Source organism: Xenopus laevis, chromosome 2S (genome assembly GCF_017654675.1).
Source record: "Xenopus laevis strain J_2021 chromosome 2S, Xenopus_laevis_v10.1, whole genome shotgun sequence".
Classification (NCBI taxonomy): Eukaryota; Metazoa; Chordata; class Amphibia; order Anura; family Pipidae; genus Xenopus; species Xenopus laevis.
Window position 1 is genome coordinate 130,451,483 of NC_054374.1, and position 72,089 is coordinate 130,523,571.

Here is a 72,089-nt window from a genome sequence, read left to right on the forward strand (position 1 = left end):
AATACAATATGTAATCTGTTTGGCTTTCACTCTTCCCATACCTCTACTAAATATAATTAGTAACTAAAGCCTAAGGAATTGCAGAAATATTTTTATAGTCCAGTCTGAGAAGACAACTAAGAAAAAGCACTGACTACAGCAAAGCTTGTAATTGTAGTGACCCAGGAAAAAGGTTGTACCTAAGCATCACATTGTCCTCACAAGGAACCTCCCACTTAGATTGTAAGCTCTATGGGACAGGGATCTCCTTCCTACTGTGTATCTTACTACATGGCAATTAATGTGAAAGCAAAGCACCAACAACTGAGTGATTGATGTCTTGTTACTTTTCAAAGACATAGGTGTTGTACAGAGCTTTTGCTTTCATGGATTATTAATTAAAGGAGACATATATCTACTAAAAATCCCCAATATTGTAGACAATAATGAATAATATAGGGTGCTGGTTTCACCCTTTCAGGTAAAGCTTTTTTACTTGATACATGATTATTTTGCAGAAAATATCTTGATCAGATCATAAACTGCAAGCAGGCAAAATGAATTTCAAAATGTGCAAACAGGTTATGTGAACAGGTCTTCTCATTTGTGATCACGTGAGTGTTTCTGTAGAAACCTGTAAATATCAAATTTTAACTACTTTTGGGAACTCACTACGAGTAAACATGGCAGCTGTCCTGGTTAAATTAAATACCTTAAGCATCATGATTTATAAAGTTCATTATGTTATTTGTCAATAAGAAGTTGGCTGTGGACACAATAAACTACTTTTTCGCTTTGAAAACTATGCCTGGTGGAAGTTTGCCTTTTTGGAGTGCCTGCTTCAAAGAATTTCAATTTCTGTCAGGTGATCCCTGTGGTGTCCAATAACAGAGCGACCATTTGGGAGTTTTAACCTTGGGAAGCAAGTTGCATAAAATGTTCTCCTTGTGAAAAATGTATGACTCTTAATGAATCTGATGAATGTAGGACAGGCTAGATCAGGGATGACCTTGTTGTCCAGCCTGAATATATTGTAATACTGTATATGGACAAACATGCAGAAAATATCCTTAATATATTGATATGGGTGTGGGATGGGAGTGCATAGAGTCATGATAGCACCTGTGTTCCATCTTTTCCCCTGCTTTGTGCACTTTATATCTGAGCTAGAGTGAGAACAAACATTGATGGTATCCTGTATCCTTTAGTCTCTACTGAGACTTATGGTAAAAGCAGCACATTATAGCTCAACAAGTGAAGTTGTTTGTGTCCTTCTTCCCATTACAAGTCTATGTATTTCTGTCAGGGCCCGCTGGGTAAGCAATCTGGAATTATTCCTCTGTTTGGCTTCATGATGATTCTGCCCCTGGTTTTGAGTTGTATACACTCACTTTTTGAGACTTTTATAGGTTAGTGATCTTCATATATTTAAAACATAGCATATGTTTGGTATGCCTTTGAAACATACGGTATATACAAGTCATAGAAAGGAATTGCTTGGAATTGCTTTAACAGAGACATGCTATTCCACATGGGAACAAATGGGGTCAGTACTGCCTGCCTTTTATTCGGCTGCAACTCCGTTTATAGACAGGGATTAGGTTTGTAGCTTGTTACCTTGTGTATCTCAATTCATTGCATCAGTTTATTGCACCTATTACACCAGGTTACCTCAGATCAAATCTAATATCTGATTAATTTGGGCTGAAAAAGTCCATGAAGTTTAACCACTCCAAACAAACTCCAGTACACATAGTTACATAGTTAATTTAGGCTGAAAAAGACCCAAGTCAGTAAAGAACCAAAATGTGTTTTGCATTAGCTTTGTCAAGTTGGGTGATCGTAGCTGCTGCGATGGTGCAGTTTAACATCTATCTTTTAAAATCTGTCCCTTTGTGCCTCACTTACCTAAACTCTACTCTGCACTTGATCTCTCTTTAAATACCACCCCCTGCTTTAAGTTTTCCTGTACCTGGGGCAATGGTACATGATATATAGATATTACAGTAGAAATATTACATGATAGAAGTATTTCATGATAGAAATTACAGTAAGAATAGGAACTATGTTTGCTTTGGGTCAGAGGGTTTTATTTTAAACATTACTCTATATCAATGATACTCGTGTCATATTTTACACTGGGAAAGATGGTGCTTGAAGACTGAATATTATAATTTAGTGTCAATTTAATATTTCCATTTGCAGCTGGAAGTAAAAAGTTGATGGGTATGAACCCTCACTCTGCTTTAGATTTTGTACATTTCTAAATATATTAAGCTTGTATAGGTTTTGGTGGATTATAGTGACCTATGGTAAAATAATTAGGGTAACGACCCACAGGTTATGTACCCCTGTGTAACATAATATATTCCCTAGCTTACCATGTTGCTTTTTTAACCAGAATGATTGTTTTACTGCCTATAGACCCAGGGGCAGATTTAGTAAAGGGCGAATTGTTGCCAGTGACTGATTTGCATACTTCGCCAAGTGCAAATTCGTTACCACTATGCTAATTCACTAAAATGCGAAGTTGCGTCCCGGGCGCCGAACACTGGTGACTTTTCGCTATTGATACTTCATCAGTGCAAGCATTTCATAGTGAAGATTCACTAGCTTTCGTTTATGCCTAGCGAAAAGTCGCTAGTGATCTTGAGCTTTGGTCAATTTGAATAGGACGGAACCTTAATAAACACAAAATAGATCATATAATGACCTAGACATGAGCCCACTGTAAAATGAATGTTCTATGCCCCTCAAATGTCTGGGAAAAAATGTTAACCCCAAAAAGTTAGGATTTTGCAGGCAATCCCACTACCCACTAAAAAAAGGAAAAGTCTCCAGCGTTTTTTCCACTTTAATGTATTTTCGGCAGACAGGATATGATGTAACTGACATAAGATTGAGCAAGATGTAGCTTGATGTAGCTTCGCCTGGTCTGAGGTGGTGAAGTCAACTCTGGTGAAAGAGCTAACATTCAGTAAAATCCGTACTTTAGTGATTTTGCTGAGCAACTGCCTGAGTGAAAAGTCGCCTGGCGATAGAGTGCGAACGAACGCTATCAACGGTCTCTTTTACTAGCACATTGTTGTCTGCACCTGTTAGTGAATTGGCAATGTCCCTGCAGATTGGATTTCTGGAGAATTTTCACTAGCGTCGGTCACTTCACCCTTTGGTAAATCTGCCCCCTGCTTTCCAACACCTAGGGGTAGATTCACTAAAGGACGAAGTGGCTAATGCTAGCGACAATTCTTCAGCGTTGCCAATTCATTAACAGGCACAGATGACAATTCACTAGTGAAAGACACCATCGTTAGCTTTCGTTTACATTCTAACGCCAGGTGACTTTTTGCTCTGGCAAAAGGTTGTTACTCTGCAAATTCAGTAAAGTGCGGATTTTACAGAACGTTACCTCTTTTGCCAGGTTTGACTTTGCCACCTCAGACCAGACATAGTGCTAAAAAGAAGCTGGATCTTTCTCAATCTTCTGTCACTTACATCATATCCTGTGTGCCGAGAATGCATTAAGTTCAAAAAACGCTGGTGACCTTTCTTTTTTTTAAGCGGAATTGCCTGCAAAATTCCTAACTTAGACTTTTTTTGGGTAACCGGTATTCTCCATTTTATAACATTTTACAGTGGGCTCATGTGTAGGGCATTATATTAATTCACTCTTGTCTTTATTAAGGTACACTGGACATTTTTAATATAAAGTGGTAACCAAGCATTTGCACCAACATTTATAATAAGGACCTCCATACAACTTTAAAATTGATCTAAGCGCAAGATCACTAATGAATTTTTGCTAGGCACAAACAAATGCTAGCGCATCTTCACTATGAAATGCTGGCACTGCCAAAGTAATGATAGCGAAACGTTGCCAGTGTTCGGCGCCCAGGACGAAACTTTGCATATTTGTGAATTGGTGTAGTTGTAGCGTATTTGCGCCTGGCGAAGTGGTGCGAGGTGTGCGAAGCTGACGCTGGTGAAAATTCGCCCATAAGTGAATCCACCCCCTAATGTTAACAATGAAATACAGTTGCAGTCATACTCCTTGGGCTGGTTTAGGATTAGCAATACCTAACACAAAGTCTACTAGCGATGTAGGAAAATAGGAAAGAGGCAAGAAGAGCAGCTTTGCATCCCAGCCAGCAGAGTAACGTGTCCGCGGATATACTGCAGTGAGGGCATGCTCCAAGCAGTCGGTCACCAATGAAAGGTCTTCTTTGCACAATGGCACAATCGTCTGAGATGCCTCACACGCTACAGCAAGAACAAAATGAAATGTGTTAAGTAAGCTTTAGGTGGCATTAGAAGCCACTGTAAAAAGCACACACAAAATAAATACTGTTATATGTGATTGGCTTTGGCCTATGCATTAATGTATATCCTATTCAATTGTATGATATAATCCATATGCTGAAATCATATAATGGCAAATTTACATAAGGGTGATTAGTGTCATCACCATTGTCGGATTTCAGCGCCCGGCCACGCAGTCCTAGCACAGTCCGAGCTGCGCATCCCCAGTGCTCCCCATATAGCAGCAGGGCGCTGTATGTCGCCCCTAATACTGTAATTTGCTGCCCTAGACCCGCCCTTTGTGGCCTTGCCCCAAATCTGGGCCTGGTAATCACCAGGGGGCCTGGGAAAGAGGGCAGGGCTAATCAGGATGGGGCTGGGTTACAGCTAGGGTTGCCAGCTTTTTACCTGAATAAAACCAGCCTTGGGGTCTGAAAATGGAGCAGGGCAATAACATCACAGGCCAGGGAACAGGTTGGGTGGCTGGGGAAATTGGGTGGGGTAGGCAGAGAAATGGGCAGGGAATGGTCAGGTCTAACCATATAAGCGGTTATCTGTAAGGGGCCAATTTATCAAAAGTCGAGTTTTATTTTTTTTCACGATTCGAATATATACGAGAGAATATTCTTTGGAACCTCAAATAGTCACCATTTATTTAAGTGTAAAACCACAAAAAGTCACCAGATAAAACTTGGCAATAAAAGCTGGTGAGAAATTGTCGCTAACAGCTTTAATTATATATTTATTTTCCTGGTTCATTTAAACATTCAAGTTTTAACACCTCATTAAAAATGAATGGAACATGTTTCTCTTAAATAAGCTAACATTCGAGGAAAAAAGTCGCACGAGTTTTGTTGGATTTTTCAACTAAATCAGCATTTATGAAAAATGAAAAAAATTACATTTTTTAAAGTATTCCTGTCCGTAGCTTTGGCGGATTTCCTCTGTGGTGTTGTTCCAGGCCTTTTCTAAACTTTGCTTTATTAAGTCTGTGTTTGTTAACTGTGTTTTAAAAAAGCCTGGTTCCACTATAGACACCTTTACACCGAACGGCCTCATCTCACGCCTGGAGAGTAGAAAGTGGGATACAAAGGTGGAAAAGAGTGGAGGATTAATGTATTAAGCAAAACAATCACAAATCCAAGAAATATTTTTTCTGCCTTCTAATTAAATCTTCATTTATCAAAACTATAATCCATAAATTAATATTAGCTTTAGCTTGTCATTCAATACTAGCATGTGATTCCAGCATAGGTTGAGTTATTACTGTATTCATTTGTGTCCTTAAACATCTCAAGCTAAAGGAGAAAGGAATTAGGAAAATCATTTTTAGAATTTCTTCACATTCTTTCTGCAATAAAAATCAAGACATTTTACACATCTATGAGTGTTGTTTTTGAGTAAAGCTACTTGATTTGCAATGGTGAATATGGCTCAATCACACCCATGCACACAGTTTAACAAACAAATAAAACTTAAAGTGATGTTGACACTTAAAAACTACTTTTTAAAATATGAATGTACATTAAAAGTTACCTATAGTTCATGTTGATCGTTTTTTGCAGAGAGGTTTGTTTTTGTAAGTAATTGTTAGTTGAAGTTTCTAAACCTGACTGTTTTACCAAACCCGACTGTCCCATCTCAGCCTCGAACTTAACTGTGTGCAAATACTTTATGGCAAAGTTCTAAGTAGCTTTCAACTGCAATATTATGGTAGATGTAAAATAGAGCTTAATTTCTGGTGTCAGTATCTCTTTCAATCCCATTTAAAGTGGACCTGTCACCCAGACACAAAAATCTGTATAATAAAAGTCCTTTTCAAATTAAACATGAAATCCAAGTTCTATTTTTTATTAAAGCATTCATTGCTGTTGTAAGCTCATTTAAAAATCTCAGCTGTCAATCAAAAATTGTCTACACCTCCTCATGCCTTAGGCATAGAGGCGGGGCAAGCAATTACTTTCACTTTCCATTTAGCACTTCCTAGATGTCACTGCTCTCCACACAGTCCCCCATTCTCATCACCATGGCCGGAACTAGGGGTAGGCAGAGTAGGCACGTGCCTAGGGCGCAAAGCTGGGAGGGCGCCAGGCAGGTACCTTCTCTGTTGCCTACCCCAAGTCCAGTTCCCTTCTCTGCCCGACTCTGCATTTTTTCTCTCTTTTTGCGCTTCTGAGCATTCACGCACGCGAGCGCAAATTTGCACAGGCGCTGCGACTGCCGGGCCTGCATAGGGCGCGTGGCCCGGCACTGCTCATCACCATTTAATTGTGTGGATGGGATGGACATTGGGTCCCCCATTCTGGTGCACAAACAAGATTTTGAGATGATGCAAGGCTTGCCTTAATAACAGTGTCCACAAAATGGCTCCTGCCTGCTTGCTATAATTATGAATCCCCAGACTGAAGGAAACAAGATTCAAATACTTTATATAGTACAATTAAAGTTCATTTTGCTTGACTAATGTGATAACATAGGATTTTGAATAATATTTCTGGGTGACGGGTCCCCTTTAAAATCTGTGGTAAGGGGGCTCTGGGAAAAGAAGTTTGGTTTAGACAGGTATACTTCCACCTACTCACCTGAGGCTATCAGAGAAAGATTCCACTCCATATTTGGACATGCAATAACCCCCTCCAGAGATAGTTATTCTACCTGCCACGCTGGCTATATTTACCACACGCCCTCGGGCTTTCCTGATAAGGTGCAACATATTGATTGTCACATCAACTAGGCCTAGCAGGTTTACATTCACAATCTTTATAAAATCTTCTTTGGTTAACCATTCATTTGGAGCACAAGGAAAACTGATTCCTGCATTGTTCACTAAGCCCCAGAGCCCTGTAATAATGAAAATGGAATGTTATATAACAGATAGATACCAGAAGTGATATAGTTTAACAGAAGAACACATCATTAATGAATTCATTTCCACTGTTCTGTAATAATTTGGTACCATATAAAGGATAATTAGAATAAATCTCAAAAAGTCACATCTTTGTTGCATACAGATTTAAGTGATCAAACGATAAGTAGTCAGCACAACAGCACATAGTGCAGATTCCCCAATGGCCACTTTCCACTGATATATACACAGGATTAGAACATGGAGCAGCACCACTTGTCCTTTGAAATAGTAAAAAGCCTTTATTGGCCCTTTATCTTGATAAAGATCCGCTTGTTTAGTGACCACACCAGGCAAGCAGATCTTTTAAAGCATGGCCAGTCACAGTAGCTGTCAGATGATAATAAACATTGACCTCCTATGTAGACAGTGTTTGTAAAAGGAGAGCATGATATTACAGTAACACAAGTGAGTAACAACAGGTCAGGTAGGTATAGCCTGCTAATCTATCACTAAAATATCACTATTTCAGTTTTACCTTTATCTCCAACAGTCTGGCTGGCCCACTTTACTGCAGATTTCACACTGTTGCTGTCAGTTACATCCAGAAGAACTGTCTGCAGCCTGCTTGATGTCTGCTTTTTTAGTTCTTCAGCCCCTCTATCAGTCAGACAGGCTGCCAACACATGTAACCCACGTCTGTCCAGCTTTCTTGCTAACAGGTTCCCAAATCCAGAATCACAGCCCGTAATAAGCACATATTTATCAGTTAGATTTTCCAAAATATATCTGTCCTTGTACCACCTATACAGGAGGCTCAGAGGCACAAGTAACAGTAGAAGGACCCACATGGCAGCAGGTGTATTGGACCACTGTAAAATATATGGTTAAACAGAACATTTTATTATTACTATAAATCAGGCAAATTCTTCATGTAACAAATATAAAGAACATGAAAAAAATAAATTATTATAGTTTTAAGAAAATTTTGTAAATAATTGTGGCGTCACTATCTCTTTAATGATGGCCTACGTATGCTCTACTGTCAGTTGCACCATTCGTAACATGAATGGCAGGATGTTCGTGTTCTGGACAAAAGTACCAGGCAAATCTTAAAAAAATGGATTTCTTGGTAGACAAATAGTATGATTTAAAATATTTAGTTATGCTTTGTAAAGTTTTGTAAACATGCTCCCTGCTGATATACATCCTTAAGTGAATTATATGCCCAGTTCACATTAACTATGATTTTCTCTTGATTGAAATTGTTTCCATTCATCCAGTATGATAAACCCTGACTACCAAACATTCTTTTTTGTAACCTGGGATGACATACACTTCCATAGCAATGGCATCTATAAAGTAAGCCCAATGATTTAATCGTGAGCATCCTTCTCTATCCTAAATTAGGCTCTTGCTATTGACATGATTGGGGTGTAAAAACCCACCTCCCATACTGTATTCTGCTTTCTTCAAGGATTTATGTAGGGAGTTATCAAGTGGGATGTCACGCATTATGGGTCTCTGCTGTTTGATTTGATCAGGAAACATTCAAGATATACTAAGAACCTGTGCTTGTAATTATTCCAGCGTTGCTACTGGCAAGGCAAAGACTTTAATGGAAGTGTCTGGTGCAGTGAAGTCCAGTGTCTGCTAATAATGTGGATAAATATGGTATTAAACAGTTCCACAGTTCACAAGTCTACAAAAAATTTGACATAAATTATAATACTGCCTGGGAAAAGCCACACTTAGTAATTTCTTGCTATTAACAGACACACAAAAATGATTGATTAAGACAGAAACTTGTCATTGATTGCAAACTATTATAGCAACACTATCAAGGGCAAATAAGGCCTTGAGCTGTATTAAAAGGGGCATAGAGTCACGGGAGGAGGGGGTCATTCTTCCACTGTATAGAGCACTTGTAAGGCCCCATCTAGAATATGCCGTACAGTTTTGGTCTCCATCACTCAAACAGGACATCATTGAATTAGAGAGGGTACAGAGAAGGGCAACTAAGCTGGTAAAAGGTATTGAAAATCTTAGCTATGAGGAAAGACTGGCCAAATTGGGGATGTTCACGCTGGAGAAGAGGCGCTTAAGGGGTGATATGATGACTATGTATAAATATATAAGGGGATCATATAATAATCTCTCTAATTCTTTATTTACCAGTAGGTCTTTCCAGCTGACACAAGGTCACCCATTCTGATTAGAAGAAAAGAGGTTCCGCCTAAATATTCGGAAGGGGTTTTTTACAGTGAGAGCTGTGAAGATGTGGAATTGTCTCCCTGAATCAGTTGTACAGGCTGATACATTAGATAGCTTTAAGAAGGGGTTGGATGGCTTTTTAGCAAGTAAGGGAATACAGGGTTATGGGAAATAGCTCATAGTCCAAGTTGATCCAGGGACTAGTCCGATTGCCATTTTGGAGTCAGGAAGGAATTTTTCCCCCTCTAAGGCAAATTGGAGAGGCTTCAGATGGGTTTTTTTTGCCTTCCTCTGGATCAACTGGCAGATAGGTAGTTAATAAACAAAAAAAAAAAAGGGTTGAACTCGATGGACATGTGTCTTTTTTCAACCTTACTTACTATGTATGTTACTATGTTACTATAATAAAGAACCATCACATATAATTAGAATGCGGGAGCAGTGACTTACACTGTGAATGCTTTAGGAGCTTTGCCTTTAATCCGTTAGTTTGCTGATATCCAAGAACTGCTGCAGGAATTTTAACCCGAACAGATGTATAGTATGGCACTATGCTGAGAAACATCAGGGTCGAAGTGAATTTAAGAGAATTTTCGAAGTAAAAAAATTCGAAATTCAAAGTAATTTTTTGGATAATTCAACCATCGAATAGGATACTACGACTTCAAATTCATTTCGAAGTAAAATCGTCGAATATTGACCATTCGATAATCGAAGTGCTGTCTCTTTAAAAAAACTTCGACTTCAATACTTCGCCAAATTAAACCTGCCGAAGTGCTATGTTAGCCTATGGGGACCTTCTAGAGCATTTTTCTACATTTTTGGTAGTTCGATCGATCGATTTTACTTCGACCGCAGGTTAACCAAATTCAATGAAAAAAACTTCGACTTCGATATTCGAAGTATTTTTGACTTCGAAATTCGACCCTTGATAAATCTGCCCCTAACACTGTCAATCTTGGATAATATTTATGTATGGAAACAAAAGCCAAAAAAAAGCCCACAATAAATTATTGTAACACATGAAATGTACAAGTTCTTACCTGCTAGTAGGTAACTGCCAGATCACATAAATATGAGCTTATCAAGAAGTGCTTCCCGTACAGAATACAGCTTTGTGGTGCCTGAAGCTTCTGTTAGTGGAGATAGAAGAAACTGCACTGTGGGTGAGAGAACTGTGAGTAATATTGAGTAGAGAAATGGTGAGTTGAGGTGAGAGTGGAATGTGAGTTATGAGAATCTTCCTTAACCTTCTAAGGAGCTGGACATTTTTTGCATTTTTTAAAATCTGTAATCAGGTAATGCATTTAAAGGAAACATACTTGAAAATCACCCTAATCTTGTGGACAATAATGAATAATATACAATACTGTATATCAGGTCCGGACTGAGAATTAAAATAGGCCTTGCCAGAACCCACAGATTGCCAGTCCAGGCCTGCTGTATATGCAGGTAATTGACCTGCTATCCAGAATTCTCAGTTTTTCAAATATTGGATCTTTCCATAATTTGGATCTTCACACCTTAAGTCTAATAGGAAAGCATTTACGGTATACATTAAATAAATAGACAGGTTTGACTTCCTATAAGTATATCTTAGTTTGGATCAATTTTTCTGCTCATGTATAGAAACCAATCAGCAGGTAGCATTTCTTTGTCACCTGTAAACATCTTATTTGTTGCTATAGGTCAATGCACCTGGGCAAACATTGTGACTTTTATAACCTACTAGACATTAAGCCCGTTAAATTAACGGGCGCTAGAACATATGTAGTCAAACATTCGCCAGAGACGGTCCGTGGGGCACATGCGCAGTAGCGCAATCCCACAGACACAGGGACTGGACGCAGAGACACTTCAACTTTATTATATAGGATATAGGATGGGGTTAAGTCCACTGTGTTTGTAAGGTGGCACCCATCAGTTCAAAGCTAGTGCTTTACTGAGTAATACTCCTCCCATTGTACTAGAACATGGTTTATACTAGACGTCTTAGACCTATTTGGACCTTCAAAATGTAAAATGGGACGGATATAGTTAGGGGATCTAAATCTAAATCCTGTAAGCTTCATAGGTGTTTCTTTGAGCAATTGTACAATTTACGTTCAATAAATTGTGATATTAGCTAAAGTTTCCCACTCTGATTAAGTTCACATCAGTTCATAGTTTACGGTTTTAGATCACATGCACAGATAGTAGCACTGATATTCTATTAAGCATGCCAGTAATTCAGTATCTCAACAATATTCAGCTAGGATAAACAATGCAAATGATATTTAAAACTCTTGGGAGTGTCAAAGATTGCACTGTACATTGAACACATGGGCCACTAATGCTCATCAATGGAGCTAAGGTTGCTAACGGTCCTAAAGCACTTACTATTCTCTTATACTAAAAGTCCGCCTTTCCCTGATTTGAACTCTTTTTAAAGGTTTCGCTAACCCCTTAACTCTGGATACAACCGCCAATTGTACCAGCAAATATTTTAAAAAAAAAAAAACTACCTTGTATGTATTTAAATTTATATGCTTTGATCTTCTTGCTTTTGAAGGCATCCAAACTTAGACCTAATTTCACCAATTGGGCAAATGATAAATCCTTAGCTAAAAAGTGTTGTCATTTATACAGGTTCATATTTTAATTTCCACCAGTTTTTACACTGATTTTTGCACTCTGCTACATATTTGTTACACGGCATTATAAATACACAGGATTTTACATAGTGAAGCACAACGTTGTTAATGTGGTGATGTTGCTATATTTTAGCTCCCCTTTTAAGTATGGAACCTTTCATCCAGAATACTTGGGACCTGGGGTCTTCCAGATAAGGGAAGGATCTTTTTATAATTTCAATCCTCATACTATATGTCTACTAAAATAATTTAAACTTTAAATAAACCCAATAAGATTTAAGAATGATAACTAATTATATCTTAGTTAGGCTTGAGTACAAGGTAATGTTTTATTATCACAGAGAAAAAGGAAATCATTTCTAAAAATGAGAATTATTTAAAATACAGTCTATGGGAGATGGCGTTATCGTAATTCAAAGCTTTCTGGATAACAGGTTTCCGGATAATGGATCCTGTACCTGTTCACAGCTTTATACATACAGGTATAGGTATAGGGTGCAAAGCTGGGGGAGCGCCAGGCACGTACCTCTCTCTCTCTGTCACATACCCCATGTCCGGTCCCCTCTCTCCTCGACTCTGTTCTATCTGCCCGGTGTATTTGCGATGCTGCATGTGTTGATTCGCAAATGTGCGCATGCGCGCTGAGGAGCAATTTGCGCATGTGCGCCAAGCAGCAATTTACGCATGCGCATATCCAGCCGGCACCGGGACCGGACAGGTTGCCTAGGGCACCAGGCTGGCCTGGCTCAGCTCTGTATATTATATCCAAATATCACAGGTTTTAACCATTTAGTTTCTTACTTTTTAAGACTCAGGAAAGCCAATTTAGGAAGCACCATTTCACATTTTTGATGATAAACTTGAATCTGGCCCCTTTAGGATGCGGTGCCTCTCCGTCCATCCAGCTTCATGAATGTTTCATGTGAAGACAAGTCCGTCTATGGTTTTCTCTGTGGTTTCACATACTAACACACTGGGAAATATTGGTTGCTTTCTTTTGCTTCCCCCTGGCTCTGCAATCTAATTTATACTACATATGGTATGTATAGAATAATATCTGAATCAAACTACTTTATTATACACTTCTGAATTTGTTTGCTCTGTCAGATTCCTGAGTCACATGGAGAGTTTATTACTTTCACATGTCTGTGTAATAAATGGGACTGTACATTTATTTGGCTCCACAGACTTTTTAGGGCCCCTGTCATGATACAGTCCTGTAAGAGTTAATAAAACAGGCCAAGGTATCATGAAAAAAATTATTTTGCACCAAAATCAGATAAGTAACAGGCATCTCTTCACTAAGTTTACAAAAAGAGAAAAGTGAGAAGAGTTACAATGCGTCACACCTTCCATATACCATGATAATGATGTAATTAGAGAAAGTATATTAAGTATATTGTGCATGTACAAAATTGATTGGTGATTATCACACAGTTCATAATGTTTTAATTAAAATAAATTACTTGAATTTCATTGTGTGTGTGTCATAATTATCAAAGTAAATACCCACAAATTCGAGGTTACTTAAATATAAAGTGCTTAAGTGCTTAAGTGCATATAGTGCCTTATGTAATTAATCTCAGTAATTCCCTAGAAAATTCATATTCAGCAGCAGTCATGTTTTGTAGAGCAGTTAAAACATAACATTTAATTCATCGTTTTAAAAACAGAGAAAAAGAGCACCTAGTTCATGGGTTAAAAACAATTAAAAATAAGTAGTGCATTGATCTGTATTTAGTAGTGGGGGATCCTGTTTAGTGGTTGCAAAATTAATTATATCCCCTCAGATCCAAGCACCCGACCATCCAACAGAGTACAGAGGGGAAAATATCAAATTATTAAAGGCCTGGTGGAATAGATCAACTTACTCCAAATATCTGGAAGATAAGATCATTCCGAGAGGCCTAAGAACCAGATTGTTTCCCCGCATTTACTTCCAATGAATTAGGTTTCAAACAAAGGTGGGAGGAGGCATTAACTAGATGTTCCATGGAATTAATAAAGGTACTACATGACTATGAGGATATTATCAGCGAATTCACAGAGAAAGTTAAGATGAAAGAAACATAGTTACAAGAATACAAAGAACTACCATGGGGGCACCCTTTGCACCCACCCAGTGTCGGGCCAAGTCAGCTGGGCGCCCTAGGAAACCTGGCTGAGTACGTAGCCCCCTTCTCAAGCGTGCGCGCGAATGGCAAAGATTCCAGACTCAATCGTGTGTGTGCGCATGCACGCGCATGACATTGATACCAGAGCTGCTGCCGGCGGTGGGGGACACAAGTCAGAGCACAAGTGCATGTGTGCGTTTGCGCAGAAGAGCGCAGGCACACACTTAAAAGACAAGAGGAGCTGCCCGAGATGTGAGACACAAGGGTCTGAGCTAGGGGAAGGCGGCAGAAGAGGTACCTGCCTGGCGCCCCTCCACCTTTGTGCCCTAGGCACGTGCCTCTTCTGCCTACCCATAGTTTATTTTTGGGATTGTAGGAACAATTGTTTGTTTTCTCGGAAAACACAGATCAGTGGACATGCCATGTTGATCAATGGTTACACTATATAGATGACCTATTCATCATATGGGAGGGATCAATTGAATCCTTAAAAGAATTCTTTAGTTTTCTAAATGATAATAACTTTAATCTAAAATTGACTTTAGAAACAAAATCATTAAAAAACGTAGATCCAGAGCCTTAAGCATCCCGAGAGCTGACACTCTTAATACAAAGAAAAAATCAAGTCAGGAAACTGTGAGATTCATTACCACCTACTGTAATCAATGGGACAATATTAGAACCATGTCTGTGGCATATATTACAGACAGATGCTAAATTATGCAGAAATATAGGAACATATCCACAGATAACTTCTAGACGTGCTCCTAATCTTTCTGACAAGTTGGTTCAAAGTACCGGTAATTTTGGAAAACCAGTCTAATCACCTATTAGGTACTTTTCAGTGTGGATCATGTGACATATGTCCCTATATCAAAAACATTAGAGAGGCAAAAGATAGATTTGGTAAAATACACCATATTAGGCAATGGAATAACTGTAATACAATTGGGGTAATTTACATGATCACCTGGGAGGGATTAACAGTAACAGTATTAGAACACATTTCTGTTGGTATAAGAAGGGGCAACTTGGATCGAATGCTCCTGTCCAAGGAATGTCGCTGGAGCTACGAATTGAATACTCTCCTTCCTAGTGGATTAAATGAGATTTTATCCTTACATATGTATATTGGCAGCTAAAGAGATCAATTATCTGAAATACGATTGATGTGAACCTCATTATATAGTAATGTTGCTATACTTTGATGCCCTGCAATATGTATTTGAGGCACAACGTGTTAGTAATGAGATTGTCACAGTATTGTAAGTCTCCGCAATTGATTCTGTGACGTCAGCATAAAGAGCGGTCACATTACTTTGTCTAACCAATGGCTGTAATCGCGAACGTGTAAAGATCGCGAGGGTTGGATGGTCGGGTGCTTGGATCTAATTCATTTTGCTACCACTAAACAGGATCCCCCACTACTAAATACAGATCAATTCACTACTTATTTTTAATTGTTTTTAACCCATGAACTAGGTGCTCTTTTTCTCTGTTTTTAAAATGATGAATTAAATGTTATGTTTTAACTGCTCTACAAAACATGACTGCTGCTGAATATGAATTTTCTAGGGAATTACTGAGATTAATTACACAAGGCACTATATGCACTTAAGCACTTTATATTTAAGTAACCTCGAATTTGTGGGTATTTACTTTGATAATAATGAGGGTCGGGTCGCGTGCTGCGGGTTGCAGGTTTGGGTCGGGTCCGGGTTCTAGAAATTGGTTTTGCGCAGGACTCTACCCTGGTCGGCTACCCCCATCACCCCGTGGGTGTGCAAGCGAGTGCAAATGACCCAAAATAGAAGAGAAGGGAGGAAGGGTCAGCCTGGGGGGGGGTCAGACTGGGGGGGGGGTCAGGGCCCACCGGGGCTGCCACATCAGGTCCCCTGCTCCCCCCAAGGGCCCCCTCGTCAGTTGCAGGACCCCCCCCTCGCCAGCGCGTACCTACTTCAGGCATTTGGCAGAAATCAAGAGCAGAGGGGGAAGAGGTCAGACTCTGTGGAGTGGGTCCCATGAGGGCTGTGGTTCACTGGGTTTTTTCCCCGGCGTCCTGCCGGCCCAGTCCGACGCTGGAGGGAGGAGAAAGCAATAAGACGAAAAGAAGAGAAAGGGCAAGGGAGGGAGTGACAGAGGGAGGGAGGCAGGGGAGAGTGATAGAGGGGAGGTAGTCGAGAGCAGCAGGGGAGTGAATCCCACTACGTTGCACCCTAGGCAGTTGCCTCTTCTGCCTACCCCTAGTTCCGGCCCATCACTTAAACCTTGCAGAAGAAGATCATATGTTTTGCATACACATATTTACACACTTTAGCTGAGTCCTGCTATACTCTTGGGTCCCCCCAGCAGCTGAGTCTAAAACCCCCTGACTCAGTGCTAACATATACCATTTACTGTAATAACCTTATTTTTAAACATAACAAGTTTCAGGAAAACTCAAATGTACAAAGCACTTACCTCCTAAAAGTGGCCAAAGCTGAGGATATTTTAGCAGTGACAGACTGCTGCTCACAGGAAGTTTTGCTCTAAACAAAATGCTCAGAATATTTTTCAGTAAAGAGGGAGGGACAGAGCACAAGGCAGACGTCCAAAAGTTCTTGGCACTGCTGTTTCACTTTCAGCAATCCTCCATGAAGGAGTTATATGGGAAAGAGTTGGATATTTCTTTTTTTTTTTAACAAAAAAGCTTTATTGAAGTAGAGTACATTAACATGGTCATTAAGCAGGTTTATACAGCGTTCCTTAACTTACAGATATAACACACATATTACATTTTCCTGTTGCATGTACAGATATTCATATTATGTAATTGCTTTATTACCATTTTATTAAAGAACTTCTACAAACCTAACCTAACTTATGCATTACTTCTTTGCGCATGTACCAAGGTCAACTCATAATACTTAGGACAGTAAAGGAGGGAGGTTTCCTATCCTTCCACATTACTAGGAATTGTTAGGGTTGATGTCTTAGTGTTCAATTATGGTCGACATGAATGTCTAACCATGGGGACCATATTTTTTCAAATTTTGCCGGGCAAAATATATAGAGAAGTTTATACAGCGGTACTGCATGTATGATCTGGGATTCCCAAAATCCAATAGTTGGGGCTATTCGTGCCTTCCATTTCAGGGTTATGGATTTTCGGGCATAGGCAAACATTATGGATATTAATGCTTTCTCCACTATAGTTGGTGCTAAATCTGCTACCTGATTCAGTAACATTCCTAGGGGTTCTACCCGTTTTGGAATTTCCATCATATCAGAAATGTGTTGTGCTATAGCCCCCCAGAACCTTTGTATTCCGTTGCATGACCAAACCATGTGTATGGAATTCGCTGGAGAGTTATGACACCGTGGACATTCATCAACCTTGGTCGGGGACATTTTAGCCAATACACTTGGAGTGAGATATGCTCTGTGCAGAAATTTGAATTGTATCATTTTGTCTCTGGATGCCACCATATGGTCAAAGATTGAGTCAAGAGTTTCCTTCCATGCCTCAGTATCTAATTCAGGTATGTCATGTTGCCATTTCTCTAGTAATTTACCCAATTGTGAGGTCCCCGCAGTTATGAGAATGGCATAAAAACCTGATAGGTTTTTAGTATGTGTGTCAGCCAAAACCTTCACTTCTATTTGGGAGGGGGTAGTTATCACTGGCCCCTCATTAAATTGGGATTGCGTGGCATGTCGGAGTTGAATATATCTAAAGAACGTTTTGTTGGGCAAGTCGTATTTATTTTAAGGGTGGGGAAGTCCATTAGTTTACCATCAAACATAATGTCCTGAACATACTTAATACTGTGCATGGCCCAGGCTTGAGGATCTGGTATAGTTTGCATGTGTGGCAATTTGGGGCTACACCAGAGGGGGGTGAGTCCTGAGCAATGTGCTGCCATTTTAGGAAAGAGACCATTGGCCGTGTTCCATGCCCATACAATTTCTCTCATGGATGCTGTCGCCTTCGCCGTATGGTTACAACCTCTGTAAAGGAGGTTCTTAAGTTCCTCATATGACCCTATAGTTTGGGCCTCTAAGCGTATGGCAGGGTTGTCTACCGATGGGGTTATCCACCACTTTGCCACGGCCAGTTTCGCTGCCAGATAATACAGAAAGAGGTTCGGAGCGGCCAGTCCCCCAGCGTGGGTTGGGAGTTGGAGTTTGACTATGGCTATTTTTGGTGTAGATGGATGCCAATACAGTTGGATAAGGAGCTTCCTAACTTTCTGGAAGAAGCTATTCGGGATCCTTACAGGGGATTGCCAAAACATGTAAGTAAATTTGGGGAGCATGATCATTTTGAAGAGGTTTAAACGCCCAATCAGTGATAGTGGTAGGCGGGTCCATAGTTTGATTTTCTGCTCCAGTCCCTGAATTAAAGGCGTTAAATTATGTCTAGAAATTTACCTGGGTCCTTATGTATGACGATGCCCAAATATTTAAATTTGTCTGTCCAATTCAAGCCTTGAGGTAGTATTGGTAGAGGAATTGGTAGAGGGTCTATGGGGAAAAGTACGGATTTACTCCAGTTGACCTTTAGGCCAGAGTATGTGGTGTGTACATCAATAATATCCAGTGCTGTCCCCAGGTCCTGGTCAGTGTTAGCTAGATAAAGTAACGTATCATCCGCAAACATGGATATTTTTTCGGTTACCCCTCCTATTTTGAGCCCTTCTATCCTAGGGGATTGTCTAATCATGCAGGCTAGAGGTTCCATGGCTACAGCAAAAAGCAAAGGGGAGAGAGGGCAACCCTGGCTAGTCCCCCTGTGGAGCCTGAATGATTGGGAGGAATTATGGTTAGTGCGAATGGATGCTTCCGGAGCCCTATACAGCATTTGTACCCATTTCATGAAGTTATCAGGGAAGCCCATACACTTCATCACTGCCCACAAGTAGGGCCACTCCACGGAGTCAAACGCTTTTTCATTATCTAGGGCTGCAATAACTCTAGAGTTGGAGTTGTCATGGGTTACCATGAGGTTAGTATATAGCCTTCTTATATTTATGTCCGTAGTCCTCTGTGGAATAAACCCCGATTGGTCTATATCAATAATTTGTGTAATAACTGTGTTGAGGCGCCTGGCCAGAACCTTCGCCAGTATTTTGGCGTCAGAATTCATTAAAGATATCGGTCTATAGGAAGCACATTCCTTGGGGTCCTTATTTGGCTTTGGGAGAACTATAAACAGGGCCTTGTTCTGCACAGTGATGTGCCCTCTCTCACATTATTAAACAGCTTAACCAGACTGGGGGTCAACTCTTGTTTGTAAGACCGATACCATTCGATGGGGAACCCCTGGAGTTTTGCCCCTCGGAAATGATCCAATGGCTTCAATAATCTCTTGGGCTGTTATAGGAGTGTCTAACAGTAGCCTTCCTGGTATGTCCAGTGTGGACATGTCAACTTTCCCCATGTACCTTAATATATCCTCATAATTACAGACCAATTTAGAGTCATAGAGAGCTGAGTAATATTCCTTGAAAGTGTCATTAATTTCCCTGGGGTCCATGGTAGTGACCCCTGTCCTTTTTTTTACTGCAGGTATCGCTGTTTGCTGGGAGGGGTCCCTGCTAAGATAGGCCAGTAATTTACCACATTTATCACCTAGTTCTAGGACATTTGTTTTGTGATAGAGGATGTTTTTCTTAACCGCCTCTGTTTGGGCAAGAAGGAGTGCTGTCTGTGCATTTTGCCATAATGGCATGGTGTCTGCGTTGGGATTGGCTATATATTGGGCTTCTTTGGATTCTGTTTCCTCCTGTTTCTCTTCTATGTGAGACATGGCCTGTTTCTTAACCTGACTGATTAGTGTAGAGTATTCCCCCCTAACATATGCTTTAAGAGCATCCCAAACCATTGTATCGTCTGCCGTACCTTCATTTAGGGAAAGGAAGTCCATGATGGAGGAGGCTATAGGTGCTACCAGTTCTGGATGGTTTATCCAGTGTTGACTCAGTCGCCAGATATTGTCTTGGGGTTCGGGGCAAACCTGTATAGTTAGACTGATAGGAGAATGATCAGAGATTCCCCTAGTTAGTATTTGTATTCCCTTAGTAGCACGAGCGACCTCTGGTGAACCCAATGCCAGGTCAATGCGGGAAAGAGTGTTATGAGTAGCGGGCTCTCCACAGATCTGTAAAGTGGAACGTGTCTACCCATTTCAGTAGTGCCTGGTCAGACGTCGTGGGTATAGGTAACCTGTCTAGATCTCTATTAAGTACATTGTTAAAGTCTCCCATAATTATTATAGGAGCCATGGGGAGTGTAGATATTTTGCTCATGACGGTATACAGTATAGTATCAGCAAATGGGGGCGGGATATACAGATTGGCAGATAGTCAGTTGCCTACCCATAATAGAGAGATGTAGTATTAGAAATCGTCCCACAGGGTCAGATATTACATTGTGCAGGGTGTATGTACAGGTTTTTGCTATAAGGATGGATACCCCTCTGGAGTAACTGGAATATGGTGCATGATAAGCTGCCGCAACCCACGGTTTTTTAAGCTTTATTAGTTTACTCCCATCTAGATGCGTCTCTTGAAGTAATTTTATATGTGGGTTCTGTTTCTTCAGGAATTTGTTAGCCAGTCCCCTTTTGATTTGGTCACCCAGGCCCCTAACATGCCAAGAAATCAACTTAATGCTATACATTGAAAAACATACAAATAATGATGTGCAGTATAACTAGCCAGTTCCCTCCTGACCTTCTGCTTCTTGGTAGCTTCCTTGTTTAGTATCTGGCATGTTGATCCATGCTGTGTGTAAAGTCTTTCTTGATGCTTTATACATGAATCAATGAAGTAATGCTTAACTTTCCCTTCCCCCACCCTATCCACCATCAACCCCAACTTATAGTGGATCTGACTCCCAAAAATTGTTCGAATAAGCAAAAGTGACAAGACCAGAGTCTCAATAGGAAAAGACATGTTCTCCAATGTCGGTTTTGGGTTGTAGTCCCGCACCGGTCCCTTCTCAGGATATATGTATGTGCATCCTAAGGTAATCCTTTGTAAGTACATCAAAATGTAAAAATCAGCATCTGATGGAGCAGGTGGATGTGTACTGGCACCCTCACCCAGCTCCACTGGAATCTGGGGCTCCTGCATGTTGTCACTGGATATGTCTAAAGTGGGGGGAACAGAGCTGCCACTGCTGCCTCTATCCTTGGGCTCTCTGGCAAAACGCTCCAGTTTTTGCGCAGTATGTGTGCTTATATTATGTACACGCGGCTCACCTTGCTTTTAATGCGCCTTGGCTGTTACAGAGCTGCGGCCGCCATCTTGGATTTCCCCCTCTGCTTGTGCTCGTTTCTGTTTAGGCGTTCTTTCCCATTTCCTCCGCAGCAGGCACTGCTGGGGAGCCAGCGGAACACAGGGGTGGTGTGCTGGTTCGGTTTGGCCCTTAGGATGCACAGTATATGGGCTGTTTGGCGGGTTTCGGAACGGAGCACAGGTTAGTGCGTCTTTCCTCCTCTACATGCGGCCACGCCCCCGAGTTGGATATTTCTGTGTGCACGTCAGAAATACATTGGAATTACAGAATCCTCAGGGAAACTGATAGTGAAAGAGGATAGAGAATGGTTTATGGACAGTGAATACAGTTAGATCTGAATGCAGAACAGCAGTGCAGATAAGCAGTCACTTAACCCATTTACAGCTCCTCGCCTGTTAACTCAGTTAAGAGGCTACTGTGGTAACTGCTTCTTGTCCATGGAACACGTGAATTCTAGCCTAACCATTAACCTTTTCAACCAATGTAATACCTTAGCACAAGTAATCAGGGCCACCATCTGAAATCACAGGGCCCCTTACAACGCAATTTCCTGGGCCCCCTGGGTTGCGTCCACCGTCAGACCCACCCACAAGTCCGCCCTCCACACCCCACAGGTCCACCCCCTACCACACAGTAAAAAAAAAAAAAACATTGGTGGCTAGGGTCCCCACATGTTAATAAAAAATAAAAAAAATATAGGTGGTCAGGGCCCTCCATAAAAAAAAACATTTGTGGTGAGGGCCCCCCATTAAAAAATATTGGTGGCTAGGACCCCACATGGAAAAAAAAACTTGGTGTCCAGGGCCCCCCCACGTTATAAAAACATTGGTGGCCAGGCCCCCCCTTAAACGTCCATGTAAATAAAATTGCCCCCCCTTAAACGTTCATGTAAATAAAATTGCCCCCCCCCAGAAGTTTAAAAAAAAAAATTGGTGGCCATGCCATGTTATACTTACTTCATTAGTGTGGCCCACCTGCTGTAAGTGAGATGCCAACTTCAGAAGGGAGGGGGGAGCACAGGTAGCTGCATCTTCTTCCAGTGACAGCATTTTTTTCCCTCATTGGTCACAGAAATTCAAGTCCCAGTAAAGCTGCATGGTGATTGGATGAGCTGGAGGGGAAGTTCAAACACCAGCTATCCAATCCCTGAGTAGCTCAACCTGGACTTAAAGTCTGTGACCAATAAGGGAAAGGAATGGGCCCGGCTAATCAAGTAAGTGCGTCGAGGCCGGGCCCCCCTCAGCCTCCGGGCCCCCTACAACTCTCCCCCCTGTCCCCCCCTGATGGCGGCCCTGCAAGTAATGCAACTTTACACAAGCATACATGATGTATATTTCATAAGCCTCCCACCCTGTCTATTAGGTCAAGTATCATGTTCTGTTCTAATTACTAAATCAGTATTCTATTGTACAATGCTCCAGAATACAGGATATTAGTTCGTTGTAAATACTTAGGGGCAAATTCACTAACCTCCAGCGACGGCTTCACTCACAGCGCAACACTTCGCAGGCGTAGATTCCCCAGGACAACGCTAATTCACTAAAATCTGAAGTTGCGCCCAGGGCGCGGAACACTGACGAAGTTGCGCTAGCGTTACTGCACCAAGCGAAGAGAAGTTGCGCTAGCGTTGCCTAATTTGCATACGGCGGGAAGTTAAAGTTGAATGGACGTATATGTTGCAGCAAATAAATTACACTACACAAGTAAAATAAAGTTGTTATATTGCCCTACACATGAGCCCAGTGTATAGTTTATGTCCTATAGGTTAGGAAATGTAGGGGGGAAGCCGGTTCCCCCAAAAAACATTGACGCTATTTTTCAGCCTGTCACCCTGAAAAAGCTAGCGTTTTTTGGGACTATCTACTCTATTGCACTTCTCCTGGTCTGAGGTGGCGAAAGCAAGTCTGGCGCAAGAGGTAACGTTCAGTAAAATCTTCATCTTAGTGGATTTGTGTAGTTACGTCCATTCGCCAGAGCGCAAAATCACCAGGCGTTAGCGAGCCTAGTACTGCTAGAGTCTATCTCCTTCGCTAGTGAAGTTATGCCAGCTACTATTAGTAAATCGGCGAAGTACCAAAATGACGTCACGCTGGCGAATTTTTGCCCATGTTAGTCACTTTGCCCTTTAGTAAATTTGCCCCATAGTCTTTTTCCAGACAGCCTATAAGAATAGGCAAATCGAGTTGAGAGATTTCCCTAGGAGCAAGCTAATGTGCTCCCCTACTTTGTTCAGCCCAGCTGAAATGATGATACAAAGTTTTATACCTCAAGATAATGGGAGGAAATTACTTTCAGTGGGAAGTCTCAAGGGAATGGTGATGAAGTATCTGTTCACAGTAGAGGTGGTGAATTCACGGAATCTCAGCCCAACAGATCTGGTATAAGAGAAGGCTGACGGAAAGTGTATATTAGTGTATATATTGTATTACTGTAGATAGATAGATAGATAGATAGATAGATAGATAGAGCACTATATATATATATATATATATATATATATATATATATATATATATATATATATACACACACCAATGGAAAATATACATAGCTCTTTCTCTTTCTTTTTTTCTAAAGCCCTATACACCCAGCAGATCTGTAGAGAACACATATTCCCAGATGAGGCATAGTATGAAGAAGTCTCATATAAATGTTTACTAGGAAAGTGTTTATATTAACCATAGCTCGCCTTCCATCACAGTAATGAAGCTCTTAATGCTTACAAGAAATGAAACCAGATTCCTGGCAGAGATTAAGGATGTTTATAACAAGGGGTAATTCAAGTCTATGTTAAACAATGATTTAAAAATATGTTATTTTTATTAATGAGGCCAAAAAACGGTACAAGTGAAAACTGATACTGATAGGCATGAACTTATGCATTGACGGGATACAATCAGTTGAAACGTATTATATACTTCATTTGAATAAGATACCATTGCCTCTGCTTTATTAATTCTAGAAATTAAAGAAGCTTTCTAGCTACAAGGAGCAGTCATTAGGCTGGAGTTGTAAAGGGGTACATTATCTAATATACAGGCCTGCTATAGTGACAAATACATGGCAATACAGAGTAAGAATAAAATTAGCTTGTCCATGTTCTAGAGCCACAGCTTGTAAGAGCTATAGGAATTTCTTAGGTTTTGCACCATTGCTGACTGACACATAAAACCACCTCTTGCTTGTATGTTTGTACCTAACTTAGCCAGATCAGTTGTACTTACCCATGGTATGCTCCCCAAACCCCCCTCTTTGTATCTTTTTTTTCTTTTGCTCATACATATCCTCTGGAGAACAACAATCAAGAACAACATATTTGGTGTTTTTCTCTGCCCTGACTGTAACTTTTGCTTTTACAGTATTTAAGCCATTTGTCTGGCCTAATCTTTAGCTACGTTTAATTCACTTTTACCTCTTCCCTTCCCTTTTTCTACCATCCAGATCTTTTAGATCCCTGTCTAACTTAAAGTGCTTTTTAGATTCACAAATTGAGGTGCTAAACCCTTATAAGGCCCAAAACAGCAAGTGGGGTGCACCCAAAAGTATTTATGGTATTGTAGATTAGGGATGTCCCAAAGGAAACTTGTAGGCCAGATGTCTTCCAGGGGATTTTCTCCCTCCCCCCCCAGCCAGCTCAAGGGCTCTATAGACTTCTTAGTATGATGTCATTTATTGATATGAAATCTCAAATACATGGTTTGTCTACACTGTCAATTTTGCTAAATATTGGCTTTTATTAAAAAATAGAGAAAAATATTCATAGAAACAATTACGGCACATTATCTTAAAGTGGACCCGTCACCCAGACACAGAAAGCTGTATAATAAAAGTTCTTTTCAAATTAAACATGAAATCCAATTTCTATTTTATATTAAAGCATTCATAGCTGTTGTAAGCTCATTTAAAAATCTCACAATGTCACTGTTCTCCACACATTCCCCCCATTTTCTTCAACGTTTTATTGTGTAGCCAGGGCATGGGGATGGACATCAGGTCCCCCATTCTGGTGCACAAACAAGATTCTGAGATGATACAAGACTTGCCTTAAAAACAGTGTCCACAAAATGGTGCCTGCCTGCTTGCTATAATTATGAATTTCCAGACTGAAGGAAACAAGATTCAAATAATTTATATAGTGTAATTTAAGTTTATTTTGCTTGACTAATGTGATAAAATAGGATTTCAAATAATTGTTTTGGATGACGGGTCCCCTTTAAGATGCATTTCAAAGGAGAATTCAACCCCACACTGTGATAAGTCCCCACTTGCCCCCTTCCCTGCCTCCCCCCTGCTAAGTGTTATCCTAGAATTGTGTCCCCTGTAGTATTACTGACTGCAAATGCAGAGTGAGAGCAGCAGAGCTCACGCGCGCCATCTTCCTGGGCTTCAGTAAACTTTGGGTCTTCTTCTGGCGCTTTGGCAATTTCCGTCACTTCCGGCACATGCACAGTTGTAATGAACCAGAAAACTGCTCCAACTGTGCATGCGCCGATATGCTGCTCACTCTACGAAGATTACAGAAGCGTTGGAAGATGGCTCCCGTGATCTCCGCTGCGCTCACTCTTATACGGTCAGTAATACTACAGGGCACACAATTCTGGGGAAACACTTAGCAGGGGGAGGCAGAGAGGGGGGCAGTGGGGACTTATCACAGTGTGGGGTTTTGTTCTTCTTTAAGAATAAATAAAGTGGAGTAGTATTCTTTCTGGGAAGAGTTATTTTATTCATACTATTCAGAGTCCCTTCAAATCTTGCTGAGATGTGATTCTGAAATTTCAAAAAAAACATCAGTTCAAAAAGTCTGTCGCTTTAGTAAAGTTAAACTTATCATAGGATAAATACCTGATTCCAAATCAGTTCTAGAATAGAATACTGGTTCCGAGGGCAGTAAAGAATTTTTAAATCAGTTGAGAAAAAGACAGATGAGAAATTGTAGGGAATAACTAAATTCATCTCAATATGAAATCTATAAATGTAAATGGTAAATGGACAAATATTTTTTAAAACTGGGCATAGGCTAAGATTAGCAGCCTGTCACGTTCTGCACCCTATATCCAGAACCCAAGCTAAGCTCCCTGGTCTCGGCTCTCACTTCTGCCTTTAAACGCCGCCTTTCACCTCGGGAGGAGCCCTCGGCTAATCGGATGCCGCCAGGTCTTAACAGAGAGAGGAGCAAAGCTAATGGTTCTTGATGAGCAAAGGGGCACAATCGTCTCACCAGGATATTGGAAGGAAGAACACCACCAGAAACAGGCAGGCCAGGCCAGCACAAGCAGATAGAATGGTCAGACAGGCCGGAATCAGGATATAGAGTGTAGGATAGTCGAAGGACAGGCTAAGGTCGGATTGGAGAGGTCATAATAGTCACAGGCAGGATCAGGATTGGAGAGATCAGAGTAGTAATCAGGCAGGCAAGGGTCAAAAACACAATATATTAGTCAGAATACAAGTATGAAGCACCTAGGAACAAAGCAAATTGAACTTAACAACGGGCAAGGTCCTGTAAACTAAATGGGCTTTAAATACATTTGAATTTGCGCCTAATGCGCGCTGGCATCATCACACCAGCGCGACTGCGCCTTTAAATGAAGAACGTAGAGGAAGCCGGCACAGAAGCAGGAAGCAGCGCAGCGGGTGTCCACGCCGAGAACACGGCATTGGACCCCGCTGCCCACTAGGCCACCAGGGTAAGGCTTCCTTATACAGCCTCTTAAAAGAATGTATAAACTTGCAAGTGTCATCTGAGGCACTCATATGAGAATCTATAGTGGTAGTACATTTCCAACAATACTTACAAGTCCACAAGAGGAGTCAATTTCTATTGACCAAGGACGGTCTATTGTCAGAAAAGTGTTTGGTTGTAAGCTGTTCATTTAATTACACATCTATGTGCCTCTAGCAGAGGCTGAACTGTGATTTCATTCCTTTGTGTTCCTATGTCTTGACTTCCATATTTTAATTGCATGTCAATATGTATTGTGCTATAATTATACCCTACTTGACTGCACCATTATCCTTTGATGGACACATATCAGGTATGTAACCTTTTCTTCACAACCACCACCTTCATCAAAACAGCAACATCCTGGATACTGTCCTCCTGCTGAGTATACAGACACTCAATCTACCATATATAAGCATACATCACAGCACATTGGTGCCATACAGCCACCAATATCATCACGCAGACAGTTTCATGCATACAGTAATTCTATACCACCACCAAGACATATGCAGTAACTAATATATCCTGCACCAACTTATGACAGTCCTCCACCTGATCAGCAGGTCATTCACCATCCCTCTCGTGGCCCATCTCCTGTACTTACTGGCCACATAAGAAAATTTCTTGAAGATCTAAAAATTACAGATTCGCACAACAAAAAGCATAGATTTAGTGATTAGTAAACCGTTCCTTACTTATTTTTCTTTCTTTTATCCTTTGTTTTGTCCTCCTTTCTATTTAAACATCGCATGTCAATAATGTGGTATATTTTATTTGGTGACTCTACAGTTGGTTTATCATATAGTAACATGGATGACACACTAGCTCCTGCAGTACCCTGCTGTACTTTTGGACAAAATATAATTTAACATGTTCATTGCTGATGTAGTTCTCCCATTAGGATGTCTGCCTGAATGTGAAACATGTGAGGTCCTGTGAGACCTATGTCCTTCTGAGACTTTGGCCCCCACTTCTCCCTTGCTTCCCTTTCCATATGCCACTTGATCCTAGTTTAGAAACCACAGAAATGCAGTGCTCATTAATCAGGCAGTTTCCTTCTAGCTGAACACCTAAAGCTGGCCATAGACGCAAAGATCCGATCCGTACGATTTTTGGACCCTGTGTGGAGAGTCCCGACATTTTTCGTCCGGTGGAGATCGGTCGTTCAGTCGATCGGACAGGTTAGAAAATTTCTGTCAGCTGCCGATAATATCTCTGCGTGTATTGCCGATCGTACGATTTTCAGTGGGAGACTGTCACTAGCTTTGTCGGACATAACTATTGTACGATTGCTGTCAGGGGCAGAACATTGGCTGATCTGTTCTTAACTACTTTATTTGATCTGAATGGTAAGACTTTGATCTGAATGGTTAGTGGCAGGTCGGGAGATGGGGAAGTCCGATCGCTCTAAGATTCGAATGATCGGATCTTTGCATCTATGGCCAGTTTAAGAGTGGCCCTGAGATTTAGATGCAAATTGACCTGGAAAAGGAAATCGTTTCTGCAACTCACTGGGGAGGTGAATACAGGATTAGTGCCTGGGTAGGGAAATACAGGATGATGTGATGGCTGATTCAGTTAATGCCTTTAAGAGTGGCTTGGATGATTTCTTGGATAAGCATAATATCAAAGGCTATTGTCATACTAAACTAGTTAGTATAGGTATGGGTATATATAATTCATGTGAAAGTAGGGAGGGTGTGTGTATGGATGCTGGGTTTTCATTTGGAGGGGTTGAACTTGATGGACTTTTTTCAACCCGATTGAACTATGTAACTATAATGTAACTATGTAGAAGGAGAGAATGATTCATGTGCAAAATGAAGGTTAGATATGGGGGTGCACTTAGTAATTATAGAGTGACATATGGTATTGTGAAACTGGTGAGCAATGGCGAGTACAAGAATCTGTAATCTAAATTCTGTGTACCACTAGAAAGCCAGTGCAGGGACTGACAGAAAGGGGCAGCACTTGTGGAGTGGGTAGAGAGGTGCAGCAGTGTTCATGAAGGATTACACAATGATTGTGCCTGCTACATCTTTAGGAATTATAATAGTGATGTTCCACTGTCAACATGAAAGTATCATCCCCCACATATATCAACTCTCCCTGCAATAATGTGTGCATTGACAATATGGCCCTGGGATTTTCTTCTTATAGGCACTGAACCAGGCATAACATCAGTTAAATCAAGAAATTCAGAACAAGAGGTGGTGGTAACTGCAGTGCCTTCTGCACCAGTGTTGATGTCCCCACTGGTATAGTGGTGCTAAAGCCAATACACTAATGCCTGGATTTGTGGGCAAGCCACTAAGGCCCAGGCCTAGGGCAGCTTAAATTGGGGATCAGCATGGCACCTGTTGGTCGCATCACGGCTGGGGACTGAGAAAGGATATTTTGACAGTGGTTTTAACCTCCTGCCCATCCAGTCCTTAGTGGAAGAGATTGCAATGGTCCTGAAGTAGCAGAGTCAGTGGGGAAAGCAGGTTGGTGTTTAGTGTAAAGCAGTGGGCACTATTGTTAGACACTTCAAAACTGTATGAAAATTCTCTTTAGTGGTATGAAGACACTTATCTTAACCAATCTCAGACATGTTTATTTTACCATTTTGGCAATCTGTATAAGTGAAAAAGAAAGGAATTTTAATGTAGGCATGTATGAAAAACATTAAACACATCTAGCAGCGAAGCTAGACTAATCTCAATCGTAACTCTTTTCAGTCTGCTGAAAATGGTCTTTATTTTATCAGCCCTATTAGTCCACATTTCAGTACCCATAATAGCTCAATTTAGTTGCAGTTGCAGTCTGTCGTCTCAAAATCACCAGAAGAGGGAGCCACATTATAGCTGATGTCTTTACTATAGCCGTATAACAGTATGCCTTTAACATTACAGTGGAAAGGAGAAACATATAGAGCAAAAATTTGGAGTGCTGGATTTAAGCCATTATTCTCATTTGCAGTTGGAAAACACTAGGTTAACCTGAAATTTCTTAAGAAAAATAACAGTATCATGTGTCACCATTAAATTATAAGACAAAAAACATATGGAACTGTGTAAACAAGATTTTGGGTCAATTTAAACCTTTATTTAGCTAAAAGGGTTCAAGAAAAGCTGAAGGTGAGGTCACCAAATGAGCTTTCATCGACATTTACCGATATGCACTGATATAAGGTGGGCAATATAGGACTGATCCACTTGTTTGTCCCGTGGGCCAATGATCATAATTGGAGCCAGGCCCGGACTGGGAATTAAAATAGGCCCTGGCATTTCAGGTACACAGAGGCCTAATCAGCCCACACCGAGGCCCGAACAGCCCCTACCAGCCCACTAAATAATGACTTTCTATGGCACCTTATAGCAGCCCCTCTGGCATTTGCCAGGACACACAGATTGCCAGTACGGGCCTGATTGGAGCTATGTAGGTCATTGGGACACATTAATGCTCCAGATACTCGATCCAATATGACAATTATCCCTGTCCAATTGACCTCTGCCAGATTTTTGCCCACATACATGTTAGGAAGGCAGGCTGGGTCGCAACTAGCACAGGCCACTTGTCAGCCCGTGTATGGTCACATTTTGTCCACTGCAAAGACTTTCAGATTCAGAATAAAAAGTCACTTTTGGGATAATGCTTGTAACAAATGGATTAGATATGCTCAAACTCCTCGCCTTCTTTTTAAAAAAGTGGAGCAATTTAAATGAACTTGTTAATGTAACCACTCACCCTGTTATTGGGTGGGTCCAAGTGCAATTGCCCTGGACCTTTCTCTTAAATAATTACTATCACAGACATTCGTTTACAGGTTAATCACCGACCGAAGTCCCTGGCCCGGGTGCAACGCCCCGAACCTGCAGCTTAGGGAGACTTGACAGACAATATATTTCCAATGTTGCGTGCACTTCCACAGACCAGAAGACAACGGTGATTAAAAAGAAACTTTATTTCCCCAACACTCCTCCACATGTACTCATAGGTGACCATTTCCTTTTAGGAAATTCATAGGATGCTTGAACCCAACCTTATAGTAGTAGGACTTTGGGGGAGCGGGGTAATGTTCAAATAGGGTCACTAGTAGCAATTTTATAATAACAGTATATAATGATAATATACAGTACCAGAGCAAAATTAACAAAACCAAGAGAGAATATCTAGGAAAGCAAGAGTATATTCAACCCAAATTTCCCAGTGGCTTTCAGGCTGAGCTTCTAAGAATATTAAGAATAACACTCACATTTATTGCATGTCACAGTATTGGCTTTTAGGTTAGTCTCCCCAATCCACATTTTTGGGATCCCCTTGAGGGCAGACCCATATTTTGGGGACCTCACTTTTATACCAGTACTGTGCAAGCTTTGACCCTTTAGCTTCTGCTGAGTACTATACACGTCAGTGCCAGCACAGCCCTTAATTTCATAGACCCTGGTTTTTCAATTAAAAAGTAAGATTTTGTTTACTTATACTTTTTTTCTACACCTAGTGGTATCGTACCACCATTCCCAGGGTTGCTGGTTAACATAAGAAACAGTTGTTTTTTGTGGTTACAAACAATCCGTCTAAGCCCATTTAAGCTTTTCTGTATGATATTTGCCCTACTTCTGGTTAATTCGGAGAGCCGCTCTCATATAGCTCGTACATGTCTCAAGACCTGCCCAACGCTTCTCATCTGCTGAAGCTACTCTGAAGGTAAGCGATTTACATATTTAACCGGCCCCACTGGTTTCTGTTAAATTGTTGTGTCTTGTGTCATGTGCCCACAAAGGTAAAGGAACAGACATGATTTTCACTGCTAATCAGGATTCTGTCTTGAGCAGGACAGTTACTGTTTAATGGAGCAAATTCACCTGCACAAATCAATGAGCTCTATTAAAGGGCAGCCATGGGCCAGATTAGGCTAAAATAAACTTTAATATGGTGATATTGTTTTTCTTAAGGCATAAGCTTTTCCAAAATGCATTTCACCAGCTCAGCTGGAAGTGGATGCTGGGTATTGTAGTCCTGTAATTGCTAGAGTGACAGGTGCTGCATGTTGCAGAACTAAATGGCTCAGAGTACATGCAAAACACAAGCACACATAAGCACTCAATATGCCATATTTTTTTAATCACAATGGAACGTTATTTCTCAGAATACCAGTCATGTTGCTTCAACAAAATAAAAACCTTGTGTATGATATTCCGATGTGAATGCAAATTTGCAAACAGCATTAGAACACTACTGATTTAACCTTTTAGGTCAATTCATAGTGGCTGCTAGCAAAGAGTTAGAGTAGCAGTCTTGCAGATTTTTAGATCCCTTACAGATATCTTTAAATAGGAGACATACACTATAAAGGGATGGCCGATGTTTGCAACACATCCTTTAAATTTCTGAAGTGTGGTGTTTGCCACGTTGTGTTGTAGTTGCTCTACTTTGTCAGATTTAATAAACAGGCTCGGACTGGAAGTATGAGGATAATGTCAAATCCCAGAGGCATGGCTGGAACTAGGGGTAGGGAGAAGAGGCAGGTGCCTAGGGCTAAAAGATGGAAGAAGGCTGGGCACATACCTTATCTGCCTCCTTCCCCTAGTGTTCCCAACCTTGGCAGCCCTTCACAATCCATTGAAATAGTTGACACACACATGTGCTCTTCTCCCCACACTTGCTCACGCATGTGTGCGAGTAGGGAGGCAAGGTAGATCGGCAGGTTACCTAGGGAGCCTGGTTGGCTCGGCTGTACGATGCCACAGACAGTCACTATATAATGGACTGGTGTGTGCTGGGGAACTAGGCCTCCTGGGAGGAGCACAAAGCTGCTCTTACTAACAAGTAACACTTCTAGAGCAGGGGAGATCCTGGGGCCACCTGAGGCAACAGCGTCCCCTTCCGCTTAAAAATCAACATTGGAGTGGGTCCAAGAGGGGCAGCATCGCTAGTGCAATGAGTGCAGTAGCGCTCTCTGCACTAGTGGAGCCAAATTTCCGGGTTAAACCCCATGGCAGGAGCGGCCCTGTTCTGGAGTGTTCTATAACAGGAGCTAACTGCCACTATTCGTACCTTATTCATGGGATCCATCCCTTTCCTGGTGTGGGGTCCAAAGAGACAGTCACACAGAATAATGTTATCCCTCCCCTTTTATAAACTAGGGAACAGTAACTACAATCACTACCCCAGGTATGGAGGGTTCCCAAATTCACACACCCCTACAATATATGTCACAATAAAGTACCACACCAACCAGGAATACATGCAGCAGTTTTTTTAAACCAAAAAAATCAGCATTTGAATAACTTGTTCTGCTATTAATGTTTTCCCTGGTCCCCCTCAAGCTGATGTTTTGGTTATGTGAGTACTCCTCTTTGCTGGTATATAAATGTGATACCTTTAATAGCTAACTTTATAGGAATTTTATAAAGCTCACTTTCTGAGGTCCCTTTTTCAGGCTTGATTTTACAAAATGCACCAAAAATACTGATATAGTGATATACACAGTCATACAAGATGCCTCTCCCTTCCTAGAAACAGGGCAAACAAATAACAAAAAGGTGGTATAAAGGTGATACCTTTATTGGCTAACTAAGATAATCACAGCAAGCTTTCAGAACATGTAAAGGGCATGTAAAGTCTAAAATAGAATAAGGCTAGAAATGCTGTATTTTGGTGTCTTAATAAAAGGCCCAAAGTTGATGGAAGTCTAGTAAGTGGAAAGAAAATAGAAAGCAGACATCTGATTGGTTGCTATGGGTTACTAGACCTGGGAAAACGTTGTCATCATCATCATCATCATTTATTTATATAGCGCTGTCAAGATACGCAGTGCTTTATGTCCATTACATTAGCACATATACAGGGCTTAACAGTTATTGGAAACTAAAGGTTCTTTTAACTTAATGTGTAAATGTATGTGATAAATACTTACAGTATATTCAGCACTTTTTTCTTATTATTTATGAAGCTATAAAAGAAATAGTGAGCTGTGATAATGCCGTTTCTAGGCATATTTGTAGCTTCTTTATTGTCTGTTTTCAGTGTCCACAGTGTTGCCCCTGAGCAGGTCAGTGGAGTGTGATCACTTCTTGTCATGCAGAGGTTGCTGCTGTTAGTGTTTACCTAAGCCGTTGACCGTTGATGCACAGTATAAAAGCTGCCTCTGGAAGGGGCTACATTTGATGCATGGGGGTTTAAACAGTTTGGAAATCCCTAACTCTTCTGTCCTGCCAAGAGACACCACTGAGAAGAAAAGAGAGAGACAGAGCCACGAGAGGAGTTCAAACACAAGACAAAGCATTGCTTGTTTGTACAGAGGCAATATTGTCACGTTCTACTCTACAAAAGCACACACAAATCATTTTCCTCCAGTCTGGGGAATGGCAGGGAAGAAAAAATATTGTGCTTTCAGGGTAAATATTAGGAAAATTCCACTAATCAAAATATGCTCTTGGCTAAAGCTGTTAACACTTTCACTGGAAGATGATTTTCCCTAAACCTTTGCCCCAATTGTCAATCTATTTTAATCAACATATTCTGCTCTAACACTTTAGGGCATTTCCTGATTTTTCCTGAAATTTCACCCTAGAAAAATTAACTTAACTGACAAAATTCAGGGCAATGTGCAAAGTGCAAAAGACGTTCACAAACTGACATATTCTTTGTACACTTGCACCCCGTACTGAATTGACATAGGCCTCTACATTTAGTATAGAGCAAAGACCTGTATGTACCCCATAAATCAGGCATGTCCAAAGTCAGGCCGCAGGCCAATTGCGGCCCATCATGAAATTAATAATAATGTGGCCCCCCAGCACAGTGCAATCAGGAATCGCGTAGCCATAGCAGTAATATTTGGGCACATGATTAGTGAAATGATCGTCTATACTGCTGCGTTTATGCTGAAGGTGTTAGCAATAGACACATAATGGCACATAGTGACGCACCACTCTCGCATACTTCATTACTTTACTGTACTGGCACGTAGTGACACACCACTCTCGCATACGTCTTTAGGGCTGAAGGACAATAGATGTACTGACGTGCCAGTACAATAATCTAAAGAAGTATGTGAGAGCGGTGCATCACTACGTGCCATTACGTGTCTATTGCTAACACCTTCAGCATAAACGCAGCAGTATAGACGATCATTTCAATAATCATGTGCCCAAATATTACTGCTACGGCATACGTGATTCCTTGTCTAAATTAGGCACAGAGAAGAAGTCCAAACTGACTCCACTTCCTAAACGCTGTGTATGTGTACATCTCCAGGAGTGAATGATCCTGATCACAAGCTAGCTACCTCGGAATGGATGTCAGGCTGAATAGTCGGCCTTCACACATTTTCACCTTACTACATCTGGCCCTCGTTGCAAAAAGTTTGGACACTCCTGCCATAAATAATGTTCTACCTTTTTTTGGCAGGACAATATTCATGGGGGGGCAGAGGGGAAGCACGTAGGTGATCCCGCTCCTGCTCTCTAGCTTGTCTATCATTCAGGCGTGCAATTTAGGGAGGACAGGCAGGCAGCAGTGAGAGGTGCACTTCAGTTCAGCCATTGCACATTGCTGCATTTGTTTACATTAATGTTTAGGATAGTGATGTGAGGGTCAGAGTTTTCCTGACCCGCACCCGACCCTAACCAGCCCTGCTGCAGCCCGCGACCGCCCGGGGTCCTTTTATAGACCCGCCGCCCCACCGATGACGTCACAAAAGGGGCAGGGTGAGCAGACGGGAGACTATAAAACCGGACCCCGGTCGGAGTCGGATGCCGGGATTTGAAGGTGCTGGGCGGGGAGAGCAGGAGAAGAGCTCAACCCGCACCTGCGAGGAGCAGTGCGAGGTCGACCTGAAGCCGTCCGACCAGCAGGTAAACCTACGGGTCGGCCCGCACATAATTAGTTTAGGACTGTGTGCTAAAACACAATGCTAAAAATAAATGCAATGAATGAAAAAACATGTTTCACAACATGTTATTGATTCAGACATTTGATGTAATCTAAAGGCTAAATAAAAGGGGAACTAAAGCCCTGAATAGACTGTATGCAATATAATTATAGCATGTAGCTAATGAATGGTTCCCATACCCGGGGATCACTGTAAATCCCACACCTCTGACATGTGTGATGTCTCATATACATACAGGGTAGACTGAGCAATTGCTGTACCCAGTTGGAAACATTTTCTTACTTTCAAAGCTGGAAGTAGCCATGTACTGTAGTTCAGGGCCCCAAGGTAGCAATTTAAATATACAGTTTACTAAATGTATAAATCAACAAGTTAATTATACATTATGGGCCAGATTCAAATCAACGAGAAAAGGGACAAGATTCAATTTGAGGAGGAAAAACTTTTATCCTAATTCAGTTCAATTATTTTCCCATAGACTCCAATAGTTTCCATGTCATAAATAGTGAGATGAGTTTTTCTCACTGAATTGCATTTGGCTTTATGGGACAGGTCTCACCTGATCCATCTGGTCATATACATACAGTATTTATACATTTAGTTAGTTCACCTTTAAGTTAACTTTTAGTATGTTATAGAATTGCCACTTATAAGCAACTTTTCTATTGGTCTTCATAATTTACTTTTTATAGTTCTTTAATTATTTGCCTTCATCTTCTGACTCTTAACAGCTTTCAAAATAGGGGTCACTGACCCCATCTAAATACAAAAGCTCTGTAAGGCTCAACATATTGTTATTGCTTCTTTTTATTACTCATCTTTCTATTCAGGCCCTTTCATGTTAATATTCTAGTCTCTTATTGAAATCAATGCATGGTTGTTAGGGAAATTTGGAGCCTAGCAACCAGATTCCTGAAATTGCCTACAGTAGAGCTGCAGAATAAAAAGCTAAATAACTCAAAAACCATAAATAAAAAATGAAAACGAATTGCAAATTGTCTCAGAATATCACTCTCTACCTCATATTAAAAGCGAACAACTCCTTGATATTAAAATGGCAATATCAGCTGTATGCTAATGATTTATTATTATTATTATTAAACATGTAAATTCACATAAATTCATGAATCTGTGTTATTGTTTTATGCAAATCTGTATCCGAGTGTAAACACTAATATAAAAACAGTTGTTACACAAGAGCAGTGCAAATACCAGCATTTAATGTTTTTACACTGTAAACATTCTATGGTGCCTACATTTGTTCACTTGACTTTAGTGGTTATGCCAGGTTGAGAAAAAGAAATGCAGTTATTTCAAATGTTAGGTATTTTACAGGCCTCCTTAAAAATGCTCGATCGATCGAAGGAACGATTTTTCTTCGACTTCAAAAAACATAGAAAACTGCTGTAGAAGGTCCCCATAGGCTTACATAGCACTTCAGCAGGTTTAATTTGGCGAAGTATTGAAGTCGACGTTTTTTTAAAGAGATAATACTTAGATTAACTAATGGTCGAATATTCAAACTATTTTACTTCGAATCGAATTCGAAGTCAATGTCGTAGTATCCTATTCGATGGTCGAAGGATCCAAAAAATTACTTCGAATTTCGAATTTTTTTACTTCGTAAATTCCCTCAAATTCACTTCGACCCTTGATAAATCTGCACCGAAGTATTAGGTGGTTATTTATCAAAGTCTGAATTTATCTCAACATTTCCAGCTACAAACTCTGATCTAATCCATACTGTTTTTTTTCTGCGTATTAATTATTAAATTTTCCCAAATATTTGCTTTGCAGGAAAAAAACCTCAGATTTCTTATGCTTTTTGCCCAAAAACTCCCAAACTTTGGTGTACTGCACGAAACCCAGCGCACCTCAAAGAAACTTTGGCACTTCTCCCATTGACTGATGTGCAACCTCGACAGGTCTAAGATGCCGGATTTTCTAATTCAGATTTCCATCCTCGGGGTATAATCAATTCCGAAAAATTTGTGATTTATTTAAAAGTCAGATTTTATAGTAAAACATCACTAATTTTGCGCTAATATTTACTGAAATTACTGCCGTGGAGCAGCCAGTGCGTCATTTTGCCCTGTTATGTAGTTGTTATGTTAAGGTCTAAATTTATACAAGGCATTGTTCTCTATGTGGCTTTCTCACTATTGAAACCTAGTCATTCTTCTTTAAGATATCTGCAGTGTCCAGACACTAGTTGGATGTTGTCTAACGGGTTTTTATCACTACTCACAATCTATGAATGATGGGAGGACAAAGAGTTATCATGGGTTATTCTGAATATTAAGGTCACTTTATCGGCCCTGGTTGTGTAGCCATGTGTACTAAATCAATACTTCAACCCCCTTAGTCAGCAGGATTGTGTTATTCTTTAGGGGCACTGCTAAATTGTATCCTTTCAGGAAGTATTGTATCTTTGCTGGCGGCTTCCTTGTCTCATTGATTTTTTTTCTTCCTGTCTCTCTCCTTCCTTGCAGTGTCTTGAAAATGGATCTTCCAGGAATTGTTTTTCACTCTCTTAGTTTTACTTTTGCGCCTTGACCCCTCACAACTCTAATACTGCTAAAGAACATTTCATAATGACACCCAACAAACCCTGTATTTCAGTTTATATTTCCTTCAAATTAATTCAGCCCTTTTCCCTTACATTCTAGCTTCTAATCAGTCTGCTGTGGCCTTTAATGTACAGTTTTCCTTGTTCTATTGTCATGTGTTTATGTATTGTGTTGCCAGGTTATATCAGAGCATACTGCATGTAGGACTGCTAGTTGGTGCCACTTAGAAATCATTCTGGCCTTACAATAGCTAGCAGAGAAATATGCATAATATGGCTTAAGTTTTTCCAAAGCTAATGCATCATTTTCTGGTTTATGATCTGCACATAGAGTCTGCAATTTCGATTGAATGGCAGCTGCTCGTCCTTATAAGCAAGTTCTACATTACATGCCTAGAAATTAATGTTGGATTGAACAATAGACAGAGCCATTCAATCATGAAAAAGTTGAGAGGTGCTGATACAACGTGATCACCAAATTTCTGTAGCAATTCAATACGTGTGTCATTTTTGTAACCTTGCATAAACACTATATTAGGATACATTAATATATATGTCTATATTTTTAATCTTTACACCCACTATATAAGGAGACAGATTATTTAGTCTCACTCTCTCTTTTATTCCATTTTTGTCTGATTTAGGGACACAACAAATCTCTATATTTTTAAATTTTGGGCAATCCTGCACACTTTCCAGAGGGAGTCAGATAAATCTCAAACCAAATCCAAATTTGCATATGCAAATTAGGAAACAAAAGGGGGAAATGAAAAAAAGATCCCATTTAATCAGGTGATCTAAAGTCACATGATATTGAGGGTTCAGATCAGTTGGATTCAGCCGAATCCAAATCCTGCTAAAAAGATTTGGTGCATCCCTTGTCGGAATTCCAAATAAACTGAGTAGTGGGTTAGAATGATCATCCATCCTTTCATTACAGCCATCATACAGTATCCTACAGACGGGGAAAGATGGTGTAAAATGATTTTATTGTCCATATATAGATTGCACAATCATTACAAATAAAGATATAAAATTTGGCCTAAAATTTGGCCAACCATTGCGTATTAGGGTTGGATGTGGTCAGTAAACCAAATTATCACGAAAAGCATAAATCTATCGAATCATTAGTATAAGCTTACCGCTTTCCAAGTTGGGTCTGGGTGCTAATGCCCCAGACCTTCAGCATAGGGGAGTAATTCACGACAAAAACAGCAGTAGGCAGGCACCAATCCGGAACGTTCAACAAAAGTAGAATCCAAGAGCCAAAAATGGAATATAAAAATATAAGACTTTATTTTACACTACATCTAAAATGATAATGCCTGACGCGTTTCATGTCATGCAGGGACACTTAATCATAGGCTAATTTTCTTGAAATACACACAAAGTATTTAAAGGAAAGGGAGCCAATAAGACTGAAGAAGTGCACTCATCCACTGTTCCCAAATATTCCCTGTCTTGGAACAAAAGGTGTGCACAAAAGTAGTGTACAAAATGAGAAGACGGGAGTATGGCTTGGGAGTGGTCCTACAATGGCAACATTTTGTGGGTTAGGGTCTGGTGTGGGTTAGAGTCTGGAATTTTTCCTGACCTGCTCATCACTAGTACTGATGCTTGCAGACAGGACTCAGCTAAAAGTCACTGCTTAGTTCACTCTTCAAAAACATTGTAAACCAGCTTCAAGATGTTAGGCAGTTGCAAAAGGCAGTTACATGAAAATAGAGATAAAAAATGTCAGGCCATTGCCTATTTATATGAAGGTTGTATGAGTCTTAAATGCAGCCAGAAAGAATACGTTCAACATTCTGCTAGGTTGGGGAGATTGTACAGTATGCTAAAGGCATATTGAAAAGCTGGTTTTACGCTTTCCCTCATTTTAGACTATTTTAGGTCACGCCAATATATAATGCAAAATGCATTATCCAATTTTTTTTCTTATCCCATGAAAAATGTTAAATGTGGGTTTTACTCTATATTGCAAAGGAATAAAGTTCAAGTTTACTGCATGCATATTGAGTAGATGTGCTAATTATTGCAGAAATCCTATACTGCAAGGACAGCACTTATTGATGTGCATGAGACTGCCACTCCATAAGAGCTTCACGTATCAAGCACATGGTCATGACCAGGGCAAATGGGGAAAAACCTTTAATGGGGGTAGTTGCATAAATGGAAGCTGAAATTCTGTTCACATGGAGCTCTCTAATGGGTAGCTGTTATTGACAGGGCAAGAAGAACCAGAGCTTCATCTTCATATAATCATGATCAGATCTTCATATAATTATGTTCATGCTTTGTAAACCATGTTACAGGCAGCTGTCAGGGCTGCAAGTCTGTTAGGACCAGGAAGTAAGGAGTTAGGGCAGGCAGCAATTAGGAGATGTCACATGCAAAGAGTCAATAAACCAGAATATCAGATAACTTACACTCAATAGCACAGTGAAAACTACAGTTAGGCTATGTCTCAGGAACCAGGCAGGACTTTTAAATTTAATTTAGCACTAAAACATATCATGTTTACCATGTTGACATTAGTAAGGAGTGACATGATACTGAAGTTCCAGCATAGGAGCAATGTTAATGTACCCATGCTGAATGTGCCCAGGCCAAATCATCTTTACAACATTGATTGATGGAGACTCCTTCACTCAATGTACTATATTTAATATATAGTATAGATGGGGGAAGGAACAAAGGTGGTATATTCGGATAAAATGGATAACATCACAGGCAGCCAAATGTAGATTTTTTTTGCCAATGTCCCCCCTGAGCTCTACATGTTATCACGCTAGTGTTCCTAACAAATTGTGGAGTGCCAAGAAAATGTTGTATACACACACATAATTCACAAGTAATGGCTTTGGCCAAACCACCCTTTTCTGCACCCAGCTAATAAAAATAATAAAAGGGCTGTATTTTAAGCTCAAAGCCTAGAAGGAATTCAAAGAAACTTTGGACTTTGGGAATGATCATTCGTGTGAAATGAAACTTACATGGTTCTTTTAGGCAGTAGAACATGTAGGGGCCGATTCATGAAGCTCGAGTGAAGGATTCGAATAAAAAAAACTTCGAATTTCCAAGTGTTTTTTGGGCTACTTCGACCATCGAATGGGCTACTTCGACCTTCGACTACTACTTCGACTTCGAATCGAACGATTCGACTAGTCGAAGTACTGTCTCTTTAAGAAAAACTTCGACCCCCTAGTTCGGCAGCTAAAAGCTACAGAACTCAATGTTAGCCTATGGGGAAGGTCCCCATAGGCTTGCCTGAGTTTTTTTGATCGAAGGATATTCCTTCGATCGTTGGATTAAAATCCTTCGAATCGTTCGATTCGAAGGATTTAATCGTTCGATCGAACGAATAATCCTTTGATCGTTCGATCGTAGGATTTGCGCTAAATCGTTCGACTTCGATATTCGAAGTCGAACGATTTTAGTTCCTAGTCGAATATCGAGGGTTAATTAACCCTCGATATTCGACCCTTCATACATCTGCCCCGTAAAGTGTTTAAACAAACCCATCTGTAAACCTGACTTCATAACTGAAATTACACTTTCTCTGAAGCCCAAAAACTGCAGTGTAGATGAAGAATTAATACTAGGTAGTGTGTTTATGTGTTTATCACATAAATATATCTTTGAAAAAAACCCATCAAGCTCATTTACCCATTGCACTGATTATTTACACTTTGCTCCAGAATCTCGCTCAGGGTTCAGGACACAGTAGAAGCATGGGGTTCTATGAGCCACAAACTGTCTCTCCTCAGCACTCCTGTGATCACACCAAGCCTTTTGTAAATGTGCCCTTTATATGCCGTTGTGTCATGTATTTCTATTACAATGTACATTATACAGTAGGGGGCCCATTTACTTAGCTCGAGTGAAGGAAAGAATAAAAAATACTTTGAATTTCGAATGATTTTTTTGGATACTTCGACCATCGAATTGGCTACTTCGACCTTCGACTACGACTTCGATTCAAATGATTCGAACTAAAAATCGTTCGACTATTCGACCATTCGATAATCGAAAGTACTGTCTCTTTAAAAAAAACTTTGACCCCTTAGTTCGCCACCTAAAACCTACCGAAGTGCCATGTTAGCCTATGGGGAAGGTCCCCATAGGCTTTGTAACAATTTTTAGGTCTAAGAAAAATCGTTCGATCGATGGATTAAAATCCTTCAAATCGAACAATTCGAAGGATTTAATCGTTCGATCGTACTATTTGCAGTAAATCCTTCGACTTCAATATTCGAAGTCGAAGGATTTACATTCGGCAGTCGAATATCGAGGGTTAATTAACCCTCGATATTCGACCCTATTTAAATCTGCCCCTAAATGTTCTTATTTTACAGTGGTATTTTACTTTTTGCTATTTAGAGTTGCTTTAAAAGTTTTTTTTAGATTTATTCCAATCCATAACTCTAACTGCATGCTAAAATCCTTGGAAAATGCTCCAGATTTCATTGAATGTATTTCTGTCAGCATTCTTGTCACTGCCTTCTAGATGAATAACCTTGCAGCTTCCATAGACTAAAAATCTCAGTCTCACCTAAATGCATAGTAGAGAAGGTTCTGGCTAGGCACCCCACTACTTAAACATTTTAAAAAATTTGTTTTTTAATCAGCATAATGAGGATTTGATAAAGGATAAGATAAAAAGATAGGGGCAGATCTGTATATAATAGACCAGAACACATGGCAGTGTAAAAGTGGTACCAATTCAATAAAGAGATACTGTATGTGGGATAATAATAAAGTGCCATTTCCCTTTTATAATACTCCAGAGAACACAAGCGAGTAAATACAGTCAGTAAAATCAGTGGTCTGAGTTAATTTGTAATGCCCCTAGAAGCCATGGCTGGATAGACACCAATTCTAATGAGAACGCAAGGGACAATAAATATAGTGCTGGTACTGGCGGCAGTACGGGCTCTACTCAAGGACTAATACACAGGCACACAAACAGGCTCTGCCACAAAAGCAGTAAAGACATTACAGGTAGAGAAATTATGACAATACTTAAACTAATACAGAATTCTTTAGGCAGCACAAAAGGAGATTTGGGTCAGGACCAGACACACAATTCCAGGTATAGTAAGTACACACATGTACATGGCAGGCACACACAACCCATTAGAAGATTACAATCAGGAGCTTTCACTTATAATAAACTAAAGCACTATATTACCTTATTCCACTCCTCCTGCCTGTATATACTGCTCTTTTCCCGGTTGCCCAGGGATTGGCTGGGCTGCAGAGTGAATTCTTCTAGTCTATCCAATCATGTACAGCTGCACAGGGATTGACTAGACTGCAGGGTGAACCCCTCAAGCCTATCTAATGGGTGTTTAGCTATATTGGCACTTTAACTCCAATATCGAAACAGTCCTGTTTACAGGCAGCAGACCTGAACTCCAGGAGGGGCAAGTACCCCCCCTTCCCCCCCACCACAGTCACCCATGTACATGTATATATTAAAACAACGCTTCTGTAAAAAAATTGAAAATTGTGTTATTTACAAATGCAAGTACAGTGAGCAAAGTGCAATTTTTTCCCATAATGCAGTTTTCCCATAATTCCTACATAATTGTGGTTGCTCTCTGAGTTGCGTTTGCTGTAGTTGTGTCAAAACAGATGCTTCTGTGCTTGGGGTTTGACGCAAATCAGGTGCAAGTTGCTTTTAGCATTTAGAAAGTGGCAATTACAACTCTCTAAATCCTAACCATAATTTTCATTGTCTAGAGCTTTAGGGGTCCGTTTACTAAAGCGCGATAAAAATATGCGCACAAAATACAGACAAATTTGTCGCCAAATATGTTTTCGCCAGTTTACTAACCTGCGGTAAATATAAATTTGCAAATTTTCTTGCGCAAAAATATGTTTTCACCAGTTATCACATTCGCTGAAATAACGCTACGTACACATTAACGCCTGGTTTTCTAAACAGCGAAATGTGCAAAAGACTAAATTTATGCAAGAATATTCGCAACATTTTACCGCCACCTATGTAGTGACGTAAAAGTATTTTTTCACCAGAAAATTCTCAAGGGTCAGGAAATATCCCATAATACTTCTTTTTTTTTACCCATCATTCTTTGCTGACAGGAGAGAGATCTGTAGCTATTGCTGACAGGATGTTTTGGCGTCTGCTTCTATCTGGTGCAACAGCATCAGTTTCATCTCAGAGGCGAATTATTGGCAGCGGCATCACAGTCCAAGGATTCGTCAGGCTCCACGCTTTTTTGGTTTCATTGTGATTGGCTACATTAAACTGTGCATTTCTATGAAGCAAAGAGATTGACTGGTATCATTTCTTGTTCATATGATTCTAATGGCAGAAGGGTTTATATGATGCAGACATGTTTGATTGGTGTTACTCTGGTGATGTTGTTGGATGGTATAATCATCAGTCAATAAAGTTTATGAGTTTTGAAGATGCATTTCTGGCCATAAATGTCACAGTAAAAATTGCCATAATAACCTCCATAAAACAAGACTATTTTATAGCATAAATATTGGCAAAAACGTAATTTGGCAACAGAAAATTCACAACTCGCAATTAACGCTAACGTAAAGCTGGTTCATTAACGTAGTTACCGCAAGTGATCGCAATGACTTCTGAGCGCATCGCTGTTTAGTTGATTTAGTCGCTGCGAATATTATGGCGGAAAAATATTCTCAGCAATAACATGCGGAAACTTAAAGTCAGATTTACCGCACTTTAGTAAACGGACCCCTGAATGTCACAGATGTTTGTAGGTCTGGATCAACGCGACTCAACACTGCTCAGTCCTGCAAAAAGTGCTAGCATTTGACTGAATTTCCAAACCAAATTATGGCTATACAATTAGTGCAATAAGTTCATTGAAAAAAACCTAAATGCAGAACCTTGTATTTCTCTACAACACTCAGCTCCCACATTAAGGGGCCAATGCATCAAGGGTCGAATATCGAGGGTTAATTAACCCTCGATATTCGACTGGGGAAGGATTTTGAGCAAAAAAGTTCGATCGAACGATCGAAGGAATAATCCATTGATCGAACGATTAAATCCTTCGAATCAAATGTCTCGAAGGATTATCCTTTGACCAAAAAAACTTAGCCAAGCCTATGGGGACCTTCCCCATAGGCTAACATTGGGTTCGGTAGCTTTTAGGTGGCGAACTAGGGGGTCGAAGTTTTTTCTTAAAGAGACAGTACTTCGACTATCGAATGGTCGAATAGTCGAACGATTTTTAGTTCGAATCCTTCGATTTGAAGTCGAAGTCGTAGTCGAAGTAGCCCAAAAAACACTTAGAAATTCAACGTTTTTTTTACTTCGAATCCTTCACTTGAGCTTGGTGAATTGGCCCCTAAGGGTCAAACCATCAACATATGAGGGTTTTGGGGCAAAATTATGCTTCCAAAACTCAATTTGTTTAGATTAACTAAGTGGAACTTCAGCGATCAAGCTTATTTTTCACTTTGAGTTTTTAAATTACATTTAAAATTTGGCAGCCTCATTGACAATAAAGGGTAGAACAGAATTTCACTGCTTTCAACTGCCAGTTGTTGTTTCAATCTGCCTCCCCACGTTTGATCTGCCAGTACCGGTATAGACTTATTACCCAAAAGATTGGGATCGCCAGTATTCCAAATAAGGGATCTTTCTGCAATTGAGATTACCATACGGGACACTGAAGCCATGAGGCAAGTTGAGAATGGCAAAAAGCTGCTCCTCGTCACTTCAAGAGCTGAAATTCCGATTTTTACATTTTTCTCTTGTATGTAAAACTTCCGAGCAAAGCTGGACAATGCGGTGTTAATCTTTCTGTATCCAAAGCACAGGCTATGAAAATAAACAGCCCCTCTCACACAGTTTGTCTCCTAGGAGAAACAAACTACGTATTAACACTCTCAGTCAACTGTAGCTGCATTTCTTAATATCTCCTCTTGACAAGGCAACAGACTCATTAAGTAGCTTGGAGGGTCCTAGAAGGTGTTTGTGTTTTCATTGGAGGATATCCAGGGACGCAACTCTAGAAGCAATGTTTGGAATATCAGGATATTGTGGATCGTTTCCTGAATGGAAGCATTATTAGCAAGTTTTAGGGAAAAAAAAGCCTCATTTACAGCTGAGAGGAAAAGCCTCTGCACAGAGCCAGGACTAGGTGATTGTATTGAGCTTGCATTCTCTTATTGTCAGGTAAGAGCTCATTTAGGTCACATTTTATCAGACTAAGTGAAAGTAGATTATACTGCTAATATAAAAAGAGCATGCCACCTAAGGAAAACATGCTATTATATATATTAATTCTAAGATAATGTCTGATATTGTACATATGAGATTGCAATAATATTTCTTTCTATTATCCATACAGTAGTTATATGTGAATATGTGGTTTTATCATTTGCAGTGTGTATGCCAGTTTCATTATGTAGCTTCTTTGTCAACGCTGTGCCCTGGCTGTGCTACTGTATTTGTAAAATAGGATTGCATTCTTTGGCTCCCTTATTGGTAGTGTGATAGTGGTGGGATTAATATGAGTTACATCAGTCTCATGCAATAGATCCAGTTATGTTTTACCTTTCCCTATGGCCATTGTTTTTTTTTTGATGTGCTCCTCAAGATAAATAAAGTAAGGCTGATATAACTGATATAAGATGTGGTCCCACATCTTAGGTGACTAGTGACCTTGGGCAAATAATGTAGTTTATTTCCCTTTATTTCATTAATATATACGTTCACTCAGGCAATTGTTTTGTCTTTTGTGGAATGCTTCTCTAGTAGGGGCCCATTTACTTAGCTCGAGTGAAGGAATAGAATAAAAAAAACTTTGAATTTCGAATGTTGTTTTTGGCTACTTCGACCATCGAATGGGCTACTTCGACCTTCGACTACAAATTCGAACTAAAAAATAGTTTGACTATTCGACCATTCGATAGTCGAAGTACTGTCTCTTTAAAAAAAAACTTCGACCCCCTACTTCGCCACCTAAAACCTACCGAAGTCAATGTTAGCCTATGGTGAAGGTCCCCATAGGCTTTGCTATCTTTTTTGGGTCGAAGAAAAATCGTTTGATCAATGGAAATTAATCGATCGAACGAATTGCGATATTCGAAGTCGAAGGATTTCAATTCGCCAGTCGAATATCGAGGATTAATTAACCCTCGATATTCGACCATAAGTAAATTTGCCCCTAGGTGTATAAGATGAGATTGAGAGGACAGGTCCCAAACCCCAGGTGGTTTTGCTCAGTCCCTTTGTAAGACATTATTTTGGTGAAACCTGGATAACATTCCTATGTCACTACGTGCGATCAAGTAAACACTATTTTTCTCTAGGGGGAATCAATGTTTATGAAACATTTTGTGTACAGCACATTAGTGCAGTAATAATGCTATATAAGTACTCAAGTACATTTATTAGATCATCTGTTTATACGCTGAACAGCAGGAGGCCATTATGTTTTAATCACACAAAACACTTTATCTGCGAATGTAGAACCAAGGGTAACAGCAATTAATTATTGCATATTATACCTTGGTATCTAATGATGTATATATTAGATTTTAAAGAGCCATTTTGTAGTAATTATATATATATATATATATATATATATATATATATATATATATATATATAACGTTATTTCGATTATTTAATAACTAAAAATCCATATTATGGGGCAGATTTATCAAGGGTCAAATTCGAGTTTATAAAAACTCCCATAAACTCGATTTCCGAGTTATAAACTCGATCAAAAATAAAAAATTTTTCAATTCGAGTGAGTAGGATCGACCTGCAAACTCGAATCAAATTTGAATCAAAATCTGATTTTTCAGATGCCACCAAACAACCTCAAATTGATTTCAGGATGTCCCCCTTAGCCTAAAACAGCAATTCGGCAGATTTAAAGTGGCGAAAAGTCAAATTCGAATTCTTAAAGGCCAGTACATGATAAATTTCTAAATCCGAATTTTAACTATTCCCTAGTCGGGTTACACCAAAATACACCTGAATATTATAATTTAAAATTCAAATTCAAATTCAAAAATTTTAATTTTCAATTCGACCCTTGATAAATCTGCCCCTATGTGTCTAAAGGAAAACGATAGTAATCAGTTATTTTGTCTTCCTAAGAGCTAATAGTCTGGTGTAGATTTTACAGAGTAATTCTGTGCCGCGTTTGTTTTCATAGTCGGCAGTAAAAAGTTTGTTTTTTTACTATATTTCAGTTATTTATTACCCTCTTCACATTTAAAATGTACAAATAAATGTATTTAAATTATAAGAGAAGGGGATTTGCAAACTGTGATCGTTATTAGCTAACGAAGTGACAGAGGGGAGCACAGTGGTCACATCTGCCCGTTGCATCTTCAGCAGTAGGTGTTTGATGTGTTTGTTGAGTCATTTCTTCCTGTCCCAGGCTGCTGTGTTTGTTCACAACACATGTTGTCCCTATGTGAAAGTATTCTGTTAATGTAAGGTCAGAAAATGTATGTGAACATTTCCTGCCCTGGTTGAATGAATTGTGTTTATTCTCAGGCTCTTGTCATTTGACCGGGTGGTTGAGTTGATGGATTTGGATTTTAGATGTACATTTCCTTTAAGCATTCGATAAAATGTAATTGGCATAAAAACTAAAATTACCTTAACGTTTACATTAATTTATGTACTCTGTGAAACTGTCCAACCATTTCTTAAGGGAAACTCCAAAAAAACATAGCTTTTTGAAAAGTAAACATAATTTCAAGCAACTTTTCGGTATACATCATTTAAAAAAATATGCAGACTTTTTATAGTTTCGAGCGTGGTAAGAGATAGGGGTTAACTTACCAAAAATAATGGGGGGTCCAGGTGTTCAAGCCCCAGACCTTCAGCTCAGGGAGGCAAACAATATGCTAATGTGTAGTATTAGGCTGGCACAAACCAGACCACACTCCGTAGATTGATGCAGTTAAAAGTATTTATTTTAGCAAAAAAAATAAAAATCTCAGCAGGGCCTTACGCGTTTCGTGCCTTACAGGCCCATGACTAAATGCCCGTAAGGCATGAAACGCATAAAGCTCTGCTGAGATTTTTGTTTGTGCCAGCCTATTACTACACATTAGCACTATGAGTTACTAGTCCAGGAGTAAACTTTGCACCTGTTATCACATTCCTCCTGTTGTTTCTAAGTGGGAAGAAGGAAACATGTGACATAAGAATAATGCTACTATATTTTTTCCCTTCTAGCTTTTGAAATGGCTGAAGAATTTAGTGTGCACCAAGATGAGCATAACTTTGAAGACAGCTATGATTACATCCACAACTGGACAGACCTTGAGTACTTTCTCAATCAGACATTTTCAACATGTGATGTTGATTTGAATGAAAATGTAAAGCAGGTCCTCTTGTTTATACTTTATCTCATAATATTTGTTGGGGGTTTGGCTGGAAACCTCCTTGTATTATGGGTCAACTGGCAGTCACGAAGAAGCAAGAGTTCAATCAATCTCTATATTTTCAACATGGCAGTGGCAGACCTTGGAGTGGTCTTTACCTTACCTTTTTGGATGTTAGAAACCATGCTGGAATATACTTGGCTATGGGGTGGCTTCCTATGCAAATTTACTCACTACTTTTATTTCGCCAACATGTACAGCAGCATTTTTTTCCTGATGGCTTTAAGTGTCGACCGTTACTTGACTCTAGTGTCCTCTTCAGTTTTCTGGAGGCAAAATCAGCAAAGGATACGCCGGGCTCTTTGTATTGGGATCTGGGTACTAGCCGCCATATTACCTTTACCAGAGGTGGTTCATATGAAGCTGATGGATGCAGTAGAACCTGTCTGTGTTTTCATGGCACCACTTGAGTCCTATGATGAATGGGCTATAGCTGTGAGTCTACTGACTGTTATTATAGGGTTTCTGATTCCCTTCTCTATAATCCTTGTTTTTAACCTAATGACTGCCTATTACATTCGCTGTTCTGGAAGACCTGAAAGTCGAAAGCACTGTTGTCTCATCTACGCTTATATACTGACGTTCCTGTTCAGTTGGCTTCCATATCACGTGATATTGTTTGTATTAACACTCCATGGGAGCTACATATTCCTTCACTGCCAGCTGGTCCATATTCTCTATTTTTTCTATGAGGTGATTGACTGCATCTCGTTGCTACACTGTGTGGTAAACCCAATCCTCTACAACTTCTTCAGTAAGGACTTCAAAGGCAAGTTCATAAATGCGGTGGTTAAGTATATTCCCAAGGAAAAGATAACCGTTGATGGAAAAGAAGAGCGATCCACTTCAACCACTGACCATTCAATAGTAATTACCAAAGAGGGAGCTCAACCGACCAATCATATGCACCCACTCCCTATACCATGAAGATAGAATAATTATTGTAGACAAAAGGTTATTTGCTGTTTATCAATTATATAATCCACCATTCTGGGGCTCTATCTCATATTATATGCATATAATACACAAAAGCCATGAATATCTTTTAAATTATATCCTTATGAACGGTGAGTTCTGATGTCATCAGTTATAAACGGTGAGTTCTGATGTCATTTCTGTCACATGACTCACTGAAATGTGTGTATTATAATAAATAAAGTACCCCCAGTTGCAAAATATGAGGATATTAAAAGTTACCTCGGAGTTCCATGACCTCGTGTTTTTATATGGTCATGAAACTCCTCGGTAACTTATAATATCCTTATATTTTACAAGAGGGGGTACTTTATTCACTATATAATTCATTAACCACAATTTCTAGAAAAAAAAATACATTGAATCATGTTATCTGGATAAATAAAGCACATCCTACTATACCAGGTTACTGACATCATCCTATGGAAAGAGGAAATGGCTTTCAAACTCAACATTACAATTCCAACATTCTCAGAGGGCTGAAGTCTGGGCTTTGTAGTTCAAAAATGCCTGGAAGCAATCCACAAGCACCCGCCTTTGCTTAGTAGGCTAATAGCCAAATTTATAGGCTAATTAACATAATGTTGGAATTACCCTTGTGTACCCCAGTACAACTCTTTTGTTTGATTGTTTATTGGTTGCCCTGCTTTTTTTTAATTAATAGCAATGGGGAATTAATCTAATACCCTTTCTCCAAAAAGATTAAAAGGCTAAAAGATTAAATGACTCTTTTACTATGTCAATTAAGCCAAAAAGCTATTTAATCTAAATGTAGAAAAACAGGGAGTGAGAAAAAAAAACTGCTTATTTTTTTAAAGCATGTTGATAATTGTTAAAGATTATATATTAGCTTATCTTAGATATGACCTGTATATTATATATTTTTATTAGTAATATATCAGTGACTATATATTGTTTAAGCTGTTGTACTAAAAACCTGAAATGTTTATTCAAACAGCAAATAGGTTTCCCTGCAGTCCTGGGCAGGTTCATTTTCAATCAGTGGGCTTATAAAAATAATAGGCCAAACAGACCATTAAGAAGATTGGCACCTGTACCATCAGCAGAACATTAATTTGGCCAATCCAGGCCTAGGTATATGAACATTTTTTATATTTGATTTTGCCAGCTAAGCATGGTTAAGTGAATGTGAACCTGACACCAAACTGGACAGAGTTAGCTTTCCTGATAATACAAGCTACTGATGTTCTATGGATTTGCTCATCTCTACCAATTGTATTCATCTTGCACACTGGACACTACAGAGAACTGTGAATCTAACCCTCTGTGAAGTGAATGAAAAAAGGTCTTACCCTCATATGTGACATATATTACTTTATTTTAACTAGGTTTAGAAGTTGTACATCTAATATGTTTAATACATGCAGTAAGCAGCGACTAGTGACTGCCTGTGGTCAGAGTCATCACACCCAGAGAGAAAAAGGGGGATCAGCATAAACTAAATTTGTACATATGTAACTTAATGCTGTGTGCCAAATATACATATACATTTATACATTAAACTACATTTATCTGTGTACTCTTGCAGGATCATTTTAGTGATAGATGTGAAGTTGCCAGTTTGAAGCTATGTTGATGTACAGGCAATGTGTTTGTGGGGTGTTCGGCACAGACTGCTCAGAAAGTCACTTTATACATGACCATGGAATAATGCAGCTGATGTTGAGTGCATCACTGCTTTAAAAATAACTGAAGGGTAGAAAGGAATTATGAACCTCATACTCACAAAAAGGCTGGAAACCTTTCTACAGCATGGATATGGTATGGTAACTATTTATATGCCATAGGAAAACATCTTGCAGTTCAAGTTTCCTGCATATGAGTTTACTGTCTTGAAAATAATAATGACTATTCCTAAAGTCAGTGGCGTAACTACAGGAGGTGCGATTACACCTGTGTCTGCACCCTCTCAGAGCCAAAAGGAGATGTGATGGAGTCTCATCATAAATGAAACTGCACATATATTTGCATGCCCAAATGAGATTGGGCGCTCTTCCAGGGGGCATGTTGGGGGCCCAGGTGCAATCCAGCATATCCCGCTCAACAGTAGTTACTGCACTGCCTAAAGTGTAATCAAGTGTGAGAACAGTCATTAGTCACCCAGCTGTTTTCTGTTACATGTTCTATATGCAAGGGTCTTCTATTTATTTTGTAATAAAATAAAGAAAGAAATAATGCAGTATTAAAGGCAAAGCTTTTTGTGTGCATACCGTTTTATCTCTGCATGCCTGCATTTATAGATGAAAGTGGGACCTGCCACAGTTTGTCTCAGTAGAAGGATATTATTATTATTATTATTTCCTATTTCCCAATAATGGGAAGGAACAAGTAATTGTAAAAGTACACATAAGACACATCATAGCCGATCTGCAGTCCAGTCCTACAGACCATTATTAGAAATGAAAAAGCTTGTTGGTTGGAAAGAAGTTGTGCTGAGAATACTGTATATATGTTTGGGGGCACATTTACTAAAGGTCGAAGTGAATTCGAAGTGAATTTTCGACCATCGAATAGGCCAAATTCGACTTCGACTTCAATTCGAATTGAAATTACTTTGAATATTCGACCATTCGAAAATCGAAGTACTGTCTCTTTAAAAAACGTAGACTCCGACACTTCGCCACCTTAAACCTGACAAATTGCTATGTTAGCCTATGGGGACCTCCTAGAACCTATAGTCAACATTTGACTAAGTATTTAGAAGTCAAAGGTTTTTTTTTGATATTCGTTCGATGGGTCGATTAAATCGTTCGAATCGTTCAATTCAAACGATTTCTACGATTGATCTTTTTTTATTTGATCGACAACTGCTAAATTTAATCCAAAAAAACCTTTTTTTTCACTTCCATTTTTGACCCTTGATAAATCTGCCCCTTAATGTAATTGTTACAGAAAGTAGTGAAAAGTAGAAGGTTGGCCTGCCATCTTGCTTTAAAGGGGTTGTTCACCTTTGAGATAACTTTTAGTATGATGGAGAGAGTGATATTCTGAGATAATTTTCAATTGGTTTTCATTTTTTATTATTGAAGGCTTTTGAGTTATTTAGCTTTTTTTTCAGCAGCTCTTCAATTTGCATAACCAGTCTGGTAACTAGGGTCCAAATTCCCCTAGCAACCATGCACTGATTTGAATAAGAGACTGGAATATAAATAGGAGAGGCCTGAATAGAAGGAGCAGTAATAAAAAGTAACAATAACAATACATTTGTAGTTTACAGAGCATTTGTATTTTAGAAGGGTACAGGGATGCCCATTTGAATCCTGCAAAAAGTCAGAAGAAAAAGGCAAATTACTAAAAAAAAATTTAAAAAAGAAGTAATAAAAACCAACTGAAAAGTTGCTTAGAATTGGACCGGCCATTCTATAACATAATAAAAGTTACCTTAAAGGTGAACAACCCCTTTGAGGCCTATGGCACACAGGATATTTGTACCTGATCTAGTGCAGAACTGTGATTGCATTTACCTTTTATTCAGGTGAAATTGGACGTATAATTAGTGCTTTAAGAGTAAGGGCTCTTACACATGAGCGTTTTTACCTGCGCTCCCCTGTGTTCCGTTTTTCGGCATTCAGCCGCAGGGGAGCGCAGGAATAGACGCATTTAATTATTTCAAATGGGGCTGTACTCACACAGGCGCGTGTAGGCGCCGAACGCAGGTTGAGACGCAACATGCTGCATTTTTCCTGCGTTCGGCGCCTACATGCGCCTGTGTGAGTACAGCCCCATTTGAAATAATTAAATGCGTCTATTCCTGCGCTCCCCTGCGGCTGAACGCCGAAAAATGGAACACAGGGGAGCGCAGGTAAAAACGCTCATGTGTAAGAGCCCTAAAAGATGATGGGAAGATAACCCATACTGTGAATACAAAGATATTAAAAGTCACTTAGAGCAAAGCAGCAGACTTGGTGCCTTTATACAGGTTGTGGAACTTCAAGGTGACTTCTAAGGATATGCAGGGTTTTTCATTTCTATGAATAATAATCAAAAGACAATATAACGGCAATATTGAAGATTATCTGTGCACTCGTTGAAACACAAGAAGTGTTTTATGTTTTTTACACCAAGCATCAGGGTGCCGTGCCTCTCTGCCAATCCATTCCTACGCTAGTACACACTGTATAACTTTCCCTTGTACAGGTGTGTTGAACCTCCTATAATTGTATAATCGTTACTGAATCTTCTGAAGTACATTTTACCTACAGATCCACCAACTGTTCTAAATGAAAACTCTCTGAATCCCGTTGCATCTCATGCTTGTCCAATGTCAGCAGGACCTATAACTTACATAAGTGGAGAACCTCATACAATTGATTAGTTCCCATAAGACAGTGTGCTGAAACTGAAGAACATCTGAAAGGGGCCCTAAACAGGAACACCCTCTCCTTTCCTGACAAGTAACTCAGCAGATGGCCCTTTGATTTTCCAAACAGCTTTCATTGTTGTCTAAAAGGCAAAAACACTCAAACATTTGAAGAATGTCACTAAATGGTTTCCTGCCTTTTATCAGTGGCTATTTAAAAAAAGTGTCAAAATAATACCAATAAATCTCTTATTACACCATGGCTTCCAAAGCCTTAACTGTTGAGAAGAGTTCTTGATATTCCTTTGATCCATTTGTAATTGAAACAAAGAGTTTATTCAATAAATCATGGAGACATATGGTTATTTCAATAAGGATTTGAATTAATACTTTTAGCAATGATGTGCAAATTGAGTTGCTTTTTAGCAGGATATTCTAATGTATTTTTTTACCCAATGTTCGGCAACTGCTACTTTGATTTTACTCATTACTATGGTTCCCCCCCTCACAAACAAAAATATAGTTCACTTGTAATTAATGTTCACTCACTTGTATTACCCAATTTCAGGCTGTGTAGAGGTATATAAACCAGAATAGGGTTACTAAAAACAAGAAAAAGCAGTAAAACCCCACACTACCTTACTAAAATTAATTGAGATCTAATTATATAAGTGCTTAGTGCTATTGTAGTCATATGCTTAGTTCTCAATCAATTTAGCACCAACATACAATTAATGGTATTTCAATCGATTGTGTTATATATAATTAATTAAAAGGATTAAGGTGCTTAAGTGCTATAAATCAGGTGATGTGACCCGCAATAAAATTTATCTACACACAATTGATGAATAATCTAAAAGTTCATGGTTCTTATATGAATTAAATAAGGTGCTAGTGCTGTAGTTATCATTTTAAAGTGAGTTAATGGTATCAAACAATTAAAAATAAATCGTCAGCAATTCATGAATAAAAGTTAGAAATTCGAAAATAGTATAGAGGTGGAGTTGTCCCGAAGAAACTTTAAAAAAAAAAAAAAAAGGGTTTGAAGGCTCGCTGATGCACGTTTCGCTTAAGCTTTTTGCCTTGATAAAGCTTAAGTGAAACGTGCGTTGTCGAGCCTTTCAAGTTTATTATTGAAATCTTACCTTTTTAAACTTTAATTGAATCTCGGATCTAGATAAATTTAATGGAATTGTAGCGCTACTAGCACAGCATTCATTCCTTTTATTCTCTTTTATCTCTAAGGCACTGAGGATTTGTTGGTTTTATAGCAAAGTTAGCTCTCCTTACAAGACAGTTAAACGTAGTAACGAGACCACAGTCCTCAGTGTTCTGCCTTTCTCCCACGTGTGGTGTCCCAGGGCTTAGAACAACGCAGCCAGTTTCTTCGGGACAACTCCACCTCTATACTATTCTCTCATTTCTAACTTTTATTCATGAATTGCTGACGCTTTATTTTTAATTGTTTGATACCATGAACTCACTTTAATATTATAACTACAGCACTAGCACCTTATTTAATTCATATACCGTATATACTCGAGTATAAGCCGACCCGAGTATAAGCCGAGGTACCTAATTTTACCTACGAAAACTGGGAAAACTTATTGACTCTAGTATAAGCCTAGACACAACTACAGCCCTGTCTCCGAGCAGCGCACATTCTGCCAAAGCGACCCCCCCCAGCGATCAACCGGACTTCTTTACAAAGTTGATGGTGACAGAGAATTGCCAAACGGATTACTGTGTGCATTGTCCCACTGTCCCACTACCATGTGCACAGGGTGCTGTGTGATATTGCCATCACGGTTAATCTTTCGTATAACCAACAGAGGGCGCTGTGTGATATTGCCATCACTGTTAATCCTTCATATAACCAACAGAGGGCGCTGTGTGATATTGCAGTCACTGTTATTCTTTCATATAACCAACAGATGGCGCTGTGTGATATTGCAGTCACTGTTATTCTTTGATATTACCAACAGAGGGTGCACTGTTATTCTTTCATATAACCAACAGAGGGTATTGTGGGATATTGCAGTCTCTCCCCAAGTGAACTGTTGGTATAGGAATGATTAAAAGTGACTGCAAACTCAGCTACTGCCCGCTGACCCGAGTATAAGCCGAGGTAGACTTTTTCAGCACATTTTGGATGCTGAAAAACTCGGTTTATACTCGAGGTAAGAACCATGAACTTTTAGATTATTCATCAATTGTGTGTAGATAAATTTTATTCCGGGTCACATCACCTGATTTATAGCACTTGAGCACCTTAATCCTTTTAATTATTTGTATATAACACAATCGATTGAAATACCATAAATTGTATGCTGGTGCTAAATTGATTGAGAACTAAGCATATGATTACAATAGCACCAAGCACTTATATAATTAGATCTCAATTAATTTTAGTAAGGTAGGGCCTGCAGCATATGGAGTAGGTCGCAGGGAGACAGAGCTCCACTCAGCACTACTTCTGAATCGGCTCTCCAAGCCTTCACATCCAGTAAAAATGTCCCAGATTGAAGGGGAAATGCCTATGGACCTTGAGCCCACCAGGAAAAGAAAGAAGGCAAGCAGTAAGCCACAAAAACTTACTGATTACTTCCCATGCTCAGCAGACAATGCACAAGATGGCGCCGCAGCCTCCAGCTCTGCTCATCCCACAACAACACTGTTGCTGCAGGGGATTACATCTCCTCTTCTCCCGCTGACACTGCGCTCCCATCTGCTGACAGCTTATCTCCAGATGATGAATCACCCGTGTCTGGCTCTCCCTCTCTGGGCAGCCCTGTAAAATCCAGGCCCAGGCTGTCTGACACTACACAGCCCCTACCATCTCCAGGCTCTGAGGTGAGTGATTTCAACTCCAGCTCCGACACACTCTCCCTTGAAAACATGCCTGCCTCTGACCAACTACTCACAGAGGACAGCATGAAACACATGCTCTTAATGCTAAAGCAATCCATAGCTAGAGACTTTGCTTTTCTCTCAAACTCAGTACAGCTTTCCATGGCAGGCATGAGAGACAGAATTGCTGCAATGGAAGACAGACTCAGTGCCATTACACAGGAACACAACAAGGTAGTTGACACGCTTGATGAAACAGCAGATGATATAAATCAGATCAAACTGAAACTCATAGACATGGAGGATCGCAACAGAAGGCAAAATCTTAAAATCAGGGGAGTAGCTGAACAAGTTACTGGAGACCAGATTAAGCCTTATCTACTCAAATTGTTTAAATCACTCATTCCTCACATTCCTGAAAGGGAGATTATAATTGAAAGAGCTCACAGGGTGCCAAAGCCCAAACATTTGCCTGATTCTGCACCCAGAGACATAACAGCACGTCTTGCATTCTTTCAAGCTAAAGAGGCCATTCTTTTTGCAATGCAAAAGCCTGGTGCCCTGTCTGATCAATTTAAACACATTCAAATGTACCCTGATCTCTCCCAAGCAACCTTGAAATTTCGCCGCTCCCTGCAGCAAATCACACTAACCCTGCGAAACCATCAAGTACAATACAAATGGGGTTTCCCGCTGAAATTGCTTATTTCCAGAGCAGGCTCGACCCATGTGATCACTTCGGCAGAAGATGGGGTTAAGTTGATCAAGAGCTGGAAGATTAAACTGGATAGTCTTCCCTTCAACAACAGGGGCCCTTCAAATCTAGCTAAACCTAACCAGGAAGGCAGATACAACAACTGACATGCTGAGGGCAGCTCTGACCTGGAACTGATTTGCTTTCCGTTCCATCTAGGCCGCTGCTGCCTGGTATTGCCACACTTATTCCGCAATACCTATACCCCAATTGGATAGTCACCCCTCATCATCACGGGTGACATACCTTTAAGGCATGTTTTTTTTTTCCTTGTTTTTTCTATTTTCCACGTTTATGTCTATGTTTATGTCCTATCTTTGAACTTGGGCTCCCACTCCTCTACTCAATTTTCTCACCAACTACATACTGGATTCAACCTCCTCTTCGGTGAACATCTCTCACAAACGGCAAACCACTCTAGATCAGTCCACTTATGGCCCTGAATATTGTCTCACTTAATGTTAACGGTCTCAACACCCCCTTTAAACGATTCTCCTTAAACAAAGAGCTACAGAAATTAAATGCGGACATACTACTACTTCAAGAAATTCACATACTGGACAAACACCAACATTATTGTACTCTCCCAGGATACCAACACCTGATCTTCAATAATTTCCATAAAAAGAAAAGAGGTCTTCTGATTGCCTTTAAACAGAATCTTTCAGTAAAAAATCATAAAATAGTAAAAGACAATCAAGGCAGATCGCTAACCATTATTTGTGAAATTAACAATCACTATTTTACGATTGCCAATCTCGATAAAGCCCCTGGCCCTGATGGCTATAGCAACGAATACTATAAATCTTTTCAACAAATTCTATCCCCTAGGTTAACAGACTTCTTCAATCATTTCTTACACAGTGGGAACATCCCACCAGAATTCTTAGTTGCAAAAATCACCATTCTCCCCAAACCAGGGAAGGACACAAGTAGCACCTCCAACTATAGACCCATCTCTCTTTTAAATAGTGATACAAAATTGTATGGCAAACTTATTGCCACCAGGCTTCTCAACAGGTCGGATTCACCAAAGGGAGACAATCTTCAGATGGGACAAGAAGATTCATCAACATTCTTCGATTCACGGAATTAAGTAAAATGCCCTCTCTGTATCTCTCCTTAGATGCAGAGAAGGCATTTGATAGGGTCCATTGGGGATTCCTTAGGGAAACACTCTGCAGATTTGGGTTCAGTGGCAATATCTTATCAGGAATTATGGCACTATATTCGCAACCATCTGCCTCAGTAGTCTCATCAGGGCTCAGTTCAAAACCTTTTTCCATCACAAACGGAACACGATAGGGGTGCCCCCTCTTCCCTCTCATCTTCACACTTATTATGGAGACATTAGCAATCAAAATAAAATCTAACCCTGATATAAAAGGCATACCCTGCCCTGATGCCACGCATAAAATAGGATTATTTGCCGACGATACAATTTTGGCAATTACAGACCCCTTGAAATCCCTTCCCCACTTAATTAACGACTTGGAGGCATTCTCTCAGGCCTCTTACTATAAAATTAATCAGTCCAAATCCTTTATTGTAGGATCTAATAAATCACCTTCCTTAAAGCACCTTATAAACAGACACAATACAATATTTAGGTATAAAACTATCCAACCAATCCAAAAATGTATTCAAACTAAATTATCTCCCTCTTCTTCATAACATCAAACTGGAATTGCAAGATATGGCCAAACACCAACTTTCCTGGGCGCGCAGATTAGCCGCTTTCAAAATGTTCTCTCTCCCTAAAATAACTTACCTATTTCGGACGTTGAACATTCCCCTCAGCAACAAATATTTATAAGATCTTCAAACAATAGTTTCCACTTTTCTATGGAAAAATTCCAAACATAGAATAGCCTTGAAAACTATACTTATCCCTAAAAAGTATGGAGGTTTAGGTGTACCTTGCCTTAAATCATTATACCACACTAGCAATTTAGAGATATCTAAATATTGGTGGCAAGACTCTAATAGACCAATCTGGGCAAATATGGAAGCAAAAATCCTGAACTCAGATCCAAAATACTTCTTGATAGCTTGGAAGCTAAATAACAAAGTTAAAGTACCATCATACCCCACTTTACAAGCCACAATTAAAGCTTGGCAATTTGCAACTTCACTTCCCACACAAAATTCCCCAACTTCTCCACTACAATTCCCACTCCTCAGAATCCCATTTCTAGTAGACAACATAAATATTAAGAATTGGGTCCTGGCAGGTATCCTAAATATCCAACAATTGTGTTCGCCTACAGGTGTTCTCAGTTTTCAACAGATCAAAGATATTTTCAACATTCCTAACTCTGAATTTCATACCTATCTTCAATTGAGGCACTTTATCAGCATCTCCCCCTCCCCAAAGATCTCCTGGCCTGAATCTTTGCTCTCCCTCTTTGAAAAAGGTCGCCTAACAAACAAAGGAATCTCAACTTGTTATAGTCACCTCACACAACACTACCACCCAAACTTACTCAAACATATAGAATCTTGGGCAGTAGCATTAAACTACAAACTAACTATGGTAAAGTGGCAGAAGGCCACGGAACATATTTCCAAATACTCTAAATGTTCCTCCCATTGGGAAACACTCCATAAGATTTTACACCCCAGATAAATTATATGAATTTCATAAAGGAAATTCAGAAAACTGTTGGAGGCACTGTGGAGAAGTAGGAACTCAAAGTACATAGGTTGGACAATCCACCCCTACCCCCAACTAGCTTTACTCCATATCGACCTACATCTAATCCCACACATCCACAGACTATATGTTACCCACATACTGTGTGCCGCAAGGCATTCTATAGTTTCCAATTGGAAAGACTGTTCACCACCTAACACAGAACACAGCCTATTTCAAGCCTCTCTCAATTTAGATATGGAAAAAAGATTGAGAGGCATAAATATCTGATTACCCTGGGGTTTCTACTTAGCTATTTATACAATATTTGTTGTTCGGTTGTTACATATCTCAATGTAGCGTCCTGATTTTCGTCCATTCTCTACACGATTTTGCCTTTTCTCCGAATAGGAGCATGTGTCTCCATATTTTGGGAGGATTTGGGAGCCTTGTTATTCCAAGTAGTTGTTATTCTATTCTGTTACTCTGAGCTTTTGTTTGAAGTTCAAAGTATGTGTTAATATGGAACTGGCAAACCACCGAACTTTCTGTAACTGCTTATAAATGTAATGATACCATAATTATTTCTGAAACACTGTATTCTTATAGAAGGTTTGCATTTCTTGCTTTTATGAAAATCTTCAATAAAACTTGTTAAGTTTAAAATTTTAGTAAGGTAGTGTGGTGTAACATGGTAGGGGTGCAGCACTAGCAAAGGCTTGAATGTGTGTATACTGTATAAAAGGTAAAGAGTGGGGTGTTGAGAAGATCTATAAAAGAGCATAATGAGCATTTGGAGAGTGTTTGGAGATACATTGGGGTAGAGATGTAAAATGCTTTGGATGTCAGGTTCTGTAGTTTGAATTCTAACGATAACAAAAGCCAATATAAGGATTGGCATGGTAGAAGAACAGCAGTTGGCAAGGTGTATAAGCCTGGGAAATGGAGGGCAGAACCAAATATAATCTGATTGCAGATAAAGTGGCCTTTAATGGTAAACTGTTTTGGATGTTGGAGGGGGGTAGAACCATTTCTGTCCATTCCAGCATTTTTCTTTGCCTCTATTATTTTATTTCACCACTCTGACTGACTGCTATGTCTGTTTCCAAATGGAGTAAATATATAATAATAAACTATATATTTGTTCAGTGTTCAATTGTGTATGTAGCACTTTATGTATGTAGCCAAACTGGCTGCCAGATTCCCTACGATAATCTTGTCAATCAGCTGACTACAGAAAGACCTTATATATATATGACTTTATTGGCTTGTTTGGTTCTTCATAACTTCAGACCTAGCCGCTGACATATCTAGACCCAGTATGCAATTACATGAAAAGGCTAAATCTGTCTGTAAAGATCATGTCAGTCATGATTTGGTTTCTTCAGTTTAATGTCTATAGTAAGGCCCCAATCATTTGCTGAAAAAGGGATGTACTCTTTTTTAGGTTACTTTCCAATAGCAGCCCTGATAGGCTCAAGCCTAGTGATCATGTTTATTTATGCAAAAACCTACACTAATAGAGTCTCTACTCTACTTTTAGGGTGGTGGCAGATGGGGAGATTAGTCGCCCAGCGACAAATCTTTTCTACTGCGGGCGACTAATCTGCCTGAAATGCCTTTCCGCTGGCAAGAATGCAAATCGATGGCGGGATGGCATACATAATGCTTCAGAATTCCGAAGTCGCCCGAAGTTTCCTCGTGAGGCAACTTTGTGCAACCTCAGAAAATGAAGCATTTGGGGAGAAGATTTGTCAATGGGCGACTAAACTCCCTGTCTGCCACCACCCTTAGGTTTGTGTTGATGAGAATTTTACTATCTTTAAACTTCACAGTGGTTCAAATATGTAAAGTAATCACCAGACCAGGCATGAATCAGTATAGGACCATTAAGTTTGTGGGCAAAGATCTAGAATAGGACAGGGCAGAGTGGTTGCAGACTCAAAACAGGGCTGGAATAGCAGGCAGTACAAGGACAAGCTAGAGATAGGGACAAGCCACTGAGTTCCAGAAACAATGCTAATGCTGAGGCCAAGAAACACTGGGTGAAAAGAGTCTAAACAGATCGTAACTGACTCTAATTGTCTGGGCCTAAATGACCACTAAGGCTGAAGGGATGTAGTGAGAAAGGCAAGTGATAGGATTTGACTCACTAGAAGCATGCTAGCTGCTCTCCTGAACTAGTGGATAAGGCACAGTGACCAATAACCAAGAGTATCCTGGTTTGAAAACCCAGCAGACCTTTACAAACCCATTCGCTAAGATGATCACACACAAGAAATGATCATTTATATTAAAGGTATTTTCTTGTTCTATTATCAATGACAATTGTTTTATTTTATTAGCGGATTAAAAAAAGGAGTTTTCTGCTTCTGGAAAATGCTTCAATTATGTTGTTATAAAAGTAGGGTTTAAAATGAATTAGTTTCGGTACTACTCACCAACACCCATGCTTTCTCTATAGGGATGTGACACAACCTTTCTTTCTGCAATTACGTCCCTGATGACTGAAATGGAATATTTGGTTTGTACAAACCCTGCGATGCATTTAGAATGTACACAAATTAAAAGACAATTTACAAATGTAATCAGTAAGTGCATGAATAGCAAATAATTCATCTAAGCATTAGATAATCTCTACATGGTTAGAAGTCAAGTATCTCCCTAAGTGGCTGCAATGATTCCGAGAACTGTGCACAACTGATCCGTCTCAGCCTAAAGTATTCACTAATATACACAGAGCACAATGGCAATTATAACAATGGTTTTTATAATCCTCTTTATAAAGTAACCATTGATCACATAAACAGCCCACTGCAACCAGGAAACTTATATCACTATTTATATTGATATATACTATTTTCAGATGGACCACAGAAATTGGACAGAAATGGACAACACCAATACAAGTACTTAAAATAAATATAAACGCTCAAATCAAATGAATGTAAAATTGTTCTTGTAACAACATATGCAATTTGCATTAATTTATGTTTCAAGACCATGGATAAAAAAAACTCTTAAATGTAACTTATCCATTAAAGGAATTGTTCAGTATAAAAATAAAAACTGGGTAAATAGACAGACTGTGCAAAATAAAAAAATGTTTCTAATACAGTTAGTTACCCAAAAATGTAATGTATAAAGGCTGGAGTGAGTGGATGTCTAACATAATAGCCAGAACACTTCCTGCTTTTTTTCGCTTAGTGAAACTGGGGTAATTTATCAAAGTGTGAACTTTACCCTTTTCGACAAGATGTACTTCACAAGCTTATCTATTTATTCTTACACTGAACTGTTCCTGTAAAGAACATGTTCCTCCAGTATCTTGGCATGCCAAACGTCCCAACAGCTCTAATCCCACTGCACCAAATCCTTGATCTGGTATAAGCTTTAGTAGAGTAAGTACCAAGTATAGTATATATACTGTATATATTTAAGTATATGAATAGTAAAAAGATGTGGGTTGAGAATGTGGCTCCTTTAAAGAAAAACGATACCCTCCCCCTAACAATATAGGTCTCTATAAAAAATAAATTCCATAAAACAGCTCATATGTAAAACCCAGCTTCATGTAAATAAACCATTTTCATAATAATGTACTTTTTTAGTTGTATGTGCCTAAAGAGAAAATTGTCATTTTAAAGGACCAGTAACATCTAAAAATGAAAGTGTTTTAAAGGAGCGGCAATATAATGTATTGTTGCCCTGCACTGGTAAAATTGGTATGCTTGCTTCGGGAACTCCGCTATAGTTTATTTGGACAAGCTGCTGCGTAGCCATGGGGTCAGCCATTCAAGCACAGGATACACAGTAGATATGCACACTTTGTGGATGAATTGATCCTGGGTTGTTCGGTGGGTTCAACTTCAGAGTAGGGCTCCACCAGGCCTTCCAAACTTTCACAAATAGTAGATAGCACTCTGGAGAACCAGTTTCTGTAGTTAATAAAGTAAATAAAGTTTTATTTACACATAGATAACAGATACGTTCTGAAGAATCCCATTGTATATTACAGAGCTTATCTATCTGTTGTTTATACCGTGCCGTTTCACTTTTTTCAGCTTTGAATGGCTGCCCCATGGCTACACAGCTGCTTGTTTATATAAACTATAGTAGAGTTTTTAAAGCAAACACCTTTTGTTTACTATTGCAGAACAACAGTACATTATATTTTCATTACTATTAAACACATTCATTAAAGTTACTGTTCATTTACGAACAGCCCCCTGGGATCCTATAATTCACGGTGCACACAAACAAATCATGAGTAATTTAACGGACAAGTTCTGTCTTAGGTTTCAACACTTCTTCCTGTTACAGTTAGAGCTGCAGTATTTCTGGTCAAGTGATCTCTGATGCAGCACAGAGAATGAGGGATCAAGGGAAAAATGTAAAAGGGCAATATTTATTTAAATATATATTCTTTAATATGCCACTTAATATGATATAAACTATCTGTTGCTTAAGTATTCATTTTGGGGGTATAGTTTTCCATTAACTAATGGTACCAATATGGTTGTAACAGATACAGAAACATCAATGTGCTAAATCAGTTATTTTCCTCAGTGTATACAATAGAGGAGTCAGTGTCCCCAGACCTACCCCATAGAGTTGGCCCAGCTCAATATAGTCAGTGGCTGACTCAGGATGTAAAGCTTTACTAAAAAATTATGTGAATAAGGTGCCAGGGCCAAATGGAATACACCCTCGGGTACTAAGAAAGCCTAGTTCAGTTTTAACTGACCTCTATTTCTGATTTTCTCAGACTTGCTTTCATCTGGTATGGTACCTATGGATTGGATGAAAACTGATGTAATTTCTTTTTTTTAGAAATGGATTACAAGCTCAGCCTGGCAATTATAGACCAGTAAGTTTGACATCCATGGTGAGCAAATTATTTAAAGGCTTGTTGAGGAATGGCATTATGCTAAATGGCATTATGAGCAGTAATCAGCATGGCTTTATGAAAGTTGGGTCATGCCAGACAAATATGATTGTTTTTTTGTTACAGGTAAGTAAGAAGTTGGACAGAGGGGGAGCAGTAGATGTGATACATTTGGATTTTGCCAAAGTGTTTGATACAGTGCCCCACATATGACTGCTTTCTAAATTAAGGACTGTGGGACTTAAAGGGATACTGTCATGGGAAAACAATTTGTTTCAAAATGAATCAGTTAATAGTGCTGCTCCAGCAGAATTCTACACTGAAATCCATTTCTCAAAAGAGCAAACAGATTTTTTTATATTCAATTTTGAAATCTGACATGAGGCTAGACATTTTGTCAATTTCCCAGCTGCCCCATGTCATGTGACTTGTGCTCTGATAAACTTTAATCACTCTTTACTGCTGTACTGCAAGTTGGAGTGATATCACCCCCCGCCCCCAGCAGCCAAATAAAAGAACAATGGGAAGGTAACCAGATAGCAGCTCCCTAACACAAGATAAGAGCTGCCTGGTAGATCTAAGAACAGCACTCAATAGTAAAAACCCATGTCCCACTGAGACACATTCAGTTACATTGAGAAGGAAAAACAGCAGCCTGCCAGAAAGCATTTCTCTCCTGAAGTGCAGGCACAAGTCACATGACATGGGGCAGCTGGGAAAATGTCTAGCCCCATGTCAGATTTCAAAATTGAATATAAAAAAATCTGTTTGCTCTTTTGAGAAATGGATTTCAGTACAGAATTCTGCTGGATCAGCACTATTAACTGATTCATTTTGAAATTTTTTTTTTCCCATGACAGTATCCCTTTAATGAAGTCATTTGCACATGGATAGGAAACTGGCTACAGGATTGGGTACAGAGGGTGGTTGTTAATGGCATGTTTTTTACACTTGAAATAAGGATCTTAGCGGGGTCCCTCAGGGCTCTGTATTGGGTCCACTTTATTATTTAACTTGTTTATTAATGACTTAGGGGAGGATATTGTATTGAATAAGTAATGTGTCAGTATCCAGCCCAATACATTCAATCCAGGATGTGGCATCTTTGCAGCAGGATCTTGACAAACTGGCAATCTGGGCAGCTAAGCGGCAATATACCCTTAATGGGACTGCACTAGACAAATCCATAATGGAAAAGGATCTTGGAGTCCTTGTAGATAATAAACTTGGCTGTAGCAAGCAATGCCAGTCGGCAGCTTCAAAGGCAAATAAGGTCTTGAGCTGTATTAAAAGGGGCATAGATTCCACTGTATAGATATGGAAAATCTTAGCTATGAGAAAAGACTGACCAAGTTGGTGTCGTTCACGTTGGAGAAGAGACACTTAAGGGCTGATATGATAACATGTATAAATATATAGGATCATATAATAATCTCTCTAATGCTTTATTTACCAGTAGGAACTTCTAGCTGATGCAAAGTCACCCATTCTGATTAGAAGAAAGGCAGTTCCATATAAATATTTTGAAGGGGTTTTTAATATTTTAAAAAGTAGTTTTTTATTGTCAGTATCACTTTAAGGGAGCGCTGACATAGCCATATATGGCGCATGAGCAGTTGGAGCCGGAAGGCTCCCTAAATTACCAAAAGGCAAGAAGAGGATCTGGAAGAAGCCGAGGCTGGCGTACTTGGCGCCCCTGTGCTCTGCTGCACTGTTCTGCAGGTGCGGGTCAGTATTCCTAGAAAGAGCACATATTCTGCTGTAGCACTGTGCATGGGGGAGGTGGGGAAGTGGGGACTTTTAACTGTAGGGGGGGCTAGTTCTCCTTTAAACAGTCAGTAATACAAAAGAAAACAGGTGCACAAAAGACCACTATGTAGAAAAATTGGTCCAAGTGTGCTGGCGCCAGACCCAGGGGAATTGGGCTCACACCATGACTAATTTTCAGTAAACACTATTTGCAGCCGTTGTGGAATCTTTGAGTTCCTGGGTGCCCCAAGTTCTTGTCACATGAGGTTTCAGCAGCCAGTGTCCAGTAAGTTACTTAGCACTGCTTTGTCTAAACACACATTCCTTACTTGGTTACACCATATATATATATATATATATATATATATATATATATATATATATATATATATATATATACAGGAACCGAAACGTTGGTGATACATATGTTTTAAATACAACTTTTTTTCATACTTAAAGTCCCTTGGTGCTGGTTTTTCTTTATTGGATTAAAAAAAAAAAAAAAAAAAAAAAATATATATATATATATATATATATATATATATATATAATCCAATAAAGAAAAACCAGCACCAAGGGACTTTAAGTATGAAAAAAAGTTGTATTTAAAACATATGTATCACCAACGTTTCGGTTCCTGTTGGGACCTTTTTCAAGGTACAAATACATATAAAAGTGTCCATTAAATAGAAAACACATATATATATATATATATATCCCCTATACAAGATTACAAACAGGATATTACTATATAACTACCTGCCTCAATCTCCCTTAGATAGGGATATGTCAACATAGGCTATAGGAGTGTAAGGAATTGGTAAGAAATGTTTCCCTAAGGCAAACTGGAATCTTTTTGGTTTTTTACATATCATCTTCTGCAGGAGCAGACAGAGGCCTAGAATGTCACCTTAATAAATACCTTTACACATATGGACCTAGTGTATTGCTCTAATGCACTTGCTGGTCGTAAAAATGATTCCCGTACATGTGCTTGCTAGCCAAGTGCTGGATGTTTCTTTTCAATTTTTTCTTTTTTAAAAAAGCATTTGCAACATTCTGAGCACATATATGCCTATTTACATGTATAACTCATTTATTTCATCATGTATTTTGACCTTTGTCACTGTGACCCTGCTACGCTTCAGGGACATGCTGTGAAAACACAAGACCAACCTTCCCATGTATTGTTTGGCTCTCACTGACATTCACAACATTTCCTGTGTAAGGCTGAGGACCTGCCAGAATCTAGCAGTGCAGCTATGATCACTATGCTAAAACCCTAGACACAGATAAAGCATGTGGGGCCAGTGGATTTGTACTTGACAATTGCAAACCCAAAATGCTTATTATTATGTCTTATTTTTAAACAATAACCTTGATGTAATTATCTCAATGAACATACAGTATGTATTGGGCTGATGTGCAATCTATAGTAGAAATGAACAGAATTATTAAGAAGCAAGGGGAATCAAAGAAACAAGTTTCGTTGCTACTCTACCATGGTTTCCCGTGTTATTTGTATTTTGTATTTTGTCCAATATGTTGCACCCAGAGGTGGAGCATTTTGCCTTTCTATAAAAAAGCATTCAGAGAGATCTCTAATCCACTCACCTCCCTCCGGAACTTGTTTAGACTGTTGGATATCTTTGGTGCCATATCTGGTCTCCAAGTTAATCATAATAAGACGGAAGCTCTAAATATCAATCTGTCCCCTGGGGCGGTTAAATTATTGCAACTTAACTTTGAATTTACTTGGCATCCGCACTTTATTTCAATTTTAGGAGTTAAATTGATTAATACATATGATACAATGTAAAAATATAATTACCCCCCATTATTTAAAACTCTGTTCGCTTTACTTAATAAATGGAAGCATCACCATATTTCGTGGATAGGCAGAATCCATTCAACTAAGATAACAATTTTACCAAAAATGTTGTACTTTTTCCGGACACTACCTGTGCAAATCCCTCTAGATGATTTATCCCGTTTTAACACTAAAGTTCTCCGATTTGTTTGGGCTCAGAAGCCGCCCAGAGTTCGCCAGTCGATACTAACGTGCCCTAGAAATAGAGGGGGACTTGGTCTTCCTAACTGGTTATTTTATTATAAAGCGGCCCAAGTATCCCAGATCCTAGCACTTCATTCTAAAACTGATACCCCCCTTTGGGTTTCTCTAGAAGAGGCTTATTCAGCACCATATTCCCCGGCTGCCTTGATTTAGTGCCCTCCTAAATTATGTCCACCTAATGGGAGCGTCTGCTTACATCATACGTTAAAATTGTGGGACTCAGTTAATAAAAAATAAGTAACAATAGTAATAGTAACAATAAGTTACAAGCACCTCATTCCCCCGCCATGCCGATATTGGGTAACCCTCTATTTAACCCTGGATTGCAGTATACAGTCTTTGCATGGTGGTCTCTCACAAATATACAGAATTTGGGACTACTATATACATTAACAAAGCCTTATACTCCCCAAGACCTTATAAATAAGTACTCGGTTCCGCTAGCAGAACATTTTCATTTGAGACAATTATTGCACTTTGCTCATTCACAGTGGGACCAGGGTCAGTTAGCTAGAAAGTCACCAACCTTCTTTGAACAATGGTGTCTGAAAAATCCCCAAACTAAGAAAGTGATCTCAATGTTGTATAACAATTTCTACGAGGATGTTGAACCCTCCCACTTAGTATACACTGACTCCTGGCAGAAGGACTTAAAGTGTCAACTGGATAGTGAAGAATGGCAATCAATTTGGTTCAGTACTATGAAATCTTCCAAAAATGTTTCTTTATTGGAGGTTAATTATAAAGTTTTACTTAGATGGTATTTGGTCCCAGCTCGTATTGCCAAATTTGCCCCTGCAGCGGACCCTGCTTGTTTCAGAGGTTGTGGGCAAGTGGGTTCCATGTTCCACATCTGGTGGGAGTGTCCATGCGCTCAAAGGTTTTGGATTCGAATTTACACCATGTTACATTCTATATTCCAGGTGGTGATCCGAAACGTCCAGTAACAGCTCTCTTAGGTAAACAACCTGAAGTACTTTCAAAGATTCAATTCCAATTGTTTACTGCAAGAAAACTATAGCGGGTGCTTGGAAGACTAAACAATTATCTATTGAAATAACTAAACAAAAAATAGACTGGATAATGTCACAAGAGAAATTGACTAGTATTCTTTTAGACTCTCATAGTAAGTTTGTGTTAGCGTGGACACCATGACTGGAATATAGATATGGGACCGATGGTCATATGGCATTATTTAGCATTTAAGTATTGTGGATATGGGATCTTTCTCACTCAAGTACGTGATCTGCTGGGGCTAGAGCCTGGGTTGTCTTTTTATTTTTGGATTATAATGTTTCATTTGTTTCAACATAAGGTATACACTACGCAGGATTAGTCATCGCTTGGGGTAAACAAGATTACAGTAAAGAATGTCTATAATTTATGCTTTTCCCATATTTGACTATACTTGCTGAATGTACATGATCACTTGAACTTGAACCTGTTTCTGCATATGTAACTTTCACATCATTGTACTGTTCCCTCTGATTGCGTATGACTGCCTGTGTATTTGTTTTTTCCTGACTGTAAAATACAAATAAAAAATATTGAAATTTAAAAAAGCATTCAGAGAAGGCAGGTTGTGGGTGACCCCTGGACCTCTCCCTAGCTTGTACATCAGGCAAGAGTGCAGGTTAGGGAGCAACAAGGGCCCCAAGATACAGGAGACCACCTGTTTAGGCTTGCATCAAGAGGAATGTTTAGATTTTTAAAAACAGATCCTTTTATTGGTATTTCCCTGTATTTTGAACCATCCGTTCTCGATTCTGTTTTTATAAGATGGCAGGTCCCCGCTGATGAAAAGCAGCCGAGTATGATGCTGGTTAGGATCACTGTAGAATCTTGGGAAAGACATTTAGTACAGCCA

The 72,089-nt window shown here is 39.5% G+C and overlaps 2 protein-coding genes across 8 annotated transcripts; one reads left to right on the plus strand and one right to left on the minus strand.

Moving 5' to 3' along the window:
* Nucleotides 1-3,881: 3,881 nt before the first annotated feature.
* On the minus strand, nucleotides 3,882-16,735 carry rdh7.2.S (retinol dehydrogenase 7, gene 2 S homeolog). 6 transcript variants are annotated; one of them, XM_041584399.1, is made up of 7 exons: nucleotides 16,545-16,735; nucleotides 16,042-16,162; nucleotides 10,381-10,497; nucleotides 7,662-7,995; nucleotides 6,861-7,119; nucleotides 5,181-5,344; nucleotides 3,882-4,239 (listed from the first exon to the last, which is right to left on the minus strand). In XM_041584399.1, exons 4-7 carry the CDS (start codon nucleotides 7,972-7,974, stop codon nucleotides 4,022-4,024), a joined length of 954 nt encoding a protein of 317 aa, XP_041440333.1. In that variant the 5' UTR covers nucleotides 7,975-7,995; nucleotides 10,381-10,497; nucleotides 16,042-16,162; nucleotides 16,545-16,735; the 3' UTR covers nucleotides 3,882-4,021. The 6 variants fall into 6 exon arrangements, with proteins under 6 accessions (XP_041440333.1, XP_041440336.1, XP_041440332.1 ...); XM_041584402.1 differs by lacking the exon at nucleotides 16,042-16,162 and having other exon boundaries at nucleotides 10,381-10,470; XM_041584398.1 differs by lacking the exon at nucleotides 16,042-16,162.
* A 14,958-nt stretch (nucleotides 16,736-31,693) lies between these two features.
* gpr182.S (G protein-coupled receptor 182 S homeolog) lies at nucleotides 31,694-51,057 on the plus strand. 2 transcript variants are annotated; one of them, XM_041584404.1, is made up of 2 exons: nucleotides 31,694-31,782; nucleotides 49,768-51,057. In XM_041584404.1, the coding sequence occupies exon 2, from the start codon at nucleotides 49,776-49,778 to the stop codon at nucleotides 50,901-50,903; it is 1,128 nt and encodes a 375-aa protein (XP_041440338.1). In that variant the 5' UTR covers nucleotides 31,694-31,782; nucleotides 49,768-49,775; the 3' UTR covers nucleotides 50,904-51,057. The 2 variants fall into 2 exon arrangements, with proteins under 2 accessions (XP_041440338.1, XP_018105541.1); XM_018250052.2 differs by lacking the exon at nucleotides 31,694-31,782 and adding an exon at nucleotides 46,460-46,734.
* The last annotated feature ends 21,032 nt before the right edge of the window (nucleotides 51,058-72,089 follow it).

What these genes read in the sequence shown, in the direction of transcription:
- rdh7.2.S (XM_041584402.1), bottom strand. Translation starts at nt 7,974, where the DNA reads ATGTGGGTCCTTCTACTGTTACTTGTGCCTCTGAGCCTCCTGTATAGG. An exon ending in CCAGACTGTTGGAGATAAAG is followed by an intron (nt 7,120 to 7,661) that starts GTAAAACTGAAA and finishes TCATTATTACAG; the next exon opens with GGCTCTGGGGCTTAGTGAAC. An exon ending in TCTTTCTCTGATAGCCTCAG is followed by an intron (nt 5,345 to 6,860) that starts GTGAGTAGGTGG and finishes TCTACTCTCCAG; the next exon opens with GCGTGAGATGAGGCCGTTCG.
- gpr182.S (XM_041584404.1), top strand. Translation starts at nt 49,776, where the DNA reads ATGGCTGAAGAATTTAGTGTGCACCAAGATGAGCATAACTTTGAAGAC.